At 38.9% G+C, this 72,089-nt stretch overlaps 1 protein-coding gene across 7 annotated transcripts; it reads left to right on the top strand.

The window, feature by feature from the left end:
* The first annotated feature begins 19,900 nt into the window (after positions 1 to 19,900).
* lmo7b (LIM domain 7b) lies at positions 19,901 to 64,274 on the top strand. 7 transcript variants are annotated; one of them, XM_041785790.1, is made up of 29 exons: positions 19,901 to 19,972; positions 20,135 to 20,234; positions 24,836 to 24,906; positions 26,599 to 26,668; positions 29,261 to 29,367; positions 29,861 to 29,891; positions 33,928 to 34,041; positions 34,128 to 34,191; positions 35,006 to 35,141; positions 42,275 to 42,446; positions 44,440 to 44,588; positions 44,802 to 45,003; positions 45,179 to 45,772; positions 47,841 to 48,167; positions 50,670 to 50,784; positions 53,849 to 54,010; positions 54,157 to 54,329; positions 54,433 to 54,496; positions 57,598 to 57,623; positions 57,745 to 57,852; positions 59,136 to 59,207; positions 59,568 to 59,761; positions 59,974 to 60,018; positions 60,297 to 60,349; positions 60,436 to 60,607; positions 60,712 to 60,900; positions 61,011 to 61,116; positions 63,359 to 63,461; positions 63,707 to 64,274. In XM_041785790.1, exons 2-29 carry the CDS (start codon positions 20,166 to 20,168, stop codon positions 63,727 to 63,729), a joined length of 3,711 nt encoding a protein of 1,236 aa, XP_041641724.1. In that variant the 5' UTR covers positions 19,901 to 19,972; positions 20,135 to 20,165; the 3' UTR covers positions 63,730 to 64,274. The 7 variants fall into 7 exon arrangements, with proteins under 7 accessions (XP_041641724.1, XP_041641708.1, XP_041641699.1 ...); XM_041785774.1 differs by having other exon boundaries at positions 34,128 to 34,269; XM_041785765.1 differs by having other exon boundaries at positions 34,128 to 34,275; positions 59,571 to 59,761.
* Positions 64,275 to 72,089: the final 7,815 nt, after the last annotated feature.

The raw sequence follows: 72,089 nt of genomic DNA, 5'->3' as shown, positions 1-72,089 counted from the left end.
TCTCAATACTGATAATCAGCCAAATGCCAAATATTGATCTCACAAATCGGTGAGGCCGATAATGGGGAGTTATCTTTTCCTAAACCTCCCTGTGAGTTTGTTGTTCTCAGCTGTGTTTTCATATTCTAACAGGGAGGCACTTCTTTCAGCTCATTTATGAGTCATTTAGAGGCTCATAAATGTCTTATACATGTTCGTTTTTATCTGGAGTCCCTCCCTTTCTAACCTGTAGCTTTGTCACCACATGGAAAAATAGAGATGGACCAGCACACTAAGGAATGATGTGAAGAGAGACAAGATGACAGTGTCATCACAAGAGAACAAGTGAAGGAGAACAAACAGATTTTCCTGCTGCTTTCCATTGTTCCATTGTACTTCTATTGCTTTACAGAAACAGGAAGGAAAGAGGAAATATGGAAGAGAGCGGAGGGATGGAGGAGGTGTGTTTGTAAAAGTCATTAATGGAGTTCATAGTGTTGCATATGAAGATTTTGGATATAATTTATCAACATGGGTCGACCAATATTGGTTTTTCAGGGCTGATACTGATTATTATTAGTTCATGATAATCCATATTTTGAACCATTATGCCTTTATTATGATGTGCAAAATGTATTTGATGTGGCAAAAGTAAAATTTCAGGTTAAAAAGGAAGGAAAACGAACAATTTAGCCCTAGCCCTATCAACACGAGAAACGACTTGAAGAATATAGTAAATATAGTAAAAGCAATAGTATATAGCAATATAGTAAAAGCTGGACAGATATTCTGTATGCTTACTGTGTTAGTGGGACCCAGACTCAAGCGTGGTAGGCTGGTACTTGAGCCTTGACATCCAGCCAATCAGATTTTGTTGTATGGAGGACATTTGCTGAGGCTGTGGAAGGTAAAAATAAAGTCAGAGGGGAAGACACACTTTGCTGTGGAACCAAAGAAGCACACCTTTTGATTAATTAACTTCATCGATTATCTGTAAAAAAAAAAAAAAAAATGCTGATACTGATATTTAGCCAAATGCCAAATATTGGTCTCAGAAATCAGTCAGGCTGATAATCAGTCTACCACTAATTTTTAAGCCTCCATGCCAGGGCCAAGCCCAAAGGAATTATGTACGACCGTAGGTACATCATCAGTCCATCTGTAGGTTTAATGGACAATTTTGTAAACACGATACCTGGAGAATGGTTTAAAGGATTTTCTTTAAACTTTACTAATTATTCACTAATGCTCACTGATTCAAGGATTAACTGATTAGAATTTGGAGCAAACAGATAAGGCCATTGGGCTTCATGTTTATCCCTTGCAATATCGCAAGAAAAATTTGAGGGATTTCTTCAACCTTTTCTTCAAATGTCCACTCTGACTCAATGGCACACTGACTCTATTTTTTAAATAGGAAATCAAAGCCCAAAACCACCCCAGCTCTTCTTATTAACCCACCACAGTACTTTCACTTTCCAGTAATATTTTACCTTGCAAAAGTATGAAACCTCTAGGCAGTAGTAGTTCCTCCACTTTCAAACTTGTTTTTTAAACAATAGATAATACAGGTAAATAATAAGGGGATAAACACTAGCTATGGAAAAGTGTACTAAATCAGAGTGGAAAGCAGTTACAGAGTTAAAGATATTCCCATTTTCATACTGCTGGGTGATTAGTTTTTCTCCGACACCTTCTGTCAATTAAACAGAGCTCGGCATTGTACAAGGCACTTGAGGACACCGTGTAAGACTTAGTATAAGCCAGAAATAATGACTTCGGCTAATGTTGGTTTAGACTGGCTTGCTCATTAAAAAACTACAGAGTGTGTTGTTGAAGTTATGAATATTCTGTTATGCATTGTCCCCTGTCCCATCTGTATTTTGTATGAATTTGAGACTGATGAGCCTCAACTGAATGTGACACTGCAATCAGCTGTAAGTAATGTATAATGCAGATCACTATTCCTGCACTAAGGATGACAAAGTCTCTGTATGTTGCTTGACTTCTCATCCAAGACACAGCAGTCAAAAAAGCAGTCGACAGGACTTCAAACTATCTGAAAAAAATGTAATAATGTAGCCACAATAAAAGCAACTAAAGATTACAATGGCTTAACTTTGCATTCCCTCCTTCTGTGGGACAGAGACAAAGGTGCTGACGCATCTTAAAGCCTCCTCTGCTCCTTTTTTTCAGGTCAGCCATTATCATATCGAATTTGCATCAAAGCCTCACTGTCCCAGAGCAGGAGCAGCACCTTTTTTACAATTCCACGCATGTTCTCTTACAAGCAAATCCCTGCATTCATCTTTTTTACATAGAGGTGTCACATTCTGTCTCTCTACATATCCAAAAAGATCAAACTATGCAAACAGTTCATAAAGGCAAGCTTTATCAAACCTTAATGATAATATAAAATAACTGAAGTTCATTCATTTCAATGTGATAACAGTTGTTTTAAGTAGCTTAACTCTGATGTTAGAAAATGTCATTAGTATGTACAGTACATATCCAACTGTGGCAGAACTGATCTGGCTTTAAGTATTTATTGAATTCAAGTTGCTCTATGTTTTTATAGACTGCTGTATATGTACTTCCTTGTCTTTCCTTGAAAGGCTAATGATGACTTTTCCCATCTTAAAGTTTCCACTAAGCCTCCGCCGTGTGTTCTAGTTTTGGCCCATTTCCTTCATTTGAGCTTCAACATCCCATCTCCTTGTATTCCTCGAACGACCTCTTTTCAACTTCCCCCGTGGGTTTCACTTGAAGGCCTGCCTTGTGATGCAGCTATATGATGGTTTCCTCAAAGTATGTCTGATCCATCCCCACTCCTTTGCTTTAATCTGAATTTAACTGGCATTCATTGCGTGTTCCCATTATCTTTCATTCGACCTAGACAAGAGGGTTTTAAAACTACGAGGCAAGTAGAGGAACACACAGACATGACACACTTTTTTTTTCTTTAAATCAGCGTGACTTTCACTTCCTTAGGAAGGAAATCACTATCGCTGTTGCCCATAAAGCATTAAAGTACATAAAACTGCTAACAAATGATAGAAAATAGGTGCTCCTTATGACTACAAGTTTGGTTCAGAGTCAAAGTAATCTGGCGACAGTGGTCTACAAGGGTACACAGGACAGGAGCGGCTAAGAGCTGATTTGGCATCCTTTGAAGGGAGTAAATTCTGTCCAAATGAAAGACTAGAGAAGAAGAAAATCTGAGCCCATCATCAGCCTTTTTTGACATACAGTAGAACAAACACTTCCATTGCTTGTTCCCACCCAGATTCCCCTACCATACATGGTTTAGATCCAAAGTAGGCAAGTAGACATGTCTGGGTCACTAGGGCTGGGTAGTGCCACTCAATGCCCAATCGATTCGATTCAGATTCACAAGTTTCTGATTTGATTCAGTTCTCGATTCTATTCAATTTGATTCATGTAGGGATATTTTAGTAACAAAACATACGTTGCTTCTACATTTAAGAAGCAACATAGGTTTGAGCAAGAGATATCTAGCTTGTATTGATGACATGCCCAGATATCCTTAATTAGATGATTGGGTGTAAGATTTAAGCCTTGAATCAGAGTCTTAATGCTTTTAGAGGTAAGTGAAGGTCAAGTTTTAGGCTGCATGAGTGATGTAAGTCTGAGACTGGTAGCGCGAGGAGCTGCCAGGAGAAGGAAAAGGCATAAAAGATCTATCTTTTGATTACATGAATCGATCTCATAATTTTTTTAAAAGAAATGATCTGAATTGGAGAATCTATTTTTTTAACCCAGCCCTATGGGTCACTGTACATCCACCTGGTTTTGTTTGTATGCTACATCATAACCACACTGTCATCTCATGTATTCATTCATACATTTTTATTGTCATTGTACAACGTACAATGAAATTGTTTTTGCAGTTCCATTTAGTGCTTGAGCAGTTTCTCATTAAATATTGAAACTGCTCTGGGATAGGTGCTGTTTTTTAGTTTGTTAGTTTTGGTTCTTATTGTCCTGAACCGTCTTCCTGAGGGTAGCAGTTGGAACAGGTGATGTGCTGGGTGGGATGAGTCCTTCAGGATGCCCAGGGCCTTCCTGTGGCAGCGGGACCTGAACAGCTCCCCTCAGGAGAGGAGAGCACAGCCTGTGATTTTCTGTGCTGTGTTGATGACCCTCTGGACAGCTGTCTTCTCCTGAATAGTGCAGCTGGAGAACCACACTGGGATGCAGTATGCCAGTACACTTTCAATGGAGCATCTGTAAAAGGACACCAGCAGCTCCTCGGCCAGGGCGTTGCTCTTCAGGAACCTCAGGAAGTGGAGTTGCTGCTGTGCCTTTTTGATCAGCGCTGTGGTGTTGGTTTTCCAGGTCAGGTCATCATTCAGGTGCAGGCCCAGGAAATCTGAGACCCTCTCCACACAGTCCCCATTAATGTGTATGGGCTGAGGGTCAGATCTGTTTCTCCTGAAGTCCACTATTATTTCTTTAGTCTTAGTTGTGTTGAGGACCAGGTTGTTGATGCTGCACCATGATGACAGTTTTTTTTACTTAATCCCTGTACGCAGATTCATCTCCCGAGATGAGCCTGACCACTGTTGTGTCATCTGCGTACTTCACGATGGAGTTGCCTGGGTGGGTGGGGGTGCAGTCATGTGTGTAGAGAGTGTAGAGCAGGGGGGCTTAGTACACATCCTTGTGGGGAGCCAGTGTTGAGGCTGAGTGCTGTGGAGAGGTGGGGCCCTACTCTGACACTCTGTGGTCAGTTGCTGAGGAAGTCCTTAATCCAGAGGCAGGTGGAGTGTGGGAGGCTGAGGTTGTTCAGTTTTGATACCAGTCTGCTAGGGATGATTGAGTTAAATGCCAAGCTGAAATCAATGAAAAGAAACCTGGCATAACTGGGTCAGGTCTATGTGGGTCAGAGTGGTGTGGACAGCTATGGCTACGGCTATGGCGTCCTCTGTTGATCTGTTTTCCCTATATCTGAACTGGTGAGGGTCAAATGTGGGTGGATGTATGTATTTGGTATGTATCTATGTATATAGCTCTGTTTATGGCAATGACAATAAGGCTTTAAAGCTCTGCAGCTTAAACACATGATAATAAAATTTGAAATAGTGACAAATCAGCAGCATCATGCCTGTCACTCTAAAAGTAAATGCAATAGCATTTTAAATGTAAGCTTCTAAATGAAGTATCAGCTGCATCCTAATTTCAGTGCAAACTAATGGTACCATCACAGAATAAAATATTGCACTGATTGTAAAGTTTCTGTTATGTTCTCAAATATGTGCACACAAAAGACTGATACAGCCAATTCCTGATTCCTATACGCTTCTAATGAGTAGTTCAAGCACAATATGAACAGCTCTGGAGTACCAGTGTTATCAGAAATATTTTACATTTGCATTGGAAAAATTAAGACTAAAGTAGAAATATATACTAGTCAATACATTTTAAAGTGTAAGGAAGGATGATTAATAAAGAAGGTCTGTTGGACCTGTCTAACTCCAATAACTTATTTGTTCATTAGGCCAACATTCACAGCTGCTATGATTTTCACAGGCAAAACACTGGTTATAAATACCCGCAGAAACGGTCATATCTGCCGACACGATAATTCACTTTTTACGCTAATATCAGTTGGTAAGGATTTCATACGACTAGTATCATGCAACTTGCAGGACAATGAAGAGGAGGAGGGCCAAAATACAAACTCCCCAGAGACATGGATATGTATGTATTATTTCATAGAAGAGGAAAAGAAGTAAATATCATTTAACTCACTGAGTGCCATTGATGTATATATACCTCATTTAAAAGCCAATGCTTGAGTGCCATGGACGTGTGTACATACGTCAAAGTGTTTTTTCGGTGGCTGGCACAAGGGGGCACTCTCACGCTCCCTGTGAGTAATTTTGGGGCTTCTGGGATACATAGTCGGAACACAGAAGAGACAGTAAATCAAAGCCACTGAGATCAGAGCAGGAAGTGGAGACGCCGGGATGGAGGTAATCTAAGCTAAAAGTTCTAAAATATTCAGTACCGGCACAGAATGCCCCCCAAAAAACTGAGGGAGTCAAGTAGCCAGTTTCGCCAGCGGACGCTGGAAGAAACTTTAAACTTTTGCGTGAGAAATTGGTTACTCACTGAAACCGACAGCGAATCCAGCAATCAGCGCGTTCATGCATCTGCCTCGGCCAGCCAAGAGGCCATCTTGATGCATAAAGTGACAACACTTCAGAGACGGACTTTTCAGACCCAGACTCTGAGGAATGGCTGCCGAGTGAGCGGATCTTGTTCTCCGTCCCAGAGCGATGGAGGTAAGTTAACGATAGAAACCCACTGATTATTCAGCCAAATTTATTGAATGAAACCATCACTCGTGTTCACTCCTGTGATTTCAGAAGCAGACTTGAGAGAAGAGCAAGCCCCATGCAGTTCTGCAACACCGTCTGTTGGCAGAAAAAGAGGTAAGAACCAAAAAATTCTATATTATAGATTATATATTATATACATAATATATCTAACATATTATATTGCTTTTATAATTTACAGGAAGTGCCAGGGGACATGCAAGCAGGAGAGGATGTGGGCATATTGGGGGTCCCATGGCGGCCGTCTAGTTGTATTGCTGTATCTTTTTTTTGTATTTTATTTATTTTGCAATAAGATAACATTTGTAATACAATTTTCAGGTGTTTTTTATGTCATTGAAGGCAAAATTATAACATTCAAATCAGTGTTTTGCTTGACAGACTTTCACAAAAATAAATTTTTCTCAGCTTTCTAGAAAAAAAAGTGGTCTTTTTGGTGAAACTAGCCTCTATTCAACTTCAAATAAATCAAAAATGGAACAAGCTGCAAACAAACAGTTTTTTGCTTGATGAAATAGAGAGTTCCTTTTTTCATTTGAGCTATTCAGTTTTTTCAGAGTCATAGTAAAAATATTCTGTGGATCTTGAAAGATGACTCAAAATGGCCAAAAATGCTGGCACAAGCCACTTTCCATTTTATAAAAGGGCTGGCACTCAATGAGTTAATTTGTCCCTGATTTCAAAATAAAAGCCACGACACGATTGTGGATGCTGTGATGTTAATTTCTCTTGCTTGAAATTACTTATTGAAAGACAGCTAATATTGTGTATGTTTGGTGAATTGTTGAATAGAAAAAATACTGCAGAATAGCCTAAATAATTTATGAATATCACTTATAAGGCTCATTCATCAGTAATCACTCCACCTTCACCATTATCACCTGCAAAATACGTCTCATATCAACATCAAGACTTGTTAAAATGCACCAGAGTGTAGGAAATGACATGACATGAAAAGTTCACAACTTTCCATTCAGATCCAAAAGGGATTATAGAGGATATGTTACTTATGTCCCATAAATCATTTTTGGATAATATCAGCCTGAATAAGTAATACAGGTCCTCCTTAAATTAGCAAATTAAAAGCTAATCATCCAATGGCCTATAATTTTCACTAGCACTGAGTCAGATACAATTCAAAACAACCAAACAAAAAGGACTACTGACCATTTTCCAGGGCTGTAAACAAACTAAAAAAGACCAAAACTCAAACCATAATGCAAACAAGCCATCAGTTACCGAATACAAACAGACAACTGCTGACAGTTACAATAAACACTGTCAACAATTAAAAAAAAATAAACAACTCAGTGGTCAAAACCTAAACAAGAGAACATTTCAACACCAACATCACCACCAAAAGGAAACCACAGGCTACCTTCAGCACTGCACAGCAGTACACTGCATAATGTTATATGGAAAGAAGTACTTACCTGTGGCTGTCACTGCCTCACGGCCATCTACTAAAGAGGTCAAGTGGATCCTGTATTATTCCAAGATTTCCCCACTGTCTCCATGACTAGAAGCCTGCCTGTAAAATCCCAACATTGACCAGAGAGCAGCGACACTTCTCCTGTAGCAATTATGCTACGTTTGCTACTAGCTTACCGGTACATGTCAGCTCACTAAGTAGCGTTTCTTTTTGTCTTGAACAAGAGTTAATATAATCCTTCTCTTTTTTGGCAACTTCCTGTAGTTCCAAACTGCGTCAGATAACGTAAAATAATTTTTTTAAACAGTAGAAACTTCGGTTGTCGCAAACAGTCTGTTAGATACATAAATTAAACTGCTGGTTAACAGCCGTTAACTGTACGAAGCGAGTACTCCCAGAAAGTATTTCTCACTTCCGGTCTGTTTTTATTTCTTCTTCTTCTTCTTCTTCTTCTTCTTCTTCTTCTTCTTCTTCTTTTTTGGCATTTAATCATGGTTTTTTTTTTTTTTTTTTTTTTTTTTTTTTTACTGATTGTACCCGTTTATGTATTTTAGAGTTAAAGATGAAGGCGCAAAAATATCTTGGATTACCTTTTTCTATTTCTTCCAAAATTGTGTCCACAACTGACCCAAGTTTATAAAATATATTATTATAATACTTAGCTTAAAGGTTACACGATGTATGTGTAGGAACCTTTCAGGAACACATTCAAAGATAGGGATTGAAATACATGTTTTGATTTATGAAAGGTTTAAATAAATAAGTTTGAATTAATTGTAGATAGTTAGTCCTAAATTTCAAAAGAAATGGAGGTCAGGTTCACTTACAGGCTGTAGTCTAATCCAAAGTTAGGTTTATTAGGCCACATAATCAGCCCTCAAACCTGATGTCTCCTGTAAAACGTTGTTCACTCCGACCACTGCCAGCTGATGGTTCAACCATATTTCAGTGCCTGAGTGACCTATGACCCAGCGGATAGCCCGCATCTTTTTTTCCAGGCTAAAGTATTGACCTATAAGTGTTGACCTCATACATTTTTCCTTCTTTTTTTAATAGAAGCTGGCAAGCAAAGCCTGAACAAGCTTGTCCTGCAGAGGAGTAGCCTTTTCTTTTTTTGTTTGTTATCGTCACATCAGGGTGAAACACCACATCATTGTAGGCTGTACAGTACATCAGTGACATACATTCTGTGCTTTTGTGAGTTCACATAGGTGCCGTTGTGGCTTGTTGTTTACTTGAAGTACCTCAGTGGGATTTTCAGTGACTCCTTTCTTCCAACAATCTCTTGAGGCACAAACGTCACATAACAGTCTTGTTCCTGAGGTCAAGTGCAAAGAAATGAAAGTCTGATTCAAAATTCTCAGTTGTTCTTCAAGGTAACTTGTTGTTATTTCCCACCAAAAAGGTATTTCTTGTTCCAGAAAACGGAGTGTTTTCTTACTGTTGACAGAAATCAGGATGTGGCTTAAGCTGAACTTGCTAAAAAGAAACAATCAGTTCATCAACAAGAGCATTTGTGACTATAGAGTGAGACTGAACAATTTTCAGAGCAATAGTGCACATGCCTTTATTTTCCTGTAATAGCCCAGCGTTCCCTGTATACCTACAGACAAGACAACAAAAGCATTTTAAAAGCAGTCAGAGGGACAAAACAGGATCAGTCCAGCCTTTTCCCTTAAGTCTAATAGCTGTGTTGCCCTTTCTCTTTGGTTCCATTGAGCTGCCACTCAGCTCAGACACAGAAGTTGCATTAAAATGCAATGATAATTGAAGAATCTCCCAGGTGACTGGCACTGCAGAGGAAGCACTCTGAGTGTTATCCAAGCCCACATCCTGTTGTGATAATGTTTCAGACCTTGGCAGGGACAAACACAAGAGACACAGGGGAGAAGAGGGCAGAGGAGGTAATGAAGCTAAACTATAAACCTGAGCTCCCTGGCATGATATGATTACAATAAGACTGTTTATTTAGTTTTTTAATGGATAGTCTTATTGTTCAATACTTCCTTTGTGTGCTATTCTGTTATTTCAATGATGAAGTAAGTTTCTATGTGAAATTTTAATGACAAGTTGATTGCTCTTGTATCATATAAGCTGTTAAGTGTGGAAGAATAAGCAGATTTGAATTTTCTGTAACATTTAACAAGCTTTTGCTGAATAGCCTGTTATTTTCATATTTTTCAAAGCACTGAATTTAAGTTACACTATATCCTTAAATAAACCTCTGTCACCTACTTGGTACTGATCACCTGGTTTGTCTTTGAAACTGTTTTTCATATTTTTACTGCTCATCCATTTCAAATATCTTTCTAATGCTTGTCCTTACTTATGATTTGCATGACTTCCTATAAATACGGTTTTCATTGCCAGGGGCCGTTTTAGTAATTTGGAGGCCCCAGGCAAAGACAAGTATGATGCTCTTCCCTGTTAAGCTTAAAGCAGTCAAAGTGAATTAATAACAAATATTTTTGAGGATTTTTTTTCCTAGTAACAAAGCTATGAACTGTATAAAATGGTGAAATGCCTATTCTTCTACACAGATATTGAATTTTTACTTATTGCATGCCATTTTTTAACAATATTTTTATGTAGTTTTTCACGTTTTATGACATAAAGAAAGAAAATTAAAAATGATAATACAAAAACAAGAAGAAAGCAAAACTGAGTAAATCAAAATGGAATTTAAAGTTGAAGTGTCATCAGCATACAGATTTATTTCACGCCGTTTCACTAGTTCTCCACACTAGTTCAGTCAGTCTATAGGGATCTATTTCACTGTCATTTTCTTGACTTGATGATATATGTCTTCTTCTTTCCTGCGTTTTTTTTTTTTTTCTTTTTTTTTTTTTGAATAACCAACCTCCATTTTGAGCTGCATGGTGGTGCAGTGGTAAGCGCTGTCGCCTTACAGTAAAAAGGTTCCTGGCTACAATCACAGACAGAGCTTTCTGTATGGAGTTTTATTCTTATTAAGTTTTTTCTTTTTCTTTTTAATTTCAATTTGTTTTTTTTTTTTATTTGTTTCTGCTGCTTCTTGTTTTCAATTTAGTTTTTTTTTTTTTTTAATGCTTCATTTTATTTTAGTTTTTAATGGTTTTCATGTTAGTTTTGGTTTTTCAGCAAAGAGCCATAAAAAATTACAATTTCAATTATTAGACATACAGGCTACTCTTTAATTTTCATTTTCTTTATTCAAATATGATATTTGAATACAACTCAAGATCTAAAATTAACCATTGTGCAAAGTCTTCTTCAATGAAATCAGACCACTTTACTCTCCAGGGTTGGATGAACATGGCAGTCAGTAAGCTAGCATCAAAGACAAAGACTAAAATTAAATAATTTGTTTCACTAATTTTATTTTAGTTTTGTAAACACACAATACAGTTTTGGTCCATTTTTTTTTTAGCTAAGTTTTTATTTAGTTTCAGTTGACTGATTTTTTACATTTGAGTTTTAGTTTTGAAAGAATTGGACAAAGCCGTCTGCTTACAATAGGCATACTCAAAGTGCTTTGGAAGCCAACCTGCGACGGCTCCATATTGAAATCGCTGTCTCAACTGAACTTTGGATCAACCTAACGGCCCACCAACTTAGCTCGACTTCCTGCCTACTAGCTAGCTAGCAGTCTGGTTGGCAGAAATGTAGCTTCAACCTGTCAAGCTATCTGTCAATAAAATGAGACACGCCAATCAGTGCGCAGTGAGGTTTTCCTAGATATAATCAAAACGATTGTGGTACAAAAAAATGTACCCCCAGTACAGTGAGAGCACATGAAGACATTAGCAAATGTTTTTTTGAACCAGGCTGTAAACCAGTTTATTTCTAGTGTAAAAAATGGCTGTTTAACAGGTGTTCAGACAGGACTTCCGGTGTACCTGTTGCCAGCCTCAAGTGGACACTTGCAGTATTGCAATTTTTTGCATTTTTGCATTGTCTTCAATTTTCAGGACTGGAGGTTGCCGTTTGTCTAAAGGAGATAATAAAGGAAGAAATGAATTTAGAGAATTCCAACAGTCTCTATCATGGCCGACACTAAAATTCTTTGTTTCACTCAGTTAGGAACCTTCTGAGGCCAAAAGGTTTATTTGAACAGACTCTATGTCTGCAGGTCCCTTGGAGCACAAGGCCCCACCCCAGTTGCCCACCTTTACCTAATTATAAAACCACATTACTGTCATAGTTGGACTTTCTGTATTTATTTTGTGATTTTTTTTTTAGTGACTGTTTTGGGTTTTGTTATGCTTTGTGTTCTTTTGAAGTTTGGGGACTTGGATGTGTTTTTGTGTTCCCTTTATCTCCCTATGTCACAGGCTGGTGGGCGTGGCTTAAAGGTGCTGAGGCTCCTCAATTACTCGGCTGCATCTTACTGGAAGCTGTAAGCACCTGTTTGTATGCACCTGTCTGAAGCGCAGAAGGTGCCAGAGTATACCAGCAGGCCAGAGGGGTTAAAAGGCTCAAGTTGTAGCGCTATCTTTGAGAATTTTTGTGATTTTGGAGTTGTGCTGTTGAGATACTAACCTCTTTTGTTCTCTTTGTTTTCCAGTGCCTCCATTCAGACTCCCAGTGCCTCTTCCACTTTGCCAGCCTCCCTTCTCCAGTTTATACACCAGCCTTCTTTCTGTCTTTTCTGTAAACAATAAATTCCTTCCTCACTAACACCTTCATCTGTTTCTTGTTCCTGGGTTCAGCCCAAGTTAATGTCATATTACCTTAGATTTAGTAGTTTTATTTGCACAGCTGCTTAGATTATTTGAAACAAATAATGATTCAGATTCACAGTGTCTGATTTAGCCAGTAAAACTGATGTTGATAAGATTCTTTCAGGTCTTTCAGGACTCTTTTTTTTGTGTGTTCTTTTTGTATTATGAGGCTATGAGTCCTTGAAATTTCTGAACAGAGATTTTCCCTTCTTGAGAGAAAGAAAATCCTCTTTTATTGTCAACATTGTACCTCCCAATGACAATATGAGGACGTTGGAGCTGACTGGAACTAAGAGCTTCCTCCATCTATTCAGAGATTTTATTGTTGTGGATTTTCTTACCTTTGCATGGCACAATGATAGCTATATTGAAGAATTACATAACATAGAGATCTTATTCATCTGTTTGATTTTACCATTGATAGAAATGGAAAAGGAAAGCAAGGTTAGAGAGTAGTCAGTAATATGTGTTTAAATAAAAGACAAGCAAATGAGTAATGATTACTCTATCTGTGGTATGCATAATTATCTTTACAAGATATGTAAATATTTCTATCCTTCGCTATCCCTATAATGTAAGTGGAAACTTCAGCTCTCCTGCTGCTTTTTATACAGCCCACAAAGGAGTACTGTAGGCAAACCCTCCAGCTAATGATGTCAGATTTGAGTAGCATGACCCCTAATGATTCGCTAATGCAGTCAGCACTGAGTATAACATTACTACAGTAGCTCTCACTCATTGTGTAAAATAGCCAGTCTGATACAGTACACTGTGTTCTTTGACTAATCATACAGACAAATCACACTGTTACAGTGAACAGGGATTTACCAAGGCTGAAGCTGATCCTGCAATGTATTATGGGCTGAAATGTTTGGATTAGGCCTTTTGCATGCATTTAACACATGTTCATTGATTTTCAGTGTATTTGAATGGGATTTGAGTGTCATAAATGGAGTAAAGAACTACTGGAATCATGTTGATTTGCTTCGGTCTGCCTGAAATTGTACTAATTTACAAGTATTTTCTTTCATGATCTAAGAGCATTCACACAACTTTTATTTATAGAGAATAAATGCTACTTTTTATTGGAATATGTAGAAAGATGTAGAGGATACATCTTTAAAATAACCGAATCCTAGAAGACAATCTTAATTGGCTCTAGATTTAAGAAAAAACATAAAATCAATCATGTTCAACTCAAAATGCATCCACACATCCTGCAGATGGAAATTGGATGCTGCAAAACCTTTTTTTTCTCCTTGCACACGATCCATCACGACTTTTGCGCACTCACACTCATGCACACACACTTTTTCATTAACAACACAGTCACATTTAGGCCCAAGTGTTCCCAGAGAGGTTTCCGCTGTAAGATATGCAAATACAACATCTCTGTGTGAAAGTATTCAAAATTTATCTTGTACACTGTTCACTGTGAAAGTCCAAAGCTCTTGGTTTGCAATTCAGAATTCTATCTGCAAAATAATGGAAAAGAGATTAGCTGTTGATGTTGCTGCTGTTGATAGCAGTAATGATAGTGGATGTAATTGAAAACTGAGTATTCCTCGCAGCATCACATCACTCCTCGGAGCTCTCACTGGACCAGGCCCAGGGGAACGGACAAATGGGAAATATGGGAAACAACTGCTTCATGTGAAAACAAATCAGATTGTCATCTCTGTCCATTTCACTCTGTCTACCATCCCCAGTTTCCAGCCCAGCACAAAGCTTTGAGCCCCCCACTCCCAGCCTCCTGATGATGCATGCACATGCAGAGTTACAGCAGCACCTACTGGCAGGATTACACAAATGCAGAAGAGGATTTCCTCAGCTCTGATATTGGTGTGATTCATTGGAAAACTTACAAGCTCTGTCTTATTGAGTCTTATTTTTTCCCCCTTTTTCTAGCTCCTCACACTCATTGTTGACTCAGTCCTTCTCTGAAATAGGTGAAGTTTGACAGGGACAGATTAGAAGCATTGTGCAGCTGTGCAAATAGTCTTATACATAAAAGAAGCTACTGTATGTATTTATACAATCCTTGCAATGTATCTTCTGCATTTTAACATTATAGACTATTATCAATTAAAACCATCCATCAACATTTTACAGGTACTTTAAAAGCACTAGATCATATTTATAGGACTTGAATGTATCAGAACAGGACCAGACACAGACTAATCTTTGTCCTTATACTGTATGAAGTGCTGTGGAAATGTATTTGCCCCCTTCCTGATTTCTTATTTCTTTCATATTTGTCACAATTAAATTTTCCAGATCATCAAAAAAAAAAAAAAAAAATTGACATCAGACATAGATAACCCTACTCAATATTCAAAGTGCAGTTTTTGAATGTTTTCACGATTTATCAAGAAACAAACATTCAAACCTACCTGGCCTTATATTGGAAAAAAATGCCCTACTTGTGAAATCATGAACTAACTATGATAAACTGTATTTTTTTGATAGCTGAGCTCAATTTCACAATTGAATTTCAGTTTCTGATGATATTACACAGGCAAAAAGATCTCAAAATGCAACACACCATGCTGTCAACAAAGTCACTGACATCAATCAGTCTGGGAAGGGTTACAAAGCCATTTATATTGTGTAAGGACTCCAGCGAACTAATGTGAGCCATTATCCACAAATGGAGAAAACTTGGAACAGTGGTGAACCTTCGCAGAAGTGGTCAGTCTAACAAAAATACTCCAAGAGCAAATCGACGACTAATTCAGGAGGTCACAAAAGAACTCAAACTCACATCTAAAGATCTGACTCAGGTCAGTATTCATGATTCAGCAGTAACAAAGAAACTGGGCAAAAACGGCATCCATGGAAGAGTTCCAAGGCCAAAAACTACTGCTGACCAACAAGAACCCAAATATGTTGTCTCGTATTTGCTAAAAAACATCTTGAAGGTTCCTGAGACATTTGCGCAATATTCTCTGGACTGAAGGAAAAAAGTTAAACTTTTTCAAAGGTGTGCGTCCCGTTACATCAGGCGTAAAACTAAGACAGCATTTCATGAAAAACACATCATACCAACAGCCAAGCATGGTGGTGGGGCTGCTTTGCTGCTTCAGGACCATGACAACTTGTTGTAATCGATGGAACCATAAATTCTTCTCTCTACCAGAAAATCCTGAAGGACAATATTCAGCCATCAGTTCATGACCTCAAGCTCAAGCGCACTTGGGTTACGCAGCAGGACAATGATCCAAAACACACCAGCAAGTCCACCTCTGAATGGCTTTAAAAAAAGAGAATGACGGTTTTGGAAAGGCTTAGCAAAAGTTTGAATCTGATTGAGATGCTGTTATCACAAATGCTTGCTTGCAGTTTTTGTCCCCAAGTGTGGCACAACTAGTTATTAGGATTAGGAGGCAATTACTTTTCACATAGAGCCAGGTAAATTTGGATGGCTTTTTACCCTTAGTAATTGAAAACATCAATTAGATATTGCATTTTGTATTAACATGGGTTATCTTTGTCTAGTATTAAAAATTTTTTGATGATCTGAAACATTTAAGTGTTACAAATATGCTGGAAAAAAAACAGGAATTGGGGAAATACTTTTTCACAGCAGTGTTATCTATCCCACCTGAGAATTATGTAACTAACCCTTATTCCTGTAATAGAGATGTTGAGCATCAATCTGCCTTCTCAAGTGCACCACTCTGCAGCTTCAGAATCAATTAGCATCACATACACAGGCATAATGTATCAGAATTACTGTTCTCTCTCAATATTAAGCAGAGCTGCGGTCACAATCTCACATGATCTCACTGACATGAACGAGATTCCTTAACCTAACAAGTTCAAGTTAGTGCCATGTAGCATAAAAGTGGAAAAGAAGCCAAAGTAAACCAATTTGTGTAGAAACAAGCACTCTTTAAATTTCCTCTCTGTCAACACTGGTGATGCTCTCACTTATTTAACACCAACTAAAGCGAGTGAGAAGATTTAAGGTCAAAGCAAAAGCAGATAATCCCTGTAGAGGTAATAAAATTGCCAGAAAGAGCAGAAAATTACATTTTAATTTCCTGTTTAAGATAATAAGTTCTGTGAAGATTATTGATTCCCGTAATGTTCTCTGTGCTCTTAATAGGCCTCTCATTAAATTTTCTTCAGTGTCCTTCACCTCCGCACCTCATTTTACTTTAAAATCCTCTGATTCCATCACTGCCCTTGCCCCTCATATCCTGCACCTCCTTGGGCATTTGGCAGGAAATTGGATTGGAGAAGCATGTGTGTAATACAAGATGAGACCTACACAGACTCTTATGATGCTTTATTTCAACTGTGCATGCAGGAAAATATAAAAGAGAAACACTTAACTATTCATAGACAACTGCGGTTCATGTATGAAAATGAAATTGTCACAAGCTGTCCTTCATAAGTTAATGTAAAAAGAGAGAGAAGAGAGAAGAGAGAAGAGAGTTGTCCTTGAGCACAGTGTCGTGGTTTGCATATGGTGTAAAGCTGCTGCTATCTGGTAGGACAGGGGAAGTCAGGATAAAACCAGGGAGAAAAGGAACGGACACAGTGTTTAACCGTAGCCTAAGCAAGCATTTTCTGGAACACATTTGCCATTTAAATGCTCTTCATGCTCTGAAGTTAATGGTTTACATGAGGCTTTTTATTATTCACATGCCATGATGGAAGCTGTGAGATCAGACGAGGACTCTGAATCAACAGGAAGATAACTGGACTCAGCTGGTCACTGAATATGCAGAAAACAACAACAGGATGCAGAAAGAGTGAAATTAATGAAGTCAAATATTAGGGAATATAAAACAGGCTATTTTCAAACCCGAGGGAGGTAATCTTCAGACAAGGTCATCAAGCTAAAACTTAGCAACTGAGGATCCCTGGCCATGTCCTTGAATGGATACTGGGCCTATATAAAGTTTTCACCCCCTTGGATATTGTAGTGATTGTTGTAAAGGCACCAGTGTCTGCAAGGTCCAGTTGCAGTGTACAGATGTGTTCCAGTGTAACTGTTGTCCTCTTTGTTGACAAGAAAGCAAAACAACAATGCATTGTGTAGATCTTGTTTTGATATTATATATCATATTTTCAAGCATGCATACTTCAAGCCGTTTAAGCATATGAACATCCATTGACGTCTGTTGTTACCTGGGTCCAGAATTTTTCAATCCATAGACCACAGTTGGTGTTTAACTTTACCAATCCCTCTACAGCCATGACAGCACAATTAAGAAATATTTGGACCTATTTTTTGGTGTCATTTATGTCCCATATATAATCTTCATTTGGGTGATTTAGTATAGGACATAGTTGCAGATGTTTAATGCTTTTGTTATTGTGTCTCACTGCTCTGATGTGAGAGATGACTGAATGTCTTGTTCCCATTGCAATTTGGTGGTGGTAGTTCTGTCAGGGAGGGATATGATTATTAATTTATATGTAGCAGAGACTGTTCTCTAGCCAACTTGAACTTACTTTGATTTTGCATCAATAACATTTTTATATCCTGGTATGATTCCTTTGGATTTTTGGAATAAATCCCAGCTTCAATTCTCATATGTTCCATTACTTTTTTGGCAGTGTCATGCCACCTGTAGCAGATTCTTCTACATAGGACAGGTTGGAATAGACACACCATTAGCTAATGATTGGTTATATACTGTCCTTTCAATTTCACATTAAAATTCAATCAGTGTGTTATTGATTTTAAAACCATATATTTAGGGTGATACCATAATATTTGTTATAAACTGATACTGTATAATCTTCTTTTTTAGCCTTTCCCATCCATCTATTACATGTTGATATTTTCATTATATGCCCAGGACAGTGGGAATCTTACAGTATGTGTTGACTAGTAAAGATAAACATTACAGGAAAACCAAGGCACAACTCTTTCTGGTTAAAGTTATTTATTTCTTTTTTAAACAAAAGAAAAGATATGACTTGGCATAGGCTGGAAGTAGGGGTGCTGTTTACCAGTTATGCAGGCTGCATTGTCTGTCAGCGGAGGGATGCTGCTTCATGAAAATGGCTCCAACATAAATTCAGGGCGCCTCGATAATCATCTCTGATCAAATGTGTCCTCACTGCTGTTATAAACCATAAACCGATCTTAAGCCAAGTCAGTGTGGGCATTCAGTGTGAAATTTGGCATGCCCAAAGAATTTGCTGGGCCCCTGAAAAACCCAGTAAATGAGCCCGCCCCAGGAGTGGTTTAATGATGATATCAATGAATGTGTTGGATCAGTAGCAATGGTGCTGGCATCTTTTCCAACAGTTACCTCATTTTGGGGCTGAAAAGTGGGCAGGCTTTTGCTGAATTTTGATGTTGAAATATTCATATAATTGTTTAACAAATGTAACCACTTTTCACCAGTTTTTAACACCTTTTCACATCGTTTAACCAATGTTAGTAACGTTTTAGAGCCTTTTTGACAATTTTTTCCACTTTTTATCTTTTGTTTGTCTCTACATTTTGTGCCCCTTTTGTCACTTGACCTTTTTTGTCATTTTAAATATAGTTTTGTCACCCTTTCCATTTTTTGCCATTTTTTTTGCCCATTTTGTGTCTTTTTGACCCATTGTCACCACATTTAAACCCCTTTTTGGCCACTTTTTTCTGCCTATTTCTTAACCATTTTTGCTTTTTCTGCTCTTTTTTGCCACTTTCAACCAGTTGTGGTAATTTTCTAAATCCATTTCTTGCAACTTTTTAAACCCATTTTCGTCACTCTATAACTCCTTTACATGACTTTTCTGCCAATTATTGCCACTTTTAGCTTATGTTTAACTGTCTCAGTTTTTTTCTAGCATATTTTCTGGTATCCTAATGTTTGAGGACATTATGGCTTAGCTATGAAGTCTGGCATTTATTTCCAAATGGTTTAGTTCTATGTGCCCATCCACACTGTTAATATTACAAAAGATACAATAAATAAATGAATAAAATAAAAATACAAATAACGATCAAAAGATAATTTTGTTTTAAGAACAGGTACACGTTTGAAAAAGGTTCTACTGCACCAAAGCATGAATACAGAAACTGAACTGTGTGTTGCTTTAATAGGAGTGGCTACTATTCAGGTAAAAAATAAGATCGATATTACATTACATCGACTCGGCCCCAGAAAGCTCTCCCCTTTTATCCCTCCTTATGGTCTGCCATACCTGCAGCTACTCTGAATAGTCAGCGCCTTTGCAGTCTTTGAAGCTCTGTTACTTAAGCCGGCTGATGTAGTACACCAGCTGGCCTCCAGGTGGCAATGAGCTATTATCCACTCGGCTCTTTTCGGTTTTACTCGGTTTCACTTCGCTTCAGAAGTTTTGCTTGAAAATTTTGCCTGAAGTTTTGGAGTGGGCGGTGACCTCCCTCTCCTCCTCACCCAATAAGCGGAACTTGTGAGTGATGGAAAGTTAGTGGCAGAGGTGTCTGCTCTTCAACTGGATGTCAATTAGTGGACAACTTTCACGGGTGAGCAGCTGCACACGGCACACAGGTGATTAGACAAACCTTTTGTTCCTATGTCAAATTTAACTAACTTTGCTCATGTTGTCGACATAATTTGGAACAATTTTACAAGTTAAGTACAGGTTTATTTATGCATGTTGTTCTCTGTCTTGAATGTGTAAGCTCGTGCTCTCTTTCGCCCCATCATTAGACTGTTGTCTTGCTTGTTCGGAAGATTAAAGATGGAGTGGCGCCAGCAGACCAGTGTCAGCTGTGCAGACGCCTTCACCGAGGCTCAGCGCTGGATTGAGGTATATTTTTCATCTTGTCAGATTACTCTTATAGCTTAAAAATGCATATGTGCTCCCTCCTCTTCTCATTTTAATGTGCAAGCAACCATAAAGATTTAGCCCCATAATTAACCCCCCGTGGAGAGTTGTTTCATATCAACAAGGGGCAGTTATTTCAACCATGAAGATCACCATTGTTTGCATCGTTTTGGCTTCACTTGTTGGAAACAGAAGATGTTCGAGAACTCAGAAGCTAAGGCACATTTACTGAGTTATCTTTAGTTGAAATGCAAAATGCACCTTGATAAGACTCAGGTGAATGTTTGCCTCCAGACACAGAGAGCACTTTGTGGGAATCCTCAGTGGTTTGCAGATAAAAAAAAAAAATTTGACTGCAGGACTGTGAGCTTCACAGGGTAATGCAGATGAAAGACAGGCATATAGGCAACTTTTTAGAATAGAGTTGGTGTGCTTAAGTGAATGTCCCCTTTTTAGACTTGGTCAAGTGTCTTGCTTTGATAAGTCAGCTCTCTGCTCACATGCTGTGGTTAATGTGATCAGCACATGGAGTAGGCAGGTTCTTCTATGCACTCAATGTAAAGGATGTGGTTTTTGCAAATGCAATTTCTCTGTTCCACATGTCCAAACACTGTAGAAGTTGTAAATCCTTAAATCATAAAAAAAATGACAACTTGCACTCTGTGAGAGCTGAATGTTGACCATCTCTAAATGGGACCATTAATGTCGATTGTGTCTGAGTGGATCACTGTGAGAATTCAGTCCAGAGCTCTCTTGGCAGCGCGCCCGTGCCAATTTTACTCATCTATTTTCCTGCACTGACGGATGAAAGGTTGGATGAACACTGATGAGGTCTGTGTTTGTGTGTGCTGGAGGGGGGAGCAAGGCAGGCTGCTTTTAAGGTAATGCTTAATGGTGTCATCAGCTCTTCCTTGCGCCAAGAAACATTGGAAATGTGTTAGCACTAATATTCAGTGTTACAGATTGCTGGAGAATAAGCTTCTGTATATAAAAGCAGCCACAAATGGTTCTTGTTTATCATTAGCACAGTACCAGCCACAGCAATCACATGTTAATGTTTTCTCAATGCCTACTGGACTGGGGGAGTGATAGAAATGGAATTGCCTCATTTAAATCATGTAAACAGGCTGTTTAGTTTTTGGGTGCAAGAGGAGCCTAATAGTCCTATTTTAAGTCGATGTTTTCTGTTTAAGGACAATGCCATCTTCTAACAAGAGGGTGTTACCTCTGAAATGAAGTGTAGTTGAACTAAAACATAGCTACAGATAAAGGTGTTTCCACTCTTGATTCATTTGCAAGCTATTCTTTTTTTTTAGGTTTATTTTGGGCATTTGTGTGCCTTTATTTAATAGAGGAGGATGGTGGATAGAGTCAGAAACAGGGATGAGAGTAGGGGAGAGACACGCCTCAGGCCGGATTCGAACCCGGGCCATTCATGTACATGGGGCGCACCTTAACCACTCAGCCACCTGTGCCCCAAGCTATTCTTTTTAATCTTTCTTTTAATTGAAATGCAGTTCATGTTCACTCTTGGGGCTTTTGGTGCTGTGGTTACTTATTTTTATATGCCCACATGCACAGATATACAATTAATTGAAAAATTCCTATCTGGTCAGCATCAGCAGTTACAGATTTCACTAATTCCTCATAAAATATAAAAACAAAACATATTATTGGGATGGAAAAATAAAGTTTACTCAGATAATGCTCATGTTGACTGATATTTTACTCCACTAAACACTTTAAACCTGTTAATTACAGGAGAGCAGGGCTAGTAGATGCTGTTATCAGATCTGTACATGCTTCTGTACTCACAAACACCTTAAACTGTTTATTAAAAATAATTCTTGGGTCTTTTTATGCCTTTATTTTAGATAGCAGGACAGCGGATAGAGCCAGATATTGGGATGCAAGATTGGAGGAGACATGCAGAAAAGGAACCACAGATTAGACTTTTACCCAGGACCCCTGGTACATGGTGTGCAGCCTAACCACTGGGTCATCTGTGCCCCATGCAGCTCTAATTCTGTCCCATCAATATCCAAAAACATAGTTATCTTCTATCTTTGATATAGTAAAGCTTAATTTGATAAGTTAAAAACAGCAAATATTTGGCATTTTTTATTTATAAAAACTGCTTAATGCATTTTCAACTACCGTAGTAGCTGCAGATGAGTTAAGAAATGGTATGTATGATTGTGTCATCTCAGATTTTTATTATTATACCCTTTCTTCTAGCTTCTGGATGGCTTTATGTTGTATGCACTTGAATGTTGCCTAAATTGTTGCTCTTCTGATTAATTTTGATAAACTATTCCTACAACTTTTATTTAATAGTTTAAACTAGTGTTTGCACCTTCATCACAAATCGTTGAAGTGTTGAGATGTAAAGGCCGTGGGTGGATTTCACCACCGCAGCCCCCCCTGTGTGAGATTCCCAGGGTAGCTTAGGGCTGTGTCTGACAAATTCATAGCAAACTTTGAGCCTTAATCCTTGTGAAGTCACTCAGGAGTGGATTGTTTAACAGAATCCAATTTGATTAGGTAATCTGTTGTCATTGGAAAGTTAAGACTGCAGACAGGGACTTCAGAGCATTTTAACACTGTAAGGCTACACTGTAAGATATAATTGCTGTTAACCATGAGTACGCAAAAACATGATGGCTGCCACATGTCACCTGAATTGGTCCAACTCTTCAGCTGTGCATATTGTTGTAAATTAAAACGGCGTGGATGCATGATGCAGAGTGCACATGTGTGGTAGAGCCAGAGGGCATGCGAGAGTGAAAGCAGAAATAGGAAGAGAACGTTTTACAGCCAAACTGATAAACCAAGTCCACAATTCTGCATATTTTTATGATGTGCTATTATTACTGCACAGAGGCAAACATGTCTGTCAATAAAGCTGGGACTGATAAAGTCTGTTATAGAAGTCAAAATTTAAATATCTGAAAAAATAACGGGAATAAGAGCAGTGTGTTGGTTCGAGTGACCATGCAAACTGCTGACTTTCAATAGAGTATGTACATGTTATTTGCATTAGTTTTTTCTCATAAAATACAAACTGAAGAGGATATTTTGACTATTTGATAAAAATCAAGGAGTCATTCACAAGGACTCTGCTTCTATGAGCTTACTCTGCTGAAAGTCACCAGTTTACACGGTCACTAATTAAAGCAAAACACCTGGGCCGTTGGGTCCATACATGGAGGAAATTGTCAAAAAAACAAAATGCAAATAGTGCAGGTGGTATGTTGTGACACTGATCATGGGTGGCCTGAGCTGATCTGTTATAACTATCGATCATTAAAGTCCCTGTTAAGTGATAAAAAATATATATATTTTAAGTTTGTTGTATGACCTCGGTATCTTTTGCCTTTTAAGTTCTCATTTCTTGTTTTTGCTTGATGTTATTTTGTTTCTTTTAAATATTTTGCTATATTTTATGTTTTAATGTCTTTCCTTTGTTCAAGGTCTTTTTTAAAAAAAAATTTAAAATATTTTGTTTTAATTCTGTAAGGCAATTTGAATAGCTTTGTTTATGAATAGAGCGCTATGAATAAAATTGGCAAGCCTTGCCTAGATTGAATTTTTTCTCTTCATCTGATTCCTTTGCCTTTGGAAACTCCTAAGAAAAGTTACACTCTTGGACATTTGGTTGAATTCCAATGAATCTCTGGTTTCAGAGGAAGCTATTGTTCATCAAACCAATTAAAGTTTTATTTCTGTAAAACGGACGATATCCTGACCACATGATTGTGTTTTATTGTTCTAACCTGGCATTGCTTTGTTTGTCTGATTCCTCTGAGAGACATCCGCTCCATGCCCGCTGCCCAACTCTACCAAGAACGAATAGCGACACTGGATTCCTGGGGGGACTAATTAGTGAGAAGAATAGCCTTTTGGGGCCCTGTGTTCGTTGTTGAGCCCAACCTTAATAGCCCCATTTTTATGGCCTCATTACAGAGCCCGCTTGCCTTGTGCCCGTTTCATCCGTGTTAATTCATTTAGGTGTTGTATTCTTTGATTTGACCAAAAGCATATTTTCAGTTGTTCAGTGAGCATGTTTGCCAACATGCATTCTTATAATGGGCCAGGGTTCTCTAGATGAATATTTTGTGTTCAGTTTGTACAGAGATCATTTGAGCCCTGTGTTTGTACAGTTTTGAGACAGAAAAACTGAGCAAAAGCTGAACTGCTCATGCTGCTCTTTTTTAGTTAAGACATCCAAGTGCAGAGTGGTAGCACAGACAGCAACAGATCAGTCTGGGACATAAAATGACTGCAGTCTGGAGAAAGAACGAGTGATACTAACTTGACTGAAAATCCTCAGAAGAGCAGAAAGTGTCAACAGCCAGAGGGGCACCTAAACCAATTTTCATTTTTTCTCTCTGCTCCTTTTACACATGGTTATGTGGTTTATGGTAATGTTTTCACCCTTTGTCATGCTGTAATTTGTGTGCAGTGCCAGAGCCCAAAAGGAATGCCCCACCTCCAAGCCAAAGACAATAATATTTCCACTGTACATTGTTATATCATAATTTGATTGGATAAATTCTAACATTTTCTGTTTTTTTTTTCAGGAAGTGACTGGAAAACCATTTGGCTGTAATGATTTCCGTGCTGCCTTGGAGAATGGGGTCTTGCTTTGCGAGTGAGTATTATTGCCTAAAAATTGTTATTTATCGGGGATGCATGTATTGGATTTTTGCAGATATCCAGTATGACAATATTTCCAAACTCATTTCTATCCATACATTAAATGCACAACTTTTATTTTTCTGTGAAGAACACAAGTGTCTCCGATACTAGAATTTCTGTTCTGTTTTAGAAACAGTCATGAAACAAAGTGAATGTTTGTTTTAACAATAATTGATAGGGTTTTTTTTTCAAATATGGACATTCTGTAAAGAAAAATGTAGTTTTTCACTTTTGAGTAAATATACACGTAAAATATAGACTTAACAGTAAGCCAAACAAAACATCATCTGCCTTTTTAGAGCCATAGTGTTTTAGCAACCTGCTGACACTGACCTCTACAGAGAACTATATGAAAAGTGTCCCTTTTCTTATGGAGCTTATACTTCACATTAAAACTAATTCACCTAACTAAACAACAGGTTTGCACGGTGATTCCCTGAGACACTCTTGGCAATGGAAAAAGGGCTAAAACACAAACACATTATTTTCAGGTGCAATTTTTCAAAATTGTGCTTTTACTGAAAGATACACAAAGACAAATATATACAAAGTTTTTTTTTCCTGATAAAGTCTGTTCAGGTTGGAAAAGTCAAAGAATGAATGCCAGGAGGCCTAATGGAAATAATATCAGATGTAGTTTGTATAACTTTTTACTCAAGTTTTTAAAAGTTTTGGACAGCTCCTGTGACAGCGAAATAGTGTGCCTTCTTCCAGACATTTAAAACAAAGACTGGAATAATTACTATCAAAGCGATCTAACAAGGAGGGGCGTACACATGAATGCACCATCCATTTAGTAGAGGTGGGAATCTTTAAGCACCTCACGATTCAGTTTGATAACGATTCATAGGGTTACGATTCAATTCTTAATCGATTGCTGATGCGTCTTGATGCGCAAGTTTGTTTTTTTTTACATTTCTGTTGTCATCACTGTGTCAAACATCATAAAAATGTTACATTTGTGTTAAGAAAAAAAAGAGAGAAATCAAATTTCCTCTATCCTCTAATGGAAGATGTGTGTAAACTGGAAATTTACAGTTGGACTGAACCAAAGGTAGCAGCAGCCTTTTCTTGTAACATTTCTGAAATTAAAAACATAAACGTCCTTTTTCACGTCCTTTTGCAACAACTGGTAATCCAAATCTTGCTGTTACACGTTGCATGTCAGCGTTCCATCTTTTTGTTCCTGCTATTCCACAGTAATAAATACTTAAATTATGATTGATTAGCGATTATGGGACATTTACCAATCTATTCAGAATCTTCCACCTCCACATCACAATGCATCTAATAATCAATTTTTTCCTCCTGCCTCTACCATTTAGGTTGCAACTACTTAAACTAGGTATTGATAGTCTGACTGTATATTCATTCATCTTCAGAAATCTCTTCATCTTAGTCTCTGAACCAGGACAACTCTCACTGTCTGATTCTGTAGAATTATTTTCAGTAGGTTTATACAGAAGGGTAACCTGGCAACACAAGCTTTTTTTTGTATTTCCTCTTTTCTGAGGTAGAAGTTGACTTTAAAATGATTGGATCAAACTATGTGTATTTTGTTTTGGGAGCCCTAGTTTGTACATTGTTTGTAGATTCTCAGATATGTGCAGTTTGATTAAAGCTTGATTTTTCATTATTATTCTAGCTTGATTAATCAGCTGAAACCTGGAATCATTAAGAGGGTGAACAGACTTTCTACTCCCATTGCTGGTCTGGTGAGTGCTCTTAACTTCTAACTGTGTGAGGGACTCTTACTGTCAAATGAAGTCCTGAATCATGTGCAGTAGTTTTTGTTTGATACCATTACATAAGAAACCAAGACAGCACCTGGTAGCCAGGAAGTTTTGACACACTCTGTGGTTTCCTGTTAAAGGCAGTGAGAGACAGCATTGCCACAATTTGAATACTGTAGAAACTGCATTGCAGTGTGTCAATCCAACTGCTGAATATGTAAAAAGGTTTTTTTTTTTTTTTTTCTATTTTATTGGTCGTGAATGCAAATGCTGATTTTTATTCCGGCTTCAGGCTGTGTTTGGATGGTGCCATCCAAGTATAATTGCCTAAAGTGCCCAAAGCAAGGGCAGGTAGAGATCAATTGCAGCCTCCCATCAGAGGGCAATAAACAGACAGAACCCCAGCAGTGGGTGCTAGAGAGATGGTGACGGTGGGGTGTAAGATGCAGCAGAGATTCAGCAGTTATGTGACAGCCCACAGGAACATACTGCTGGTTTTGCATGTTTTAACCTATTCAATACTAATTGAATTTACTTAACATTACTGTTGACATTTACCAAAGGACAACAGAGGGCTCTGTATTGATTTTCTAACCTTCCAGTGGCCATGTAGATGAGGACAGACTTTACACTCGTTGTGCAGAGCCTTTACCTTTCTTTAATTGGCTGAAGTTTATGTTGTCTTTGCATGGTTAGCAGAACTCACAGTATATGTTAAATGAACAATGTTGAATTATGATCAAAATATTGATTAGTATGGATATTATTTTGACCTAAACCTAAAGAATAAGTCTGCATTGCCCTGAATTCAGACTCAAACCCTGCAGTTGTCTCTGCCTCAACTCTTGTTATTGCTAGCAATCATTCTCATGTATGTGGCCGGGACTCTCCCTGCCCTTGAGAAGATGGCTTTGGAGTGACTGTACTACTGACTCTCCATATAATTTGCTACCCAGCTAACTACAAAAGCAACAAGAACGAGTTGACTGTTTTGTGACCTCAAACTGTCTTGAACTTACAACTTTTGGACAAACACCTGACTTAATATAACTCTCCAATGCATGTTTTTGGCTGCAGCTGTTTGAAACCAAATACAGATATATGTCTGTTTAGCTAAGAGTCACTAGCTTTAAATATATGCCTCATCTTTTACAGGAGCTTTTAATTAAATAAATAAAATTTTCTTGTCAAAATCTATAAATAAGTGTGATTAGAAATAGAAATAAAAAATGAATGCTGCAGGCCATCATTAAATGCCACACTCTTAATTTCATTAATGCTTATCAGATTGCAACATGAGTTCTTCCAGACAGCACTGTCTGAATAATTCTTTAGAATACAGATGGATAAATCTGCAGTTATTGGTAGGAACAGGGTCTGTTGGAATAATCATTTTTGTTTAGGAAGACTCCTAACTCAGTTAAACGACTCAGAAGTATTTTAGTGTCGGCTATGATAAAGGCTGTTAGAAGTTACTAAATGATAAGGGGGAAGGAGCCTCATTCTGTTCCTTATGATCTCTTTTACCATAGGAAACACTGGACAATCATTTACCAAAGGAATGATGAAAGACCACCCACAATTCTTTGCATCACCTGTATTTATTTTTATTTATTAAACAAGTGATCATTTTGACTGTAACATTACCTTCACTGAATTTAACGATAAATGTCAATGTTAAACTTATCATTGTTATGATAAACAAGAGGAAAAAAGGATGAGCAGAGGAATATTACAGACATGACAACAATAATATCTCACATATGATTCTCTTGTCTTTTTCTTTTTTATCAATCAGTTAATCAGTTGACCAGTCAGTATTTCAAAATGCATTTGTTTTGCTGTTTTGAAATGAAGTTAGTGTGATGACAGGTAATAAATCACAACAATTTTAAAGTGGGATTTATGTTTTCGATAGTTTTCATATTACCATATTGTGATTGTTGTGTTTTACATCAAAATTCCGAAAGTAAGACAAAAAAAAATCTGTAGCCAATAAAAGTTTTTATATTTGTGGTTTATAGAGCTTCTCACATAGTTATCTGACAGAACCAGAGTAGACTTTGACAATTAACAGCTTAGAAACAAGAGAATTAAAGAGAGGGAAAGAGTGGATAAGTAGAAAATAAAACAAAAACTATTTAATTGATGCTCTTGCAAAATATAAGGGCTTGATTATCATTCAGCTACTCATACTGACAATAAAGTTATTTCAAATTAAAAGAAACCTCATGTTTCATTGCTGCATTGAACAACACAGAACGTGCTGAGTGGCAGGTGCACATTTTGTAGTCCATCAACGCTAAATTGTAGTTTTTACACGGTCAGTCATGTCCACGAAGAGAAGAGCAGTCCAATTCCCTAATCACCTCTGTTCTCCTCTTCTTCCCTCTAACTCCCACCTTTTCTTGACCCTTTGATGTTTTTCTGCAAAGTGGATAGAAAAGGACTTGGAGAGTAATTTTCTGAACCTTTTCAGATAGACTCCTGGTCTCAGCCTGGTGCCTGTTGGGCTTCTATAGAAGCAGTTATTTTTTATTGCATACCTCATTTTGTTGTCTTTGTAATCTCCAGGATAATGTCAGTGTCTTCCTGAAAGCTTGTGGAAAGCTCGGACTGAACGTCTCTCAGCTGTTTCATCCTGGAGACCTGCAGGACCTGTCAACTCGAGCGACACTCAAGTGAGATTTACTCCCTTGTTTCTGGGTGCTCAGACAGCATTTATTGGTAGTAGAAAGTTTAAAGTCTTTGCTTGTTTTTTATATTGTCTCTTTTTATCCACAATACTGGAGATATTTTCTTTACTGTCTGTCTTGGGCACATTTAACAATATTTCAATACCTGTGTTGAAATGGGTTTATAGTTTGTGCATTACTTTTACAGCTGCTTTGCATTTATGTAGATATTAACTTGGCCTGACAAGCTGCTGATTCATCTGAGTAAATGTCTTCTTCTCTATAAAGTCTGATAAGTAGCTGATTAGTGGAGCTTTGCAAATGAGATGGCTGAAGTATCACTGTGTTGTTTTTACAACTGCTCTCATCTGTTTCACAGTACAAACTGCTTGTTGGTGTTAAAACTGTCTGTGCTGCCATACTGCAAATGACATCCCATCATGTTGAACATCATTCTTCTCCACAGATATTAATATTTGTCTTTTTTTTTAAATTGTAGGCGAGATGAAAGCAACAGAAGACTCAAAAATGTAAGTCTGAGATCAGACCAGTTTTTTGTCCTTCTTTGTCATCTTAAATAAATGTTCTCATTTCCTTTCCAAAATAACCTTACAGAAAACCATGTCCTGCTTCACTAAACCGAGTAAAAGTCCTTTAACCACAGCTCAGAGTTGACCTGTACATCAACCCTGGATCCACAGTGTGTAGCAAACTTCTAGATACCAAAAACCCACCAGCAGCCAGAATCTGAGAGATGGTGATGAAGTATATTTGAACTCCTCATCACCCCCAAAAATGCTGCTAGTGTGTTTGTTTTGTGAGCTGAACATGCGAGTACTGTATGTGTGCACGCTTGTGTGCACCGCTGGTATTTAACATGTTGAAAAGCTGATGAGTTTATCTGGACAGCCTCATTTGAATCGCACAATAGCTGACGACTCGGACGCAGTAATGAGGCTGTTCATCAGAGCTCTCTTTCTTTCAAATGACTGTACCAATGTTTTCTATTGTACCAATTGGGGTCAATTTGCATCAAGTGAAATCCACAGTTTGTTGCAGCTCTCAACCACATCCACAAATATTAAACACTTAGTTTTTTTTAATACTTTTAAATTATTTAAGAAATACAAATCAGAGATGAGGGTTTTATTGATGTATAATGCTGCAGCAACAAAAGGGAAATTTTACTCATCTAAACCAACCCTGTCTAGATTAAGTCAGACATTTTATGGGCCTGTTTTTAATAATTTTATAGTAGTGATTGAGTTTTTAATTTTGCAGATAATAAGAGTTAAATGCTGTGAAAATGTTTGACAGATGAAAGAAAGTTTTGTCTCATCTAAACTGTTAAAGGTCCAGCTCTTTACAAGTCAAATCAGAAGAAACGTGAATTTTTAAGATGAGGGATGTCTGATATTAGATTTTTGTAGGTCTCCAGTCTGCTGATATTCAGTGTAATTTCAACACTTAAAACTAAGACTGAAATGTAACTTGACTACCTTTTTTCATGAGAATGACTAAAATATCTCTGATCATAAAAACGCTGATGAAAAGTGTGTTTATTTTTTGTCGTAAAGACTTAATTGAGACTAAATTGTCAGGGCTGGTCTGCCTGACATTTAAATTTCATGATATCTTAAAAATAAGACTTAAAGTAGCTGCTGAGTTGCACTAAAGCCACTTTAGAATTATCTTCTAACTTTTATAGACGTTTGGATCCCAGTGTATGATTTTTTTCTTTTTCTTTCAGTGTCTTATCTTTATTCGTGGACATCACCAACATCTTGCTAATTTCTAATCTCTCCTGTGTGCTCGCTGTGTCCCTAGAGTCTCATGCCCTTATATGGGCGTGTGTCTCCGTGCTAAAGATGCACAAGCTTCCAGCTTACAAGCACGTGGTTTTCATCAATTTAAAATCATAGGTGTAAAAGGACACCATGACAGCTTGTGGCATGGGTTTTTATTTTATATTTACTTTTTTTTTTTTGCCTTTATTTATAGAGAATGACAGCGGCTATAGTGGGGAACAGTGTTGAGAGATTTTGGGAGAGACGTGCAGGAAGGGAGCCACAGGCTGGACTTGAGCCTGGGCTGTACATGGGGTGAAACCCAACCATTAGGCTAGCTGCTCCCCAATGGTATAGGTTTCTTTTAAAAACTTAAACAACAGATTTAAGAATCATCTTCAGAAAATATTGATAAATGAGGCCTATTAAGATTATTTCTCCTTAAATTTCAACATGTTTGATATCCAGCATTCTATAAGGAAAAAAAAAATATTCAGTCACAAAGCTGATGTTTGATGCAGCTAGAAAAATGCATGTAATATTTTAATGTAGTTTGTACAGTCATATTACACATTTTTAAATCCAACATCCTGTTTTCAAAACATTCTCTAAAAATAAAACATGAACATTTTTGCCAAACACTGATAGTGATTATTGTTGACAGTGCCTGATGAGCAATATAAAGATTTCTAGGTAATTTACTAAAAATGACTCGATACCATATGCAAGGATTAACCTATGATGATGTGCTGCATGCTGTGTAATGGTTTCCTTAGCTCTGTGTAGGTGGCAGGCTTTTACAGAATGAATGAACACATCTTGCTCCTTTGCTCACAATGAAGACATAAATGCCTGTTACTTGTTTTCTGAGGCCGTATAAATAAGGGAAGACTAAGACGCATGTTAATGACATTTGCTCAAACGGCTTTTATCGCCATCAGAATTGCCTGGGTGGGAGAAACTCCGTGATTGGTTTAGATTGGAGAGTCTTTATTGTCCCCGAGGGGCAATTTGGTTTGCAACAGAAGTCTGCACAGGATGCACACATAAAATCTGCACACTGACTTAAATATACATGATACATAACATGGATTTCATCATAATGGACAGAAAGTGAGATGAGAGGAAAAAGTCCAACAGCCTGTAACACATGTATTGTACCAACACATGCTAATAACATGGACATTTATACACCTGTGCAGACAAATAAAAGACACTGCTTTTGCGTTGTTACTGCATAATAAAAATGAAGACTTAAGTTTGGAGATAATTTCTGTATTAGGACGTTTTTTACTGAAATTTAAGATCCCTGCAGATACTCATCCTTTATAGGTCTAGGTTGCAAAGGTCCATTTATTAATTCTTGTCTTTTCATCAAGGTAGCATTGTACTGTTAAACATTTAGTCAATCCCATCATCTCTTAAGACCCTGCATGGATTTAGTTTTATCTGACGGCTCATTGATGCCTTTGTTAAAATACAAATGAAGCTGCAGTCTGTTGCAGAAGGATATCCACAGCATTACGTGTCTAAATTTCTCTGTCAGGGAGAAAACCTCCCCCCAAGGCAAATAAGAAGTAAATTGTGTCCAAAAAGCTTTGCTTGCTGAAATACAAAAACTTTACACATCAGGTAGAAGCTCACATTTCACAGGCTTTTACAATGTCTTTACTAATGGATATCTAACACACTGTCAGTTTGAGGATTATCTTAACAGGTGTGTGAATATCTCATTCTTCATACTTGCCCAACAAAGATGTCTGTGGTTGATGCTGTGGGGCAGAGAGGAAAAACAAATCCCTGTTGTTGCTATTTGTCAAACTAATTGTGTAACATTTTTAGCATGCTACTAGCACAGCAATGACAGCTCACCACTAGGGTCCAGAGTGTGATATCTCTAAAACTGTAAGAAGGAATGCCCTGATATTTTACATAGACATTTATGGTCACCTTATACATATTCCTGGTCATTTTTTTTTGTCATAAGTATCATTTGTTGTGGTCAGCCATGCACTAAACTGCCGTTGCAGAATTACTAAAACCACACAAAAAAGGTTTTTCTATTACGCTTACTTTGTGTTGCAAGAGAGAAACACATAAGCAAAAGTGCGATAATCCCTTGCAACATCTACAGCCATGTATTTAGATTTGAATTTATCTACTGGGGCTGCACAGCAGTACAGGGGTTAGCACAGTTGCCTCACAGAAAGAGGGTTCCTAGTTTGAAACAGTGAGTTTAAAACTAGGAATGTGCTCTCCTTGGTGCTCAGGTACCCCTCACTCACTCACATCAAACGTTTCCCATGGCAGGATTGAACCATTTCATGGAAATAGGGTGTTTTTCAGCAAAATGGTTGGTTACTTTTAGCAATAAAAAGGAAGAAAGGAGTCAGAAATGTATGTTTTGATCAATACAAAAATGAAGACCGTCTTCTCTGTGGAAGCTGTCATATTGTTAGTATAACCTACGAGAAGACACATTGTGCTTCATTCTCGAACTTTGTGCTGTGCTTGTGCGTCCTGCTTCCTTTTTAAATTCAGACCGGTCTTTTTGATTTCTTCATGTTAGATCCAGTATTGTAACTGCATAAATTTGTCAGATTTTGTTTGTTGTTTTTCTGTCTATATTGTTAAAAATGGGTGTCGAAAGGATTTGGATATTTAAGTTGTTCCATAATCACTCCTAAGCAAAGATTAATTCACATAACACTAGGATTTCCATTTTAGCAGTAAAGATGATAAACGTTTGAGCTTATGTCTTTTTTCCATCCCTTCTCAGGTCCTGATAACAATCTTCTGGTTGGGTCGTAAAGCTCACTTGGACGCTTTCTATAGCGGCCCTCAGCTTAACTTCAAGGCCTTTGAAGGGCTGTTAGGGCTGGCCTTGTCCAAGGTAAGCTGAGCTTCTGGGCCTCTAACACCATTCTTTTCCTTTATTTCTTTTTTTTAATCTTCTTTAACTCTGCCCTCTTAATCCAGGCTCTGGATGAGGGCGGTAATGTGTTTGTGAAAGACAGCTGGGACCAGGAGAAGGAGTACCTGGGTAAGGGGCCGAGCTATAAGATGGAGAATTCTTTAGACAGCATCGACTCTGTGGACTCTCAGGCCCTCCGTCCAAACAGTGAGGGTACATTTACTCTCTCTGTACAGTCTTCTTCTTCCTAAAGAATTGTATAAACTATCCACCTGAGGGGACTCTCTTCTTGGGTTTAAAAGTTCCTCTACAAAAGTTTCAGATCACTTTGTCATCAATCATTTTAGTCAGTATTGTCACAGATTTCTGTGAAGTTTGAGTTTCCAATTTTATTCCTCCCTTGTCTGATGAATCCCTTCTCAATATCCCCATATTGATTCCATAAGAGTGTCTGTTGCAGCTTTGGCTTTGCTGGAAGACATAATTTCCTCTCCAAAAACACTGTTTTACAAAAATCTATCTAGTTCTGTCAATCAGAAAAGAAAATACAGAAAGTGAAAAATATTTGTCAAACACTTATGAGATAGTGATTTCATATTCGACCTTGACATTATACTTAATCAATTCAAAATGATTTTCTTGGAACAACATTCTGAAAAGTGCTGATCCTCTGACTCTTTTTTATTAGTCTACACACTGCTGTTTGTCTCAGAGCACATCAGTGATAAATGGTAGCAAGTTCAACACTGTGGTGATGGAAAAGGGTGAAATATTTGACACATTGCTCACTAGGGGCTTGTCCTTTTGTAGATCTGGTCAGCCACAGACTGTTTCCTCTGCTCTGTTGTGATCTTGATTTCAGTTGCTTTTTGTCAAAGTGATTCCTCTGTTCTCGATACTTGCCTTTCGTCTTACTTATTTATCATATTTGTCCCATCTCAAGGCTGTGGAAGTGACGCAGAAGCTGAGCAGGTGTTCAAGATGGAGATGGCACAGCACTCGACCCACCAGAGCAAGGGTTATGTCCCCCCACCACACCTACAGAAACAAGGGCAGGAGCAGAACGGAGCCCTTGCAAGGTATTTAAAGTTGATCTTTATTACACTAAGTCCACTTGGTGCTAATGGCTCACTCATCCATAGCTGCTACAGAACTGCAAGAATTTGTTTTTGTTTTTTTCTTTAACCCTACATTTACTCACTCCATTGAAACATTTCTTATTTTTGCTCATTGTATTTGTACATACTAAATAGATTTTTACTTTAGTAGAAAAGGTGACCTACAGTATCAATGAAAATATCTTCTTAGTGTCATGTGTTGCAAAAAACGGTGTAATGACTTACCTTGTGGTCTATGCTGAAGCAGGTATACTCTTAACTTATAAACTCTTTATTGGATTTAGAAATGGGTTTACTCTATGAAAACTAAAAAATAAGTGGGTAATACTTGTGTATACCTCTCACTTCACCACTGACAATAATCACGTCTACACTTGGCTAAAACTTATCTGTGACAGTTTCACTGCTTCCCTATCAGCCAAGGACAAATGAGGAAGAGGTTTCCTGTGTCATTTTTCATTTAAATATTTTGTCCTCTTATTTAACCATAATCATCAAACGTGTTTTAAACACGTGTGCATTTATCTACCTACAAAAGTGACGGATTCACGCGTCATGATATTCAAGCCCTCTTTCAGTGTTTCTTCTGTCTGAAAGCAGTCCTGACACACACACTGGGAGGAAAGGAGAAGAGGTAAAAATTAAGTCCTTTAAAAAGTATTAAAATCTCTTAAATGCAAGACCATAAGGTCCTAACCTTTGCAGCTGTTTCCAATTTTTATATTTTTCTGAAAAGATTGTAGGTGAGTTTTTCTGCTTTTGGTTTTACATGATTACATGATACATGATCAGTCTGCACACAAGGCTGACACTTGGTACCATTATGCAGGTTTTTTTTTTTTTTTTACAACTTATCATTTTCGAAAACATTGACATCATTAGTTAAGCATTCCTTACAAAAGTTATGAACCCGACAACTATCACCCATCCCAGCCAGGTGGCATCCCCACAAACACATCCACATAAGCACTCCCTTATTGAATGGGCAAACAGAACACACACACACACACACACACACACACAAAAAACAAGTGTACACAGTACAAAACACAGACCAAAAAAAAAAAAAAGACTCAAACCAATCTGTGTTGATCATTATGGTAATAGCACCAACTTTCTAGACCTCCAGCATAAAAAAGAAAAAAAGAAAAAAGGCCCAACAGTCAGAATATGGGCATTGAGAAGACTAGGACGGCAGTCAAGAAGAGGGAAAGAGAGAAAAAAATAAATACATTAATGAATAATAACAGGGAGTCAGGCAAAAGGCTCTTGACATGAGTTATGAACTGCAACCAGGTTTTGTCATATTTATCCTCCACCCCATGTACTTTATACCTAATTTTTCCAGAGCCATATTATGCAGGGTTTTGCAAAAAAACAAAAGCATCTGTGCAGAGAATCTTTTGCCTAAGGTAATTTTAGTACAGAGTGCGTGCTACAATAACAAATACTATCTGCATTTTCTTGACTGTCACATTTTTATAATACAAATCTCCATGAAACATGCACAGAACTGTCAGCAATTATACTGGTTACAAATTAAAGATGCATCAGGGTCTTGAAATATTTTGAGAGGGTCTAGAAAAAGGTCTTAAAGTATTAGATTTAACGACAGATTTTCTGTGTACCTGTGTTTAAGTCTAGCCCCTGATATAACTTTCAATTTAAAGAGAGAAAAAAAAAAAAAAAAAAAAAAAAGCTCCCTGTGTTGAGCTGCCTGTGACTCCCCCACTACAGTGCACACCTGCAGCTTTAACATAAAAGATCAGTGCCACATCAGAACCTCTAATGGATATGGATTGTTGCAGCGTTAACAAGCACTTGAACAAGAGGCTGCTGATTGTGGGAATGCAGTCATTTGATATCCACCTTGAGCAATTGAGCATCTGCCTCAGGAGCCATGCTGGTGTATCTGTGATGGACATGTAGGAGATCACTGTATGAACAGCGGGCAGTTCTGAGAACTGATGGTGAGATCAGACAGGCTTTTATTATATACAGCATCAGTGGAGGCAAGAAAACTTTGCTTTTGGTTTCCATCAAACAACACAGAAGTGGCAGCATTATATGCCATTATAGTACGTTTTTTGATGTGATCATTGCACATGTATGCATTGCAACAATGGTTAAAAAAAAAAACATTTTTCAGCCCTAATTAAGAGTAGATTAGACCCACTTTGTCTGACTAGACTTAGCGAAGCAGCAGAGTGATGTTTAATAAAGTTGATCATGTAAATTATTTTATCAAAGTTCCTCCTTTTTCTTTTTCTTTTTTTCTTTTTGATTGCAGTGTTTTCAGTCTTTGCAGCTTTCCAGTTCTGTCTGTCTGGATCATTGAGGACCCAATGTTCTTACGTTTGTGTTGTTCCTCGGTCTTTATCTAGTTTTCAACTGGTTACCATAGAAACATAACTCTTAAGACTGTGTCAGGGTCTGCTTGGCAGCTGTACTTCAACTGTCCCAACATACGGTCACTCCTGGTCAGATATTTACTCAACAAATTGCTTGCCTGCTTTTTTCATTAGAAGATGAATGTGTAATATTTGATGATTGAGGTCAAGGTGTTGGCAATGAGCTCTGACCTCATTCTGCTAATTCAACATGAAGCTGCTGTGTAAAGAACTTTGAGTGGCAGTGCTTTGCTTTGGTCTGGTATTACTCATTTACACAACCCGTTTCTCCACTGTTTGGAAATTGAGAGGTGCTTCATAACCTTAACCTTACTGTCAAAAGCATTCAGTCTTCTTGCAAGCATTAATCACCCCTCAATATATATACTGAAATATAGCTTTTTTTAGTATTTTTAAGGACATTTGTGCTGTCACAAAACATTTCTTAGACACTTGAATGAACTATTTTTTAAAATGATGTGGGTGTATCACTCTGCCACAGCACAGAAGATGCCCCTGTCTCTTCTCAACCTCCCCTCAGTGAAGAGTTTTTCCTGCAAATGTTTTCTGAAGAAGACTCAGAGGAAGATTACACTGACCCAGACCCGGTCCTGGATGACTTGTATTTCCGACGAGTGCAGCAGACTCTTCATCAAACTTCTACCAACCCAAACTTTGACCGTTTTTTACCGCAATATTGGACACCTGAAGAGGAAAATCATGTGCGCACAATCTACCTCGGCTCCCAGAAAAGACCTTGGTATCATGAAATGCAAAGATTAAGGTCTGTTTGTTTTTTCCTTCTTTATGATGCAAGGCAGTGAAAGATTTAAACTCACTAGAGGTCGGCAAAACTAATGCTGTTGATTTCTACTTTGCTTAATAATTAACAAGCAAAGTTTTTGCATTATTAAAAAGCAAGTCAAATGGGGATTTTGAAAACATAACATAGCCTCTCCTTCCTTATTGTGCAGTCTTATTTTATGCTAATATGATTTTTTCTGTGTGGAATGCCAAAATAACCCCAGTATGAGTCATAACTGTTTGTGCTGATAAAAGTTGCCAATAGCATTTTATAGTTTTCAAAATAAGCACTGTGCTTGTCAAAGTGAAAAAGTGAGTGCTATTTTAATGAGCTAATCCTGTGTATCTAAAACCTTGAAAACATTCGTGTTCACAGCTATTCCTGTTGTACTTAATGTTTCTCCTGTTCTTTCTTTGACTACAGCCATTTAGCTCTGGATTCCTCTGAGGAGGAATTTGATTTTGACCTTATTCCCTGGCTTGTAGCATCAGCTACTGTACAAAACATCTCCGCCACATCTGGACAGCCTCCGGACAATCTCCTAAAAGCTCTCTCCAAGCCGGAACACGCACTCCTGTCCTGAAGATCCTCTCTGAAACCGAAACATAAATGTGCAGTCACTACATGCTGTTCAGACTGTTTACCCTAGCTCTAACAGTTTTATTCTGCTTTTGTGTGTTTGTGTCACCAGGACTGTCTACCGCCAAAGTGGGGCCCTTGATAATTTTGTTCAAGGCGGGGGGCGTCTCTGTGGTGCAACTGAACAATGACACAACTTAAGTTAATCAATTTCAAATTAGTTTTAACATAGGGTATAGTGTGGACCATAACTTAAGGCAGAACTGCAAAGCTGGTGCAACAAGCTGCAGATCAGTGGAGCACTGCTTTGATGGCTGTCCTTCTGGAACTCTGTCCCATCTCCACACAGGATCGCTGGAGCTCATTAACCATCGGGTTCTTGGTCACCTATCTTGTCCTGGTTGTGCCAGACCTCTTCCATTTGTGAATTACTGAGGCCACTGTGCTCTTGAAGCCTTCAGTGCTGCCAAACTGTCTTGGTAGCCTTTCCCAGATCTGTGCTTTGCAAGACTTTCTGAGCTCTGCAGGCAGCACCTTTGACCTCATGGTTTGGTTTTTGCTCTGATATGCATTGTCAGCTGTGAGGCCTTCTATGGAGAGGTGTGTGCCTTTCCAAATCATGTCCAGTCAATTTAACTTAACACAGGTGGATTCCAATCAAGGTGTAGAAATATCTCAGCAACAATCAAGAGAAATGGGAGGAACCTGAGCTAATTCTTAAGTGTTTTACAAAGGGTCTGAGTACTCATGTCAGTGTGATATTTTACTTTTTTTTTTTTTTTTTTTAGAAATTTGCCCAAAAGAAAAAAAAAATCTAAAGTTCTGTTTTTATTTTGTCATCATGGAGTACAGAGTGTAGATAAATGAGAATAAGAAAGATATTTTTCAACTGTAGCATCAGGCTGCAAATAACAAAACTGGAAAAAGTGAAGGGGGTCTGAATACTTCCTGAGTGCACTGTATCTGATTGATATATCAACTCTGGCGTAAACTCAGCACATCATCAGCTATTGTTGTTAACTATTAGTGGAGCCAGGTGGTTAAAAAATACTTATGCCCAGTCGATAAGGGGAAGAGCAAAAAACATCTAGGAAAGCTCCAAATGTAGTTCTTTGCTTTTATAAAGAAATGTGGTCCAGCTGCTATCCCTTAGCTTCAACTGAGCTAATCACTACACTAGTCACCATTGTTTACCAGCTGGTATAACGACTAAACCATGCCACGCTGCTGTCTTGTCCTGAATTGATGCTGATTGGTCTGCTTTCTCAGACAGGATGCATCCAAAGTGTCCCCCCAAATTTGGATTTGGAATTAAATTAAATTTATCAGTTCGCCTGGTTGCCTTTTCAGCATTCACAAGTGTGCTTTTTTTGACTCGTTCACTTTTTTGCACATTAGAGTTATAGATTATTTTTTCCTAATGCTTGTATTTAGAGTATTTTGCCAAAGAGGACACAAGTAATAGTAAAGTGAAAGATTAATTTAATCCCCAGAAATTTTTATGCTGCAACAATTTAGTGGTGAGAAGAGACAGCAATGACAACGAAGCGTTTCAGACGGAGGTTAAAATAAGGGTTTTTCAGGATGCAAGTGTGAGAAACATGAGGAGTTTTTTGAGCTGTAAACCATGTAAAGCTACTACATGGGTATCAGAGAAATGGTGTAAAGCCTTGAAAAAAGGCATAATACCCCCACTTTAAGGAAATTCTCTTACTGATGGTAGAAGTTGATGTTTAACAAGAAAGGTAATGGCAGTGTTGAGCACAGGGTGTGCATCTGTCACAGTGAGCAGGAGAGGGAACGGAGCAAGCAGATACTGCACTTATTGACTGATCATGAATGTGCTGATCTTAGGGGAAAAACTGTCCGTCAATTTACCGAGGTGTAATGCCAAAGTAAAGTCTGTGTGCTGAAATCGCTGGATGTTCAAGACCTTGGTTGTATTTATCAAACATCAGTCTGAGGCCCCTTACAAATGAGGCCCTCCAAAGTTCATGCCCCAAAATAAAGGGAGAGGCGGGCCTGTGTGTCGATTCCCAATCCTCCTTTTATTTGTTGCATTTACAAAATTTGTAATCCATCAGGAACTAAAGAGTGTGCTTAATATGTGTAAATGTAGCTTTATTTTGCCATGCCATATTTAAAATGTTTCAAATTGTACTGTTGCTGATGAATGGATCCCCAAATATTGCATGTGTAATGGTCTGTTATTTACTCAGTCACCTTTTATAGCACTGAAGATGTCAGGACTTATTAACAGCGCCATGCTGAGTGCCTCGTTATGAAGATGGCTCGAATGTTGTCATATTTTATCAGCCATAACCAAATCATGATGTTTACACATCGCAAGTCATTTCCAGTTTCTTCTGTGTGTGAATATGGCTCTGGAGTGTAAAAAATAAGTGTGTCATGGGTTTAATAAAAATGACTGAAATACTGTGAAGCATCAAATGTATTCTTTCTACCAAGATCCTCTGTGTAGGTCAGGTTTTTGATACGTATGTAAATCTGTTAGAATAATGTGGGTTACTTTGTGAAACCAGGTACCCTTAATGGTATTCATCAGTCTGTGTCTGTGTCTCTGGTTTTGTAGTTTGTATCAAATCCAGGTCAGATCTGAGAGACCAGTTCAGGTCAACCCTGGCTGGATTTGGTGAGTTTGGGTCTGCACTCAGAGCTGCAGTGTCTGCAAGCACGCTCTTTGTGCTTCATCTTCTGCTTTTGTTTTATATTCTGCCCACATACATAGAAAATTAGACGGTAAACATCAGTTCACTGCTGATAAAGATGGAGCTCATGGTGTTCCTTCCACTGTTAATTTCTTGGCAGAGACATGACACTAGAATTTATAACAAACTACAGGTTTGTTTCTTCGCACAGCCTTGGTTCCTCCCTTCAAGTAATGTCAAAGTTTTGATTTAGAAGCTGCTTACTGAGGCTGTAAGTTTACTTAAATGTCACTTCTGACATCCTCTGTTCCCCACTGCAGTGCTATTACTTGTAACAAGTCATGGCTGTTGTTATCCAGACAGCAACATCATTCGCCATTTGTACTGCTGCTTGTATGCTTGTCACTGCTCGCACTTTGCTCTGGATTTTGTTGTTTGGCTGCAGAATGTGCCATGCTGTAGCTGTAAATACTGGGACATGCTGGCCTGTCATGTAAAGTGTGTCTGTTTAAATTGCAAGTTTGTGTGATTGCACTGCATCTCTGTTTTGCTCTTGCCTTGTCTCCCTTTAAACTTCAGTGTTTTAAAATCAGCTTTATTCTGTATATCCATTATTTATCATCATGTCCTACTTTTTTCTGTCTGAGCCAGGAGCAAATCACTGACTGACATCCCAATGGTGTACCCTGTGAGGAAAGTTCCAGACAGGCACACTATGTTTAACTCTCTGGACAAGGATGCTGGCATGGCACAAGACTGGAATCAAGAAAACAAACGCAAGTGTAGCGAGGCTGCCAAGGACAGTGAAGAGCAGTGGCAGGATGTAAGTCTCAAAGTCCTAAAATGATTTGGACAAAAATGAGGGGTGTCTTCCAAGTGAGACCAGAGGGTAAGCTTGGTATAGTCAACCAAAAGTCAATTTCCTGTCCCATAAGACTGGCTCTCTTTTTACCTGGCGAAATGGTACCAGAGTCTAAACTCATAACCTGATTGGTACCAGTTTAAGTTCAGAGTTACAGCTGGAAATCAGTTTGGAGTGTCATATGTTTGTATCCAATGCTGATCAAAGGGGCAACTGGACTGGTAGCAAATTCTTTAAGATGTTTTGCCTCTTCTCCAAAAGGCTTCTTCAGTTCTGAGAGTAACTGGGGAAGAGTCAGAGTATAAAGCAGAGGATGACCATTGCTATGCAGATGAGCTGTGTGGTCACCTGACAGCCATTAGCAGGATATCCATGACCTGGATGACTGAAAACCTACACGGACATATGTTTGTAATAATTACCTGGGCATGTCCATGGGCATCATACAGATCTTTAGTATAAGGAATCTATTTATGGTATTTCTGTGATCATAACATTAGGTTTAATGCCACAGAATGAAGCCCTACAGTAAGTTAAACATAGGCCTACTATGAGCATTACATCGCTGAGCCCCCCTAATTTTTACCATTTTCTATTCAGCATTCATATTCAAATTTAGCACATTATCCCCCATACAAATTTTGAGTGTGAACACCTAAATAGTGAGTGTCAAAAACAGTTCAGTGTCACAGTGTGAGCTGACGTTGCACTACGACTTATAGAGTCGCCTTGAAATCACACAGTGTATGTGTGGCTTTCAGAAATTTGTGTCTTGATGTGTGATCAAAATATGAGAGGGGTCAAGCTTCAGACCGGTCATCTGAGACACCATTTATCTCAGAAAGCAAAGCACTGTAATTTGGTAGTGAATTGTATTTCCTGTTATAAATTACTTTTTAAAATTCACTTTATTCATAAAACAAAGTCTAGCAGTGAGATTCTTGAACTGACCACATTACTAACAAACAAAGCAGCATTTCATAAATAAAGGGAAAAAGGACAGGTCTAATCTGGGATTACACTATATATTGACCCAAGTAGGTGGCTCACTTTGGCTTCATTAGCTTTAGCTAATGCTAACACAGCTAGGCTAGCTATGTAATTAACCTTACTACATAAGCAATGTAGCTAAGTTAGCTTAAGCAATGTGAGCTTTAGCGAACATCAGCTATGTAGCTCTATTATGTATAACTAAATTTGCTTTAGCAGCAAGAGCTTTAGCACACAAAGCTAAAGCTAATTTAACTACATAGATATGCAGCTACTTTGTGAGTTTAGGATTATCTGTTATTTATGTTTGCTACATAGCTATGTAATCTACAGAGGTTACGTGGCTACATAAGCTACGTTAGCAGGTTATTATGTTTTGATGGAGGACAAGATGTTTTTTTTTTGTTAACTCAGCTTTATTAAATGTTTTGTTATTAGGTTGTGCAGGTCAAGTTTTTAACTAAAGTTTTGGTCCCTTTACCCTAATTGGAAGTTTTATCTGATTTTATTTCAAAACTTTCAGCATGTATTTCTGCTCTGAGATCTAATATGGCGTCTCAGATGAACTGTCTTTGCAAAATATCCAGAAAAGGCTTCATAACATGGTGGCTTCTACAACAAAACAGATATTAAAAAAGATCTGTAGAAATTATCTAAAGCCTATTTAATAAATAAATCTGACTTAATTCTGCCAATCAATTTCCACTTTAGTTTTTTTCGGAACAAGGCCTACTAGACCTACAGTATTTGTAGTTCCTAACCCTGAAAATCATGTGTGTCATTGTTATTGTTAAGAGTTGCACAATGTAAAATCATCTTATTAGAAATAACTGACGGATTGAATTCAGTGCAAAGAAAATCTATTGAGCCTTAACATGTGTACAACACTTCACATTCGATTGACTGTAAATTGGAGTTTGATACAAAAAGAAAATGTTAATGTGTGGTTATCAATTTGTCTTAGGACCTGACAAAGTGGAAGAACCGTCGCAGGAGCACCAAGTCTGACTCCTATAGAAAGTCCCAGGACAGAGAGCATGTCATAAGCCAGATGGTTAATGGGGTTGGAACTACTTTTGACAGAAATGGAGCACAAGGCGGACTGCTGAAGAGGTGTGATTAAAATACAAATGCCATAATAATCTTGAATTTGCACTTCCGAACCCTGCTGCTTTAAGAATTAAACATTTGCATGAAAAGCAGCTGAGCTTGCTTTGAAACTGTTATGCATGCAGCATAGAGCCCTTGTAATATGACACCCCCCCCCCCCTTTTCTGCCTCCTTTTATTACATCGCTGCTTCTTATCTTACATGCTAATTCCTCAGAGACCAACAGTCACTGCGCAGGCATTACCCTGGCCCCAGTCCTTACCCTGCCCCTAGTCCTTACTCCTCCTCTTCTCCATCAAAATCATCAAGTCTTGATCTGAAGCCACGTAGGCAAGCTCTGCTGACCCGCAGCTACGCCACTGAGACACCTTACAGCCCCACAAGTCCTCTGAACACCCACATCTCAACCCACTCTCTGGTAAGTCTACACTTTTGTTCTGTGTGATCTTCCTGATCTTTATTAATGTCCCTGGCCATGTTTCCTCATGTATTTTTGAGGCAAAAATGCCAACATTAACAAATTCTGAGAGTAGTCATCATAAAGAGATCCTGTATAAATTTTATGTTGGAAAACAAGTTTCATCTTTTTTCAGGGGTCCTCAGTTGGATCCATGCCTGCTTCTGATGCGATCATCCTGGGAGAGGAGACCCCTATCGCCTCCCTGGCCTCAAATGGAGCAGGAGTTACCACACCTTCTCCAGACTGTCCCTTCAGCTCCCAGACCCCCATCAGAGCCCAGGGCTGCCTGGATCCTTCCCAGCCCACATCTGAAACAACCCAGTCAGAAAACATCCTCACAAACCAAATCTCCACCTTGATCACAACTTTACAGCCAAGCAATACCACAGGGCCAACCTGCTCCAGGATTACATCCTGCATTGATCCAGAAGCTCAAACTCTTTGCTCAAAAGCGGTCGATCCTTCCGATGACCTGTCATATCAGAACCACAAGTCCCAGGAGGATACCCAGAAGACACTTTATGACCCAGCTGTGGAGCAAAGCCAAGGCCTGCAGGCTGCAGGAAACTACAAGTACTTTCCTAGAGCTGGATCTTGGTCTGGCTCAGCCAGCCTGCCTCGTGGATACAGGAGGTCCGAGGGTTCATCCCGTCTCTCATCTGCAATCACAGCAAGACCCTTTGGAAGCAAACAGTCAAGGGTGTCCTCACTGCCAAGACTGTGCAATGTAAGTAAAATGCTTTGCAGAACTAAAACACTGTAGCTCACTGATGGTATTGGGGTTTGGCTAAATGGTTTCTACACAGTTGCTCTGCATTTGGAGTAAACAAGTTTTGACCAGTATTACCAGCTTACATGTGTGTATCCCAGACTGACAACCTTTAACAACAGGACAGCCTAATATTATCAAGGTGCCCTTTTTGTCACCAAAATATCCCAGTCAAGGAATTCAGTGCTGTGGCACCTTTCTATCAGAACACAGAGTTAAGTTTTCAGTAAATTTAGCTCCAGGAGGTCTTCTGTTGGCCAGCCTTCTCTCTCCATACCCATCAATGCGCCTTGGCTGTTGATGACACTGTGATGGGATTCCTCAGGCTCTGGTTTCCTGTTTATTTAAAAAATATGCTTGTTGTTCAACAAATTTGATCAGTCCTTGTGATTTTCACTGTAGATGTGGTTAAAAAAACTATTTGGAAGGTAGTAGGCAGTATTGTTAGTAGTTATGACTGTAACTGTAAAAACTGGGCTGACACAGAGGTACACACTGGACATTTGACCTTTATGTTTGCTGCTTTTTTGTGCTGGGGATCTCAGCATTAATATATTAAGAGCATTTAAGGTCCATAATTGGTGCCTATTCTTTTTATAATTGACATTAATGACATGCTTTGTCGTCCCTTTGTGCACTCTTTTGTTTAGTCATTGCAGTGTCTCCATGCAGCCACTGTGGAGTAAAATAAGTACAACTCTCCATCTTCATGTCTTATTTCAAATAAAAAAAAAAAAAAAAAACAACTCAGTGCAAAGCGCTTAAGCCATCTTCATCTTGCGTTACCAAAAATGTACCTTTTTACTACTCCTTTATTTCCTTTCAAATCCATAACAAGCTCATTTTTTCCTGGTTAAGTTAATGCCAATTGTAAATCTACCTGAATATTTTTCTTCGTTTAAAAATAAAAGCAGATCAGTATCCAAGCAGGACATCAGTTCCCTAAGTTTAATATAGTACAGATATCCAAAATGAAACACAAACTGTTTTAAATACAAAATTGTGAAATATCAAAATGTGACACAAAGGGGAGATGAATTAAGGTTTTCTACAGAAATGCATACATTTTAACCATTTGGCAGCCCTATTTTATACACATCCCTCTTTTTACCACCCTGAGTTAGAACCAGTGTCTTCCACACTTCATATGACACCCAGGTAGGCCACCCAGGTGCATTTACAGCCATCAAATTATATTTGAGAACCATTTTTTTCTTTTTTTCCCCTCTATCCATATGTAATTACCATCCATGCTCTAGAGTGCTGTCCACTAGTGCGTTCCTCTTGTAAGTGCACTCTTTGAGGAGTGGCATCTCCTTGCACTGTGCTACCTCATGGACAAAAAGCCTTCATAGACACAGCTGACCTGCTATGGTTGTGGAATATTAAATGAAACATTTCTAAAGGCAAGTGATGTTATTTGTATGTCACCATACAACATACTGCTGATAAATACCGTCAAAAGAGCAAAAACCCCAGAAAATAACATTTAAAAAATTAGGTGTGCTGGGATTACACCCCTTTGTGACTTTTCTGTCAAACGATAGTGTCAATCACTTAATATTTTAAAGAATATGCTCTGAAAATTCTGGTGGTCATAGTAACAGATCTGATGGGAGGATAGATGAACAGACTTTTGAAAACTGAAGTTCTGCAGTTCCATAAGCAAGCTATCAGAAGAGGATAGCGTGCCAACTGCCAATTTTTGTTTTATAGTCTAGATGCTGTGAGGCTTAATGGACAGGCAGTGTTCAGAAATCTGCTCTGGGATTCCTTTAGTTAACGTCAGAGAAGTTTGTGTGCAGGCATCAATGTGAGTTTGTGTTACACTTGTTATCTTGGATCGCCCTCCTCATTAATAATGTAAATGCTGCTGCACCATTGTGAGCAGTCTAAACTCAATGAAAGATTATACATCTTTATTTTACAAAGGTTTTTTTTTTTGCTTATAGTTTGTACAACTGCAGCATAAAGGGTTCAGTTAGATGTCACACTCTGAGCACATGCTATTTTTGTCCATCTCCAGGTAGACAGCCACCAGGGTCTGCTGTTGAAATGTGAGAAAGAGGAATATCTTTCTCCACCAGCTGAATCTTTTCTCAAAAGGCAGACTGCGACCATTCATCTGAAGGCTCCGTTCCAGAAAGAGCATCAGGGACAGCATAATGGTACAGATCAGGGGAAGGAGGTAAAAGGTGCCATTTTACCAAGTCAGACCTCCTTCCAGACCAACGGCTATCACCAACAGCCCTCTAGCCAAGTCCAGCTCCTACCGACACCTTATTCAAACCAGCAGGCCCACCACAACAAAACATCCAGCCTCACTACTAATGCAAGTACTGACTTCTCAAAGGTAGGATGGATTATTTTTATGAAGTACATAAAGAGAATGAAAATTGTAGTTATATGAACTGACTGAAGTACAACTTTATACTTTCAACAAAGTGCCCTCTATTTAGTTATTGGTTGTAAAATCAATGTTATCGTTTAATCAGTGATGCAGTCTGAAGTCTTCATCATCCAGCTCGGGCAAAGTATTTTTTATTTGCCTGGTTTCAAAGGCAGTTTGCTTTTTCACCTGAGGCAGTTTCCACTTTGGATATTTATTCAAATAGCCTACTATGAATGAAAGATCAAATAAGCAATTTTAGTGAAATTTTATCAAATAAACACCTTTTGTGGTTTTAACTGTCTGAGAGAAACATGCTGAGGAAGTGTGATTGAAAATCACGAAAACTCGAGGTAAAAAAGGTTTCTTCATTTCATGATTTCTGATAAATGGTTGCTTGAATCACTTTATACTTAAAAAATGAGCAACTGGCACTGTAGACCAAACATTAGTACTATAATATACAGCAATAATGAGTCATCAATGTTCATTTTTCTGAGCTGCCAACACAGCTGGTGCTTTCAGGTAACGCTGGGCTTTATTGTATGCACAGCCACTGACTCAAACACCCCTTGCCTCTTCCACTTAGCCCTACCCCTACATTTTGCGCTCACATCTAGGGATAGTGTGTCACATTATTGGAATGGAGGGTTAAGGTGAAGTGCTAGAGCTACAAGGCCCCCAAAACTGAGATTTTCCAGAGGCACACTCCCAACAGTCTTATGGGAAATTTCCCAGAACAATCAGCAAAACTACATGAACAGTCTGTTACCATAATGTGTTACTTCAGTACATTATGGTCCTTTTGATTTCAGACGAGCATTTTTAGAAAATTTGCTAGTAGTAGAAATGTCAGTCAGTCAGTATTGTTGTTGTGTCTCTTTCAGTAATGCTGTCAAAAACTACTCAAGACATATCAGGAGCTTGAATGAGGATGTCTCTGGAAAGGCAAAAAGCACACTTTTGAATACTTTAGGGACCTTCCCTGACTTAGAAGGAAGATGCATAGAGTTTGGTTGTTTTTCTGTGTGCTTTTGTGTTGTGAAGATGTAGATAATTGACCTTACAAAGCTGAGGGGTTGACCAGGTTCCATGCCTGTAATCAGAGAGATGCTTATAAAGGTCAAATCTGAAATGTTTGTACCTTGTCTGAAAGATTACTGGACTCATCAGCATCATTTGAGGAGAACAAGGCGGTAGCTACAGGTGGGGTTTAGTTGTACTGCAAGCGGTAAACGATGATTGCTGCTGGTAAAGTGATAAACACGGATAAAGCTATAGCAGCTGTTTACCTGAACTGGACAACATTTCCTTATTGACGTGCCTGTCATTTTCTGCAATGATAATTACAAGTATGCTTTAGTTTGACTGCAAGTCAGTAAACAGTGGCTGCTGCCTAAGATTTAGCCATAGCAGCATTTTTTTAAATCATTTCTTTATTTAAAGAAGAGCAAATAACCCCACTGATTATGTAGGCTTTTGTTTCTTGCCTGACTGGCTTTGGTAGGAGTTCTGTTTACCAAGTTGCTCCCCCAGTGGTAGATGGCAGTGTCTGCCTGTTGAGCTCACATTATGTAGTTCACTTACAGGATCTATGCATGCCTACTACATTAAATGTCACTTTGATTAGCCTGTAATGAATGTGACAGACGTTCGCCCAGTCACCCTCCAAGAATTCTTTTGAAACACTCTGCCCTTTCCTACCCTTGTATGATGGAAATGAAATGTATCCCATGCAAAGGAAATATGAAACTGTCTAAATGACACGTCAGAGATAATATCATTAAAAAAAAATGTATTCCCTGAAAGTGAGCTAGATCCTGCTGCTGTGCAATGCTGCTCACACGTATGATTTGTGATTTTACCACTGTCAAGGTAAAAAAATTATATGCAAAAACAATTATACATTTTCTTTACTCTGTAGTGATTTTTTTACCTGTCAGGGTGATGCTCCAAAAATCCCTTTTTACAACACTGTTATTGAAGCAGAGTTTTGTGACATGGTGTAGCTTCCAGTGTAACTATTAATGCCAACCTGATTATAATTGTCAACAGTGTGTTCATTTTAATAGTGAGCTCTGATGTTTTGGTAAACCCCCAGTTAGAAGCATATCCTCTCAAACCTAATATATTTCATTTTTTGATGCTGCATTTAATGATCACCTTGACTTTTTACCAGAAGGTGGTAAGAGTAAATCCTTTTAACAAAATGAACTAAAACGCTGATTAAAAATGAAAGCATTTACATTGGATTGGCTGCACACCTGATAGTTAAACACAATACTAGATGCTGTTGACTGCAGGGCTGCTGTGATGATTTCACTACATTTTCTGTTCAGTATGCGATGAACTGGCCCCTCTGTGTGTCCCTATATGTGTGGCAGGCCTCTGAAGTATCTAATTTCCTTCAGGAAGCGCAGGACATTGGATCACAGGGTGTCATCTTTACACTTGTGTGTGTTTCAGGTGGATCACAGTGACATGAGAGTGAGCCTTACACTCAAACCCAACAGTGTACCAGACTTTGGTTTCCAGACGCACCGGGACTCCAGAGGGGTGAGAGTCAAATTCATCCAACCAGGTAAGACTTTGCGATACATTAAACAGTTGTTTACTGTAGTTTTGCCTCATTACCATTGCATTTAAAGTTAGGCGGACACGGTATTGTTTTAGGCAATGTAATGTGAAATTAGAACATTTTAGTTACTAGGACTGCATTGCTGTAGCGATCTCATTTTTCTTGCTTCTTCAGGATTCAAAATCGGGCTCATTGAAATGTATGTGATGATTTGTGTTCTGTATTCTTCCTCAGTGCAGAGACCTGTCAATGTCTTTAAATCTGACAGTTAAGCTAAGGGCGTTATCACATCAGGCAGGATTGTTTTGTAACATGCCAAAGCATGATTGCTCCCCTTCGCTTCTTCCCCATTAGTCTGCTTTCACATTAGTCACATCGCTACATGCCTGAGTACTCCTGCATATAAACTTTATTTGATACAGCGGATTGCAGTTTTCAAGTAGTTGATCATCCACTTTTGGATCACCATCCTGCATCATATTATGGATCTTTTTATTATTGTAAGGCACAAACAGTGACCTTCTTCCTATTCCTACCTCTTCTGTGTAATTCAGAGGTTGAAATGGGTCTGTGCTGCACAGATATGACAGATTTTAAAGAGCCAGGAGACATTTAGAATTACCTTTACATCTCTGCATGCCCTGTTCTTGGGCATGGTTGCATTCACATCTCCTGTGTTCATATCTTTGTGGTCAATGACCAAGACCACCTCTTGAAGTGGACTCAGCACGGCCAACTATTTTATGTTATGATCAAATACACCAGACTTTGATGTTCACTGAAAAAAAGCAACAACAATTATTTTACACACACACATAAAAAACCCCAGCAGGGTCTAAAATATTAGCCCCTTTTGAACTGACCTTTTTGACAAGCCATGGCATAAACAAACCAGTTGGTGCAATATTCAAAATTTGCAAAATCAAGTTAAAACTGAGGGTTAGCTTCCAATTTACACACAGTATGAAAAATTCAGTATGGGTCTAAGCTGTCACTGGAGAAAGCATCATGGCAAAAACAAGAGAAATCAGTTTGGACTTTAGTAAGAGGACTGTTGATGCTCACAAAGCAGGAGAAGGAAATGCAAAGTTATCAAAGCGTTTCCAAGCATCAAGAACTGGAGTGAGAAGTATCAAGAAATTTAAAGAGTCACACAGTCCAGAACAAGCCTGGCAGAGGCAGGGGAGAAAGATTTCAAAGACTCTTGAAAGAAAACTAGTGAGAGATGTGTCTAAAGACACCAGAACAACTGCCAAGACTCTAGTGAAGGACTTGGCCAAGTCAGGACTTGTAGTCTCAAAGAAGACCATCACTAGAGCCCTGCACAGAAATGGACCAAGAAAACGCCACTTCTGCAGAAGAGACACCTTTAAACCAGATTGAAGTGTGCCAAGGACAACCTGGAGAAAGATTCTGCATACTGGAAGCATGTCGTTGAGTCAGATGAGACCCAACTAGCGCACTTTGTCCACATAGATGTTGCTTATGTTTGGAGGAAAAGTTGTTTAAACCCAAAAAACACCGTCCTCACAGTGAAACGTGGTGGTAGGAGTATTATGCTGTGGGGATGCTTCAGGCTGGAGGGAATTATAAAGAAAGAAGGATATGTGAAGATTCTGAAAGAAATCCTGAAGCAGTCAGCAGCGAAACTGGGTCTGGATCTTTTCTTTGGCCCCGTTTATATGGTGTTTTTGAGTGAAAACGCAAAAGTTTTGTAGTGTTTTGACTGTCCGTTTACACGGCAACGGCGTTTTTGTGCCTGAAAACAAAACTTTCTGGAAACTGGCTGCAGAGTGGAAGTTTTTCAAAACGTCTCCGTCTCCATGTAAACAGGGAAAACCACAGTTTCTGAAAACACACATGCGCACTACGGCTGCAATCAGCTGTCAAGCACGAGTGTCGCAGCACTCTAAACCCAGCCATGGCAGCTCGAGCTGAGCTGTCTGATTTTACTGCTTGTCATGTCACAGACAGCTGGATGTAGAAAAGGGGATGCAATGATTACTTTTACCTTTTTTTTAATCGATCATCATGATAATCACTGTCATCGTCGTAATGAGGCAGAGATATTTCACGGAGCTGGAGCCCTTTTTCAGTATGATATTTCTATTTTCCTATATATCTGCTTCTCGGAAATGATTTAGACTTTCTCTTTTTTTCTTTAAGTTTTAATAACTAATTTCAGCCCGTAGACTCCCCTCCTCCTCCACTGGCACATATCAATGTGCAGCTGATGGAGGAGACAGGATTAAAGCTTGTGTTAAGGTTAAAAAAGATAGTTAATCACTTCCAAGAAGCAGATAAAATTTAAAAAGGGGAAGTAGAAATATTGTTCTGAAAAGGCTATCATTCTTTTGCTGCGCTAAAAGCAGGAAGGGCTGCACTTTCGGAGAAAATCCATGAGAAATCAAAGGCTTTAGGAGAAAAATTTGTCCCTGAAAAATCAAACAGTCTTGACAGAATTTCGTTATAATAAGACTGGTCAAATCTGGAGCTTGAGAGACTGGCTGAAGAAGAATGGGCTGGAATTCCTGAGACTTGTTGGAGGAGATGTGTCTGAGACTTGTTGAAAACTACAACAAATGACTGCAGGCTGTTATCTAGCAAAAAGGAGAAACTGTCTGTTGGCACTAGTGGGGCTATAAATTTGACCTTGGTAGAATTTGGATATATTTTGAAATAATTTTGTCTCTGTGGGCAAAGTACAAACAATGTTAGTAATCCAAACTAAAACTGGGATGTTTGGAAAAGCTCAGAGTGGTATTTTTTTTTGTTTATTGTGCATCTACAGTGCCTGTGAGGAACTACAAAGTACCCTACAAAATGAAGCCAATGATTTTAAACTCCAGCATGAATATTTAATCATATGTTCGAGGATGTCTCACTTACTCCTGGCTTGTAGTTTTTGTTTACTGGCCTACTTTTCTGCAACCTCGTCCTCATTTCAGCAGTTTGTTTCTCATTTCTTGTTAAATAATTACGTAAACTGACATCGTTTTTGGCACCCTTGTGTCATACTATGTTTTCATCTTTCTTCATTTTGCCGGTACCTGTCCTTCCTCCTCAGGCAGCCCAGCAGAGCTGTGCCAGCTGTGTGTGGACGATGAGATTGTGGCTGTTAATGGGGTTGCAGTGGCATACATGAACTATACCCAGTGGAAGGATAAAATGACGTCCTCCCTGCAAACTGGCAGTCTGACCATGGACATCCGGCGCTATGGCAACAAGGGTAAGATAATGATGCTAAGGAGATGTTATTATTTTGCCACCTTATGAAGTAATTAGTTCTAATTTAATCTCAAACTTCTTACCAGCGGTCACAAATGTTGGTCTACAGCGTGCCCTTAGTTTATGATTGGTGGTTGTTTTCATTAGATTGGAGCACCAGAGAGAGAAGTCGTCACAACCAGCCGGGCCATAGCAGGATGACCCTCAATTTGACTTCCGCAGCACCCGTTCTGATAGGTTGTCCCGATCACCATGCCAACAGTGGTGCTTCTTCAGACACCACAGTGAAAGTGTCAAAAATCAATGGGCAGACTGACGATGTGAGCATTGTTTAAGCCAGTTCATAGAAACACAAAGCTCTTCTTCTGTAGCATCAGACGTGGTGCTCATTGGGTGAATCTTGGTGTTCTTTCACCTGCCCAGGTTATGCAGGGTAAAGTCATGAACGGAGAGCTCGCAGACAACTACAGGACAGCCAGAACTAAAGGTAATAACAGGAATCAAGGTGAACATGCCCTGTTGGACTTATTCCTCACATAAAGTGTGCTCTGATGTTCTTCCTCTACCTTATCCGGCCTTCCTCTTCATGTAGATTATAAAGATATTATTAAGAAAAATCAGAGAAGGAGGGCTGAATTTTTCAGACAGAAAGGTAAAGCTCCTATTTGAACTTGAACTCCATGTAGCTTCTTTGGTGGCTGGTGCTTGGCTTGGTGTAGCAGCTCAAATTGATGTTTAATTTTTTTCGTGTACTTCGTTAAAACAACAACTGAGGCAGAAACATCGTGGGTCGCGGCACATTTCCCATGTTGGCACATATCTCACAGCCCTAATCATGTCTAAAACATACAATGTTCTCCATGCAACAAGTGCTTTTTTTACTGAACCGTTAGATGCTCTGTGTTAATGGGATGTAATTTCTAATTGGTGGCTTTTTTAATGTTTAGCACAATGACTGGTTTGTGATGCTGCCTTCCTTTTGTGGTTGTTAATGAATCTGATGCATGTCCTGCTACAATGGCTTCTCTCTTCAGGCTCTGCAGGATTCAGCTCATGGGTTTACTTGTGTGGTAAATGTTTATACTGTGTGGAGTGATCTTATTTTAGCTGCACTTTCATGCTTGCATTTACATTGGTTGATGTGAAATATTCTGACCATTAAAAGGGCAGATTTGCTGTGATAAAACTTGTGAAACTTTTTTTGTAATCCATTATTATTGCAATTTAAACACTTTTGGAAACTTTCTTCTGTAGTGTGCTTGTAGTGTCTTAAGGCCAAGGACACATTAGTAGAAATGTTTGCTGATTGCATAACAAACCTGCAGAAAAATCTTACACATCATATTTGTATTAAACAAAAGGTGTGATTAGATTTTTTTTCTTCAGGCCCTGTAATTAAAACTACAGAGACAACTTTGGATTCTTATTTGTGTCTTGGTTGTATGTCTGACAGTGGCTCTAAAAAGGTCTACACTTCCCTGGTAAAATGCCATATATATGTGATGTAAAAAGGATGCAAAGATATACCACCTGTAACCCTCTGAGGTCAAGGTAATGTCCTCGATTTTTACATTATTTTTTAATTCTCCTTTTTAAGGTACTTGCAAATAACACCATACCCAAGTGTTTTATATCAAAATTTTCAGGACAATCTCATTTTATGCATGCTGGGGCACATTTTTGTCCTAGAGGACTGTGTAAAGAGTTATTTTTATCCTAAATGCTGAATTTTGAATTTGATCTTTAAACATGTTTGAATCTCTTGTTAAAACACACCTTCACCCATGTGAAAGAATTGTTTTAGTGCTTGAAATAGGTCTTACCTTCACAAAGTAGTGGAATATATGAATAAAATAACAGGTACGTGCAGAAAACATGTCTGAAATGAAATTGTGTCATGTCATTTTTTTAGTATGAATTTTGTCTGTCACTCTGTTTTCACCAAATGTCTCAAATATGAGAAAAATTAGGCTGAATAATGGCTTTGGCCTCACTTCGCAATCATCAGAAGTCAACAGCTCCTCTTGCTCTGGTCTCTTGCCTTAACTCTTCTGAAAAAAACTGTTATAGGGAGGGCCTTTGGGATTCCAGAGTGTTAATTGGTGGGCAAAAGCTGACAAACTTAGGATTAAACCAATTATGTATGTGTGAGTTGATGGAAAAGGGATTCCTCCAGTGACGGCATGTGGCTTTTGCTCCCTTATTGGCCCTTTAACTCCGATTGTGAATCACATAGGATGGCAAGTGAGGGCGTAAGTGAAAGATGAGATTCTCCTGTTCTCCAAATAGTTTGCACCACATTTCTACGACGTAAAAAGACGAAGATAAAACATAAAACAGGGAATATGTTGTGAAAACGTGGCAGTACGTGCACTAACCTCAGAGGGTTAATATAACATTAAACAAATACAACCTGACAGAACAACCCACACCTTTTAAGGGGAATTAATTTAAAAACATATCTAATACCTTAAGGGTTGTCTTGATTATAATTTTTGTCCTGCAGTAGAATTTCTTGATATTATTTACCGATTCCAAGTCCTGATGTGGTATATTTTCTTAGATCAGTGTTTCAATGGTTTTTGTTTACATCATCAGTTCAAAGAGAGCCACACAGTACAAAACAAGCCTGGCAGAGGCCGGAAAAGACAGATTTCAAAGACTCTGGAAAGAAAACTAGTGAGAGGTGTATCTTAAGACCCCAGAACAACTACCAAGACACTTGTGAAGGACTTAGCTAATTCAGGAATTTTAGTCTCAAAGAAGACTATCACTAGAGCCCTGAAAAGGAATGGACTGAGAGACTGCAGACCTAGAAAACTCCACTTATGCAAAAGACACACCTTCAAGCCAGACTGAAGTATGTTAGGGACAACCTAGAGAAAGATTATGCATACTTGAAGAGTGTCCTTTGGTCAGATGAGCTCTTTGGCCATGGAGATGTTGCTTATTGTGGAGGAAGAAGGGAGAGGCGTATAACCCAAAGAGCACTGTCCCCAGGGTGAAACATGACAGTGGGAGTGTTATGATGTGTGGGAATGCTTCAGTGGGTCTGGATTTGGGAACCATAAAGGTGGAAGGAATCATGAAGAAAGAAGGATATGTGAAGATTTTGAAAGAAGCATTCAGGAGTAAGGGGTTGTCTGGGTTGTCACTTTGTCTTCATATACATTGTATATGTCATAAGTTACATTAAAGGTGGAGAAAGTGTGGAATATTTTGGCATAATTTTTTACACCACAACCAGGCCTTTTAAAAGGGGTGTGTAGACTCTTTGGAGCCACTGTATATTTCCCGTGTAGCTGAAGGTTGCAAAAGATATAAGTAAGGAAATCAAAGTAGAGTTTGTATAATTTATCAGTTTTCTAGTGTTTCAGATTGCAAATACTTAAAAGAAAATCACAAATTCCATGATGTTTAAAATGCATGTTATATGAGCCAGTGCATTGCCACAATGCTTTATGAACCCACTCTTCTAATGTGTCCCCAGCCTTTTGCACTGAGTATCTAACCTTTACAGACAGCCCTACCATATTTCAGACACCACACAAAGGTGCTTTTAGCTGACATGTTTCTTTTCTTCCTCAGGAGGTTCAGAATCTGCAATATCTGATGTAAGTTAGCAGCATCTGCATCACTCCATCAAAGATTGTTCAAACATAAGTTATCTGTGTGTTGAAAGTGTTTGTGTAATGCTCCGTGATCCTGTTTGAATCTGTTTTTTTGCATCACCAGCTCCAGGTGCCATCCCTCAGCCCCTCCTCCTCCAGCTGGTCATGGGACCACGAAGAGGATCGAAGGCGTCAGGAGAAGTGGCAGGAAGAACAGGAGCGCCTCCTACAGGTGAAGAATCTCTTTAGTAGCACAGAGTAACACAGCAATCCTATCTTAATCATCATCTAAGTCAGTGGCACTCAGCTTCACCCAACTCAGGATGAAAAAACACTTCTGTAAAAGCCATAATTACACCCTTTGTCACACCCAGCATCATTCCATGGGTTTGTTTTTGTGTTTATGCTCTTATTATATGGGTCAGCAGTTCATTAGAGATGTTAGAATAAGTTAACCTGCATTTTGACATGTTTTACATGATATTTATTATCACATCAGGAGATTAATATGTATAAAGGCTTGTTTGTGTTGATACATATTGTGATTATTATCATCTTAAAATGAGTGCAGGACTGAATCAGCAACTATCAGCTGCAAAAATACTGAAATGAAGGCATCAGAAGCTTCAGTTTTAACACCAGACATTACAACCCAATCTCTGAACTTACTGGAAAGACAAACCAGTGTGCTTCTCTGCCTCTCTTTGTTTTGCTCCCTCATACACACATGACCATAATTGGCTATATGGTTTAAAAGAAGGTTGGCAATTTTACCTGGGTCACCTGCTTGAGAATTATCTATACTGTTTGCTGGAAACTGATTTCTGCTTACAATGCCTCCCTTTAATTTTTTTCCCAATCATTCATCTTAAGCTTCTCTAGTTCAGTGGTTCTCAACTGGTGGGTCGGGACCCAAAAGTGGGTCATGAGGCTGTTTTCAGTGGGTCACAGAGATGTACCTGGAAAAATAAAGATTATGTCAAAATATCTAGAAGTCCTAGGCTGACATGAGTCAATATGCTTTATTTTGCTGGACAAGGAGTAAATTTTGGCTGTTTACTTAAGATCTTGATTTAAGTATCCAATTATCATGGATGGAAATATCTTCAAGAAAGATGGTTTTCCTTTTATAACGTCTGAATTTCTGTAGACCTTAAAAAAAATCTACCAAAATGTACATTATTAAAAAAAAAAACAAAAAACAGACTGTAATGAAATGTTTACATGCATATCCTAATACACTTTTGTCCCTTCCTCTTTGTGCAGTTGTATGTTTTGTTCCATCCAAGCTCCAAACTAACAGTTTTCATTATATTAATTTTAAAAAAATGTTGCAAAGTTTGGGTCACAATCCACATTTCAGCAGTGGTGGTGGGTGCTATGGCTGGACCAATTGAGAACCACTTCTTTAGACTTAAGAGAGCCACATCATGTCACAAAAGAGCCGCATGTGGCCACAAGTAGAGTACCACTGATCTAAAGTTTAATGCTGCGTCTTTGGGTTTTTGTTTTAAGGAGCAGTACCAGCGGGATCAGGAGAGGCTGGAGGCTGAGTGGCAGAGAGCTCAACGAGATGCAATGGGGCAGGTGTGCAGGAAGTCACTTTGTTATCATGGGGGCCTTTTTAAAGCTACAGATCATTGCTGATCTGGTCATTTATCTGGGTTAAAGCAACAAAATTGAAAAAAGTCAGAAAAACTTCCTTTTTTATTGGTGAATATGCTGAGATTTTAATTTTCACAGCATTGTGATATTAGATGGTTAAAATTTGACTTGATATTTTTTTGATGGACAGAAACAACCACCTTACTGTACTTTTACTACTTACAAACCTGAAATGCAGTTTTGGAACACTGTTTTCAGAAAAAAACAGTCCTGTGACATGATACTTTTAACTGCTTTGTATTTTTCTACAAAATAACAATATGTGTTTTTATGTGTTTGAAGCAGAGTACTGTTGCTACTGAGATGAGCAAAGGTAGCAAGAGCTCTCCCAACACTGTGCTCCATGTAAACGGGCTGACAAATAAAACAAGAGAAGAAGAGCAAAGCCCCAGGAAACATGAGCTGGAAGAAACAGGATCAAACACTCAATGTGATGCAGAAGGAGTGCAGAAGGAGAAGATTAATGAACAAGGCTGGTAAATGAAGTTTTCCTCCCCTTGTCTTATGTCAACAGCTCGTCTGAGCGTTTAACTGTTATGCATGTTGTCGGTATTACCTGCAATTGAAAGCAGTCTTGTTTGCATTTTTCTAAACATCTTCAATCGTTTCTTATTCTGAACTTTTCTATGATACTGCTGAATCTGGCATCTTTCTTGCTGTTGTGCTTCGCCTTCATACTTCACCTCAGGGCTGAAGACTCATGCGGCTTTGCTCAGCTGTCGCCTGCACACAGGTCAGAATAAACAAGCTCAGTTTCCCTCTCAGTGACTCAGGTCTGCAGGAGTTGCAATATAAAAGTTATTAATATTTAGCTTACAGCAAAAGGTCCAAGTTTACTGTGTTTTCCTGCTGAAAAATGTTGTTTGAATTGTTTTATTTACTTCTTGTTTCAGCCTTTTAAAAGGATCATCCACTTTAAAGCCAACATTAGCATGCAATGCGTTTGGTGAGGACTTGATCACGAAAACTTCTGTGTGAAATAATGTAGACGATTGTATTTTTTTCTTTTAGGGCTAAGTCCTTGTCTACTCCTTCATTAGCCGGCACTCACAAACAGCCCAAAGGTAAATCAGCCAATCCTCTCTGTCATAGAGTTTCTCTCTTTCATATCTTTGGACTGAGCGGACTTCCTTCTCTCTGATTGGTGCAGGTGAACAGAGGAAAAGCCTAGGCCACTCTGTGTCTCAGGTGGAGAAAGAGAGGCAGCAGATTCTGGAGGAGATGAAGAAAAGGACTCAGCTTCTGACCGACAACAGCTGGATACGTCAGCGCAGCAGCAGCTTTTACAAGGAGCCCATCTATCTGGGGGTTCCTCTGAAGAGGTCTGTACCTAGTGTATCAATAATGCTTTTTGCCTGCCTTTCTTTTTTTTTTTTTTTCTATCCCTCTCACTACAGCTGTGCAGCATGCATTGTCTTCCCTGCAGGTACGAGTCTCTGGATAACCTGAACACTTTCCGCCAGTCGCCAGTTTCAAGCACTCCATTCAGCTATCCTCGTCCACACTCGGCTGCAGCTGGTTACTGTGCTCCCACCAGGAACTCATCCTCCCGCTACAGCACTGGGAGTACCCTATTCCAGAGAAATATGGCCATGGAGCCCTACCATCACAGCAGGTTGGTAATGAGGCTCACAGAAGTCCTGATGCCTAAATGCATTCTTCAGTGTGCTGTTTTCTGTTTCATCATACATTCTGGCCTCATACTGTTAACATGTGCTGCCCCAGGATCAGTGGCAGGAGGACCTGCAGTGTCTGTGAGCGTCTCCTGGGTAGTGGGGCAGCCATGGTCATAGAGACCCTTAGCCTCTGCTTCCACCTCGCCTGTTTCCAGGTGAGAGGGCACGACCAGGTGAAGGTGTGGTCACAGTAGCTCTAGTCCCTGCTGCAATTAGTCAATCTCATCTGTAGGCCTTTCATTGTGCATTTCTGCAACAATGTCATAACGAAGCCCACAGTCTTTACAACTTGAGACATTCATACTGATACCAACAGTGTGATACTATTTTCAGTTTAGTTTCAGTGGGGCAGTTCACAGTACACTTCTCCAATGCAGGATGGCAAGAGGGCACAGCACAGGATGCTGAGCTCCCCTGCTGGCTCTGCTGATCCTGTTCCGCCTCTGTTACTATCCTTAAAGACCACACAGAGGTGTGTGTGTGTGGGTGTGGGTGTGGGGGGGGGGTCCCTGGGGCCATCCTTTATGCCTCTTTGTAGTGAAAGCAAAACATCACAAGGGCTTAAATGTCGTGACTTTAAACTACATTGTGAATCGGGCTTATGAAAGGGCCTCCTGTTTGGTCCAAACTAAACAGTTTCAGATGTCAGTCAGTTTCAATTGGTTAGTCTCAAATTAAAGTTACATGGTTGAAAGACAGAAGCAGCTATGCATTGTGTTGAGAAAAAAGGACTTGTTGCAGTGCACCGTCACCTTATTTAGTTTAAAAATGTTCTATCAGCAAAAAAAAACTAAGGCACATCATTCATAAGTACAGTAAGCAGTGTTCCTTCTACATGTTTACAGCAATGTTAATTTAATGTATGAGCAGATCTGAATATAAATCTTTGGGATTTCACAGAAAAGTAAAAATATTGATTTATTTATTTTTTTTTTTTTTACACCTGACTAAGATGGGACTTTGTGAATCAGTGAGCACAATCAGTGAGCAATGGAACTTAATGAACTTCATCATGATAAAAATTAAGAATAGAATTATGTCACTTAGTCTTCCACGCCTATAGAAATTGGATTGCAAAAGAAGATGGCATTTGTTTTGACCAAGGTTAGTGCAGTTAACTCAAACCAAATAACTAAAACTGAATATGTTTTTAAAAACTGTATGATTTCCTTTTTCTTGCCCTTTTGGGTCTCATCCCCCCACATAATCCAACACCTGTTTAACCATGACACCGCTTCTGTACAGTAGAAAAATACATAATAAAAAGGTGTAAGTTAAATCTTCTGTTGTATTTGGTAGTTCTTGTATTCAGTGTAAATGTAATTGATTGTATATAATTATTAGAAATAAACTGATATGTAATAAAGTTGTTTATGATCATTTAAGACAAATTTTCAATTTCTAGAATTAAGTTTATGGCTTTTATGGCTCTTGCAGCTCACCCGCAGTACTTCTGGGGCCCACCAGGGGGCTGTAGTTCCCACTTTGGGTAGCTCTGCTTTACAGGTTTACTTTGGATTAGTCGATACACTCACTGACCACTTCTATAGGTATAAAAAAATCAACTGATCATTAACACAAATGCTGAATCACCCAGTCACGTGGCAGCGTAAGATAATCTGCTGAAGATTAAACCGAGCATCAGATTGAAGAAAGGTGCCTTTATGACTGAATGAATAAGTTGCTGCTATGTGATTGGCTAAGTAATGAGCAGCTGAACAGGTTTACCTAATGAAGTGGTCAGTGAGCATTTATTATGAATGTGGTAGAAGATTGTCTAGAGAAACACTAAATGAACTCCCTATTTCAGTGCTGATTATGGGGACATTAAATAGGGCTGAAGACTACTGTGACTGCACCTTTTAGTGAGTGCAGGAAGAGTCTCACATCTGTAGCTCATATATCGATTCACTTAGGCTTCATAGGCACCCTCTAGCAGGATTATCTCTGACACCTCTCCATGCTTCTGTCTTTAACCGTCTCTTCCTGTTTGTATGGCTTTTGGCTTGGTGGTGAGGTCTTGTTTGGGTGCTGTTTCCCTTGGTCTTTCAATTCCTGCATGTGATTGGCTGAGTGGAACACACCCACCTGTTAACCTGCTTCACTTTTTAGATGCTCACTGTGAAAATGTCACCAGCCGAGGACCCCTGACTTAGCTCACCAGGGTTCATTAGTGGGTAGATGTTAAGTCACTTCTTCATCCTCTGCTCTATACGTGTAACAGACGCACAAAACCACTCTTTTATAGATTTTATGTGTTTCTGGGTAGAAGCAAAGCTTATTTCAGGGCTTGGGATGCGCACATGGTGGGCTGATTTAGACGCCAAAGGCCCACTTTGCAGGTCAGCTTTGTCTTGAATAATCCTGGACTCTTTTCTCACCTCTCCCTCCTCTCAGTGTGTGGGCTGCCAGCAACACCTCGGAGGAAGTGAGACTGGAGTCCAGGTTCGAGTCCGAAACAGGAAGCCCTACTGTGAGCCCTGCTATTTTCAACTCAAGTGTGAGTACTGCAGAACAATCGTGGAAACTTGTCTCAGATACATAGAAGACGTCACAGTTTCTGCATCTTTTGTCTCAAGCTCTCTTAGAATTTAGCTGCTTCCCTGACATTTACTTTTATTGAAAACATTTTTATGTACTGAAACACAGTGTAGTCTGGGCTTAACCTCTATCTAGAAAGCTATGATTTAACCTGCTTGTCAAGTAAAAAAATCAATCTGATGATGATCTTCATTATCATTTTAGCCCCTTCTGCCCCGTCCATGTAAGCAACACACCTCTCTGAGGATTACTGAGTAGCATGAGGAACATATCTGGTGGATAAAACTGCAAGAACACTGGGAAGCATCACCCACACAGCCAAGTCATGACTTTTACATCCCACAGTAACTGCAGAAGAATATGTAAACTCTATGATGTAAATGCAGGTAAATGATATTTTTAACAGCTGTTTTCTGTCAAAGATGGCTGACTGACTAGTTATTTGTTTGTCCTTCTGCTCTTCAGTTTTCGGGGAAATTAAATAAAAGAAATAAAGTGCTAAGAATAATTATTAGTGTTCGATAAATGCTGTAATTTTAATGCTAGTGTTGCTGTTTGTCTGATATTTTTCCAATAGTGCATTAAAGAGATCAGCTTTTCCTCATTAATGTATAAAGGCACCTTTTAACCTACCATCTACACTAAAGCACTTTCCTCTCTGTTGTAATCTCACCAAGTGCACTCTGGGATTAATCTGTGGTTTGACACATGTATCTCTAACATAAAATCATCCCATATGTAATGTTATTTGAATAAACTGCACAGAAAATTATCCATACTGGCTGATTCATTTGTGCACCACATGGTGGCGTCATTACTCTCTAATACAGAAATGTCATACATTAAAATGTTATTCCTGTTTATAGAATGCCCAAATTTAAGAGATCTGAAAACTTAAGGAGAAACAATTTTAAATCATTCAGGAGCATTTTCCTAGTTTCTGCTTTATATGGCCATTTTAGCACTGGAAGAACATTAATGTGACTGAAATGAGAATTACCAGTAGTTGAAGCCATTTACCAAATCAAACTGAATGAGCTGATCTTCAAATCTGTTGAATTATGCAACATTCATTAGAAATAAAAGTATCTGGTTTGTTTTCTCTCATCTAAACCCTTCTTTGTTTAAAGACTTTAAACCCATTTATAATTTTGCTTTCAAGTGTTCTTTTATCTCTTCTTTATCAGACTCTTCTGTAGTTCTGCTCATTCATCATTTCTGTTTAAACAAAACATTTTATCATGAAATCCTCCCATACTCCGTCTCTGCTGTAAATTTCTGTTTTTAGAGGACATAATCCAGACCTCACTACTTCACAGTCCAATGGGAAGATTAATCTCCTGTTATAAACTTCTCAGGCAGTGTCTTACCAGTCATTATAACTTTTCTTTTAAGTAAAATAAATTTGGAGTCATTCAGTTTTTAAACTCTTGAATAAATTAATGTATTTTTATTTAATAGGAACCATGTATGGAGTTAACAGTTTCAGTACAGAGTATTAAGCTGATATACTGCAGAGAGTATATAACTGTCTATTAAAGTTTGTGGCTGCAATGCCAGTGGACAAGTTTTCTGTCTATTACCGTGCCTAAAAAGTATTCACCCCTGTGGATGATTTACCTTTTTATTGATTTTATAAACAACAGAAAAAGCAAAAAAAATGCTTTAATTTCAAGGTGAATACAGATTTCAACAGAGTAATGCCAATTAAATTTAAATATGTATTGTAAATTAAGGACTGCATAAATCGTCCCCCTCTTTCAAGTCAGTTTTTAGTAGGTACACCTTTTGCTACAATCACAGCACTGAGTCTTAGATTTTAATCAGCCTTGCACATCTGGATACTGCAGTTTCACTCCTCCTTTGCAAAACTGCTCAAGCCCTGTGAAGTTGCACTGTTGATCAGGTGTGAACAGCAATTTTCAAATTCAGCCATAAATTCTCAATTGGATTGAAATCTGGGCTTTGACTCAGCCACTCCAGAACATTCATCATGTTTTCATTAAACCCTTTCTGTGTAGCTTCGCTGTGTACTTTGGGTCATCATCTCACTGGAAAAGAAATCTTCCCCTAAACTGTAGCTCTCTTGCAGACCAAATAAGACTACACGTTTATCAAATTTGAGCTATGGATCTAAGATTATTCCTAAGACCTTGAATTCATTAACTTCCTCAACTTTTTCATTCTTCATCTTAACATTAAAACATTTAAAGAACTACATCAACACTGTTTTGTTTAGTTTCAAAACAAGATAATTGCAATCCAGCCACTGCTGGACTTCATACAAGTAGCAGGTTAGGATCTGTGCTGCCTTGCTAGAAGACTTAGCAGGAGCACAAATGATTGCATCATCAACATAAAGCTGGAAGCCAGCCTCCGGAAAAGTTTATGGAAAATAATTTATAAATAGATTAAAAACAAAAGGGTTGAGAATTGATCCCTGGGGGATGCCCATTTTAGAGTTAGAGTATTTTTCCTGTTCAGCTTTCACACACTGCTCTCCATTTTGAAGATAAATGTATTTTCAGAAAAACTGAATGATGATAACGTAGAACAGTGTCTTGGTTGACAGTGTTCTGTCTTGTCTAGGTTTAGAAATACTGCCTCACAACATTGCCAACATTTAAGAGACTGCTTCATGTGTTCAATGAAAAACTTTCAGTGTTTTCTCTCTCTATTTCTACATACTACTTCAGTTCCCACGACCAGCCTGTCAGCAGGATGTTTTTTTCTGAAGGGGGGGATTTGCTTTTAATTATGCTTTGCATCAAAGCACAAATAAAATTCCATTCACTGCCAGTCTGTTTGGCTTAGTCACAAATGCTCTATTTATAAAATGTTTGTTTTAAAAGGAGCAAGTACAGCATGTCAATTGATGCTACACATTACAGTATTTATGACTTTAGCTGATTTGCAAAGCTTATCCAGCGTTTGGCCTTTTCAAAACTTGGACCAGACAACAATAAAGCCCATAGGATGCACTGATTAAGAAGGGAATGCATGGATTTTTTCATTAGGGTGGACTGACCTATTAACAGGAAGTTGGAAAGGCAAGTAAAAGCTGAAAAAGGGAAGAGAGACTTCTGCGTCCCCAGGCCTTTAAATGAGGAAGTTCCAGGAGCTGACATGTACATTCAGGCTCTGACATCTGCAAATAAAGGCGAGATTATCGTGTGGTTAAAGGAAAGTACTAAAAATATAAATGTCCACCAGCCTAACAAAAGTTTGAGATTTATGGGTTACTTTTTATTTGGGTTAGGCTGCACTGTAATAATGCTGCTTTTAGGTGTGCTAGTTTGACACAAAGGCAGCATAAAGAGTGGTGTCTCATCCATAAGAGGAAGTTATGAAGCAATGCAAATCACAATGCAAAATTTTCATGTCTCACTGAGGCTCTTTTCCCTTTTGGTCTCCAAGCTGGACCATCCTAGTGAAGACAGGAGTCTGCATGAAGCAAACATGCTATTGAGGTCATTCATGCAGTGACAGTATGGTCGATTTACTTTGAAAGAGTCACTTTGGTGGCTCTCGGAGCCCTGAGCTCTCTGTGGACTGACACAGTCAAACTAGGATGTTAAACAGTGGTCATCTAGCTCTCTTGGCCTGATGGATGGAAACGTTTTCACTGTGACCTACTCTTTGGAAGGCAGGGTTCAGCTCCCAAAAGGCACAAGCCAAGACATTTTTCAGCTTCTGACATGCTCCATCTGTTGAGTATGACTCCTGTGACTCCAGTCCGACCCATATTAAATACCACATCATGTCAAGTAAGCCGGATACAGCACAGGGTCGAGGAGAGCAGTCCAGCTGTACATGTAGAGACATTAGTTACATCAGATTGAGATTGAGAGGTGAAAGATTAACCCGATAAACTGAGCTGGGGATGTTTGCAGAGCGTTTCTCTGTGATAGCTTAGTATCCACGCTGCTGCTGTGAGATTTCACCTTTTTATAACTAGTCTTTGCATCATTTTGTCTTTATTTTTTCAGTAATCAACCACATCTACACTACAGGTCAATAAGCTTGTCTTTGTTCTGCATTTCCAGAGCTGTAACTTGTTCAATACACAGATGAACAGATTTACCTCTTTACAGATGAGAAGGAGATAATCTGCAAGGCCTAATGGAGGCTTGCTGACAGGAAGAATTGTCAGTAAATATGCACTGAGAAAAATAATCTGGGCCACAAACCAGCAAACACTTGTGTAATGACACTTGTTTTTGTTTGTGTATGGAAGGTTGCCCATAATGGGGGAATGGGGAGAGCTTTCTTTGGCCAGGCTGCATGGAGAGGCCAATGGAGGTTAGCAAAGACAGTCACCCTGAAAACTGAAGCTGTTATTTTAAACTTTCATTCTCTACATCAGTGGTTCACAACCCTTTCTCCCTAGAGCCTGCCCCCCTTCATTTGGCTGCTTGACCGCTACACCAGCAGGGACTGTAATGACATTCTATTCAAATACATGTACTTTGGTATGAAGATGACCCTCATTTGCTGCTATAACAGCCTCAACTCTTCTTGGAAGGCAGTCCACAAGAGTTTGGAGTGTTTTCGTGTGAATTTGTGCCCATTCATGCTGTAGAGCATTTATGAGGTCAGGCACTGATTTTAGACAAAAAAGTCTGGCTTGCAATCTCTGTTCCAGTTCATCCCAAAGGTGTGCGATGGGGTTGAGATCAGGGCTCTGTGCAGGCCAGTCAAGTTCTTCCACACCAAACTCATCAAATGATGTCTTAATAGTCCTTGCTTTGTGCACTGGGGCACAGTCATGTTAGCATAGGAAAGGACCTTCCCCAAAATGTTGCCACAAAATTGGAAGCATAGCATTGTCCAAAATGTCTTGGTATGCCAAAGCATTAAAGGGATATTTTGAGATTTTTGAAGTTGGGTCTTATGAGATACTTGGCTATAGTAGTGGCATTAGCTTCCAGTGATTTCTGTGAAAGTTGATCCTGTGGTTATGACTAGCTCAGAGAGATCCGTGGCATAATGGCTATAAATGGAAAAGTTTTATCTGGGTAGTTTGATATGTTTTACGTAAAAATGGGCCAAGAAAATATGATAAAACTACAGATAATTCTGAGCAAACTGAAACACACTAGCAGAAGCCATTGCTATTACCTACAGAACAGCTAAGCCCCACCCATAGCTACCGCCTTGTTCTCCTCAAATGACACTGATTGGTCTGAACTGTGTTCAGTGCGACACAAACAGTGTGGATTGGAGCTTTTCAGGATGGATTTGCCTGATGATTGACTGGCAAATCCATCTGCTCTGCGAGGTTATTATTCCTCCACCAAACTTCACAGTTGGCACAGGCAGATGACATCCTCCCAGCATCTGCCAAATCTAGACCTGTCCATCTGACTGCCAAACAAAGACATCACTCCACAGAAGATGTTTCCACTGCCCTGCAGTCCAGTGTGCTCTATCACTCCATCACTCCATCTGACCCTTGGCATTTGACCTGGTGATGTGAGGCTTGCCTGCAGCTGCTCAGCCATGGAAACCCATTCATGAAGCTCCTGCTATAGTTTTTGTGTTTACATTGATGCAAGTGTAAGTTCAGAATTCTTCATCTATGGAATCAGCAGAGTGTTGGAGACTTTTATGCATCATGCAGTAAAAGTTGCCAGTCTTTCACCCAGCTCTGTGATTTCGCATGGTCTTGCCCTTTAAGGCTGAGTTGCTGTTGTTCCTTAATGCTTCCACTTCCTAATATCATAGAGTTGACTGAATATCCAGCAGGGATAAATATCATGAATCGTCTTATTGCAAAGGTGGCATCTATCACAGTACGACACTTGAAGTCACTGAGCTCTTCAGAACGACCCATGTTTGCAAATGGAAACTGCATGGCTAGATGCTTGATTTTCAGGTCTGGTTGACACCTGAATTCAATAATTAACAAGTGTGGCCAAATATTTTTGTCTCACTTATTTACTCACCTATTTCCATAGTTACTTGCAACTTATTTATTTGGTAATGCTGACTTTGTGGGTGGGCCAATGAACCTACTATAAGGTCACTGATGTTGGACTGTGTATGAGCCAGAAAAAAACTTTTAAGTCGGCTCCAAAAGCTGGTCTGAGCCAGGCCCAGGAAGTGAAAGTAAGCCAGAAGGCTAGTCCTAATGTTCCTGCGCCAACCTGCATTTGCTAATATTGTTAAATGACACCTGGAAGGACATATTGGGGCCTGTGGGCAGGCCTGTCTGCATGTGCAAAAAAGGCTGCCAGATGGATGCACTTTATAAACTCTGACAGTGTTACTGTGAATAAGAAACCATGAGGCAGATGATAGCAGACACCACAACATTTTCAAATGGCTCCTGTGGCTGTTTTTCTTGTGTAAGAAAAGATTGCAGAGAGGGTCACTGGAAAATCATGACTCTAGTGTGTTTTAGACATTCTTAAGGAACTGCATTGTTTCCTTTGGGTACATATAACCACTTTTTTTTTTAAACTTGGGATAAACTCACATAACCCCTAAAGTATTTATTATGGTTCTATTTCAAAACTGCTAACTTAAGTGGAAACTCTCTCACAGTTTCCTGGAGAGGTTTTTTTCTGCATATTTTGGTCCATCCTTAAAGGCATCCTCTTTCAGTCATGTAACTTTGTCTTTTCTTCTTATCCTTTGAATTAAGGATTTTTGAAGAAATGAGCCTCATCATGAGATTTGCTCATAAATAAAGATGACCTTTAACGGCAAAAAAAAATAAAAAATCCGATTTTTTTTTTAACTGAACAGGAAACACTGTGACCAAGACAAGCACAAAGACTTCAACAGACAGACTGCCTAAGCATACGCTCTTAATGTGTCAAACAGGAAGCATAAGGAAACAGCTTCAAGTTTCAAATGTGGCACCAACCCCCCTCTGTGTGCCTGTCAATCATGTGCTATCAGCTCACTGTGGCCCAGCGTTGCTTTGTTATATCTGGACAGCACAGGAAGTGGCGAGGAAGACGTGGGTGTGTCTGTGTGTCGCAGATATCTGCCAAGAGTCCTGTCACTTTAAGACCACAGCTGAAACATTGTCCAGAGCCTAAACAGACAGACTGACAGAGACGTCAGCCGTAAAGAGAGAAAGACAGAGCAGACCTGGACTCTGTTTTTACTGCTCTGTAATGTGGTTGGCCTAAACACAAGTACAGAGGCTAGACAAGGTGAACACATGAAAGGTGCTTAATGTCTCCTTTTAAAAGTTTTGATGTAATATGACTAAGTTCTTCTTTTTCTTCTAAGGCCAGAGTCCACAGGAATGTTTTTGAGGCTCTTCACTGTGGTTCTTAAAACCCTGGCCAGCAAGCTGATGAATTTGATTAATAGATGTGATTTTTACTTATTTCACTTGAGGCTGATTTATGGTATGTAATAGTTGGGGCTGGTTTGTTCGATGAGGGAAAATAATTCTTTTCCTCAGCCTCTAATGATCCAGATGCACTGATTTTAAATTTTAATGCTCATGCTAAGAAGTTGTTATGACCTTCACTGTCATTCCCAGTTAACTTTGGCTGCCTCGTTGAATCATCCAGTAGGAGATAAACTCATGCTCCCTGTAGATACGCTATAGGGACAAAAGTATTTGCCCACACCTGTTTATTACTGAATTCAGGTGTTTCAATCAGACCTGTTGCCACAGGTGTAAATCAAGCACCTAGCCATGCAGTTTCCATTTGCAAACATTTGTGATACAAAACTGGTTGATCTGAAGAGCTCAGTACCTTCAAGCATGTTTCTGTGATGAATGCCACCTTTGCAGTAAGACGGTTCGAGAAATTTAATCCCTGCTGGATATTCAGTCACCTCTAAACGATGTTAGTGGAAGCATTTAGGAACAACAGCAACTCAGTCATGATGCCAGACATTAGAAGACATTAAATCACAGATTGGGGCCAATGAGTGCTAAGGCTCACGGTGTATTACAGTCATTAATGCTCTGCTGATTCCATAGATGAAGAGTTCCAGACTTGTGCTGGCATCAATGTAAGCAAATAAACTACAGTGGGAGCTTCATGAATGGGTTTCTATGGCTGAGCAGCTGCATGCAAGCCTCACATCATCAAGCCCAATGCCAAGCATCAGATGGAGTGATGTAAAGCCCATCAACACTGGACTGTGAAGCAGTGGAAACGTGTTCTGTGGAGTGATCGATCACGCTTCTCTGTTTGCTGGTCAGTCATTCTGTGGTTCTTTTTGTCCATATTTCTGCACATTTTATGGAAGCTCATGGATACGAATGATGCAATACCAGTGACAACAGTAGGGAAAGTGTCAAGTGGTCAGGCCAAGAGATCAAGCTGGAGCAAAATACAACAAAGAAAAATGTTTTGGAAATTGGTGGAACTCGAGTTCAAGGTTTAAAGACCCTGTAAAGTGACAATAGCTCTTTATTTAGGTTTGTTGTATGATAAGTCACTGTGTTATGATACTTTAAATGATCCATAGACCACTGTGACTTATAACTTTGGCAAATTATCTCACAATGAACAGAAAAACAGCATTTAACTGGCTGTTAACTTTCAATGAAGGCAGTGACATCAGCTAACAACAGACTGTACTGAGATGAACTGCTCTGTGATTT

This window comes from Cheilinus undulatus, linkage group 1, assembly GCF_018320785.1.
Source record: "Cheilinus undulatus linkage group 1, ASM1832078v1, whole genome shotgun sequence".
NCBI classification, from domain to species: domain Eukaryota; kingdom Metazoa; phylum Chordata; class Actinopteri; order Labriformes; family Labridae; genus Cheilinus; species Cheilinus undulatus.
This window is presented reverse-complemented; position numbering and strand designations above follow the sequence as displayed.

Excerpts from the sequence above, each read along its gene's own strand:
- lmo7b (XM_041785747.1), top strand. The coding sequence starts at position 20,166 with ATGGAGTGGCGCCAGCAGACCAGTGTCAGCTGTGCAGACGCCTTCACC. Across the intron at positions 26,669-29,260 it reads CTACTCCCATTGCTGGTCTG|GATAATGTCAGTGTCTTCCT; the intron begins GTGAGTGCTCTT and ends TGTAATCTCCAG. Across the intron at positions 45,004-45,178 it reads ACATCTCAACCCACTCTCTG|GGGTCCTCAGTTGGATCCAT; the intron begins GTAAGTCTACAC and ends ATCTTTTTTCAG.